Source organism: Pinus tabuliformis, chromosome X (genome assembly GCF_031772625.1).
Source record: "Pinus tabuliformis cultivar Carrire ecotype Pingquan chromosome X, CPIR1, whole genome shotgun sequence".
In the NCBI taxonomy this organism is placed as follows: domain Eukaryota; kingdom Viridiplantae; phylum Streptophyta; class Pinopsida; order Pinales; family Pinaceae; genus Pinus; species Pinus tabuliformis.
The window spans coordinates 233,076,494-233,148,582 of NC_142308.1; the positions used below are offsets into that span (position 1 = coordinate 233,076,494).

General features: G+C 37.1%; 1 protein-coding gene and 1 long non-coding RNA gene across 2 annotated transcripts; both read left to right on the top strand.

Moving 5' to 3' along the window:
* The first annotated feature begins 25,294 nt into the window (after positions 1-25,294).
* On the top strand, positions 25,295-54,044 carry LOC149139219 (uncharacterized). The gene is made up of 2 exons (XM_089447637.1): positions 25,295-25,807; positions 53,434-54,044. Exons 1-2 carry the CDS (start codon positions 25,295-25,297, stop codon positions 53,521-53,523), a joined length of 603 nt encoding a protein of 200 aa, XP_089303763.1. The 3' UTR covers positions 53,524-54,044.
* LOC149139220 (uncharacterized) lies at positions 36,722-37,861 on the top strand. Its single transcript, XR_016264269.1, has 2 exons — positions 36,722-37,318; positions 37,534-37,861. It is a non-coding gene; the product is annotated as an uncharacterized LOC149139220 (long non-coding RNA).
* Positions 54,045-72,089: the final 18,045 nt, after the last annotated feature.

Here is a 72,089-nt window from a genome sequence, read left to right on the forward strand (position 1 = left end):
ACAAAAAAAAAAACATTCTAACCTAACATCATCACCACACACATCCTCAAATTAATATAAATGTCATGTCAACTAACTACTATCACATACACATCTATCTGTAAGCACATTAAATGAACATATCTAACATGATCTAACAATATACACATCAACACCAACATATAAATTAAGTACATAAAAATGAACAAAAAAAATGCACCATATATATACAAACAAGTGAAATAAGTGCAATCAAATATCCGATAAAATAGACGTAGTGCTAGGCTAGTCTGTAATAGAAGATGATGGATGGTCAGATACCACATAATCAAAGTCTATCAAACTCAGTTGAGGTGGAGGAGGAGGTGTTTGGTCTACACGAGTATAATATGATGGATGGTAAACTATGTCTACGCCCTCAACGTTGCCTGGAAAACTCTAAGGTGGAGGAGGAGGTGGTTGTTCTGCTTTATCAGGAGAAACATGAGGCACATCCTCTAGCTCTCACATCTCCTCATCAGGCGGCAAAGGAGGTGTACTTCCAGATGGATTACTGAAACCTTGATGACCATGATCCAATGGGTTGGTACTACTAGAAGCATCATGATCACCACCCTCATCATCATTATCATGATCACCGCCCTCATCATCGTGATGATGATCATCACGATGATCATGATCATTACCCCCCTCATCTGATGTATCTTTCGTTGCATGATATTGGCTTGCATTCCTCATCGTTGTCAGTACCCTATGAGCTTTGATGATATGCCGAATAAGAGACATCATCTCCCATGGAAAATCCATGTACAAACCCATAAAACTAGGATCCGCGGTAATATCTTGAGCCCTCACAGGTCAGACTCCCTCATCAGCCAATATGTCGCAATAGTCCATTCGAACTCGCAGACAAGCCCTACAGCCCCAAATGCCTACGCCCCCTTGAGGATGTGCTTCACCCTCTTGGGCCTCACCCATCTCCTCATCTCCTCCGACATCTGTCGGGGGAGGATGCATGTCCGCATCGAATGTGCTGATGTCTACAAAATATATAGTACAAAAAAATAATTAGAAAATTTCATTAAAAATTTAATAAAACAAGTTAAAGAACGTGCTAGAATAAATTTTATTCTAACTCATTAAAACAAGAAAATGAAACTAGATTAATTCAAAGAAAGCACTAATATTACCTCTATAATCTGGAGGCTCAACTGCTGTGAAGAATATGTTGGGACACCCTCTCCAATCAATCCCTGTATATGAAAATTCCAACGTGACAAACACATGGTCATCTTCACTGCCTAGTAGTGCCAGTGCCTCGGGAGAAATCTTGGTCGGAAACTTTGAAAAGCCCCTCTTAGGCATTATCTTCCTCCACACGTGCATCCGAACCTCATTGATTATCCTAGGAGGGTGACGGTCAAATCTAGGCCTTGTCTCTAGAAACCTCTCAAAGAATAAAAATAAAAGCTCGAAAGTGAAAGGGAAGGTGTCCTTCCTATGTATCAATGCACAAAATCTATATAAAGCCATGCAAAAATGCCTCAAAAAAATGACAAACCATCTGATTCAACGTGGCATCTGAATCAAAGAATCAACATAATACAAAAGAGGGCAATTAATGTGCTTCCCATCACTACTATATTGTGAAATGGTCATGACTAATAACGATAGGCACCTAACCTTCTCTATAGCAAAAGAAGGAATCTTTAGCTATCCACCACAAACCTAAAAATTTGATGGATGGACTACATGAGGCCCGACACACCTTTGAGTGCATGTAAGATGACTCTCAACTGCAACACCATGAGGGACATCAGGGAACTGGGGAAAATCCTCCCCTCTCCTAGATAGGCCAATGATAAAGTATATGTCTTCCTTACTGGGCCTATACCATGATCATTGTAGGACAAACACAGAAAGTCTGCTCCTGAGCACTTCATCAGTGGATCAGATGTGCCAATAAAATAAAGTGCACCTTCAGGGATGTAGCCTCCCCATAGTACTTGAGGAGGTCTACATTCCTCAATAGTGCTCGGGTCACTGCAATTATAAGGTGAGGGTATAAATCCCTCTCCCTCTATTTGGCCTACAATGTTAGGACCATATTGTATGCATCTGCCTGCTACTCCTGCTCCCTTTGCGGACATCTCTGTTACATGCTTGACACATAAAATACGTTAGCCTCATATATTAAATACATTTTTTTTTATGAAATGAAACATGTATTTAGAAATATGGATACATAACTTTGAATTCAAAAAGAAAATCACTAGTGCGCATGAAACACAATCATGCACTGATGCTGGTGCACTTTCAACCATAACTGCACTGCTATCGGTGCACACATAGGAATGCCACATCGTTTTTGGTTCACAACTTTAACTTTTGATAGTGGTGTGACACACTTGTGCACTGGTGCGCACATATAGCCTTTTTGCACTGGTTCAAAATGTTCAGGTTATCGAACACACCAAGCTACAACTATATTTTTAAATATTATTTTTTCCGTGCATTTGATAAATATAAACAAACCCGTTGTGACACACCGATGTACAATCTTTCATATCTTTATCAGTGAGTTTTCATTTATATAACACACCATAATAAGTATGGTGCATTATGTTCACGCACCGACATGCGGTGCACCTTGTAAATTTACAAGGCACACTGCGTCGGTGCAAGTAGAACAATGATTTTGTTTTACAAAATAGTGGGAAAATTAACCTAATTTTCAATTTTAATATGCTAAAAACTTAAATTACAAAGAAACATAGATATTACCTGGACATTTGGCCTGCGGGGAGCCATTGTGCAGATGTAATCGAGAAAAACAAATTTTAACATCGTTTGAAAAAATTGGAAACTCAAATAGTGAGAAAGGTACGACTAGATGGTGATCAAGAGAAGCACCGATATTAGGGCACTTTCATGTGGAAAGAGTGGCTCTAATGCTTCAGAGCTCTCCCAAACTATAGATGGTAAAAATGAAAATTACGGCTAGGACGATTTTTGTTAGTTCACCCTCCTTCAGTGCATTAGCTAATCGCACCGTGGTGGGATATATCCAAAATCACTGCGTTTTTTTAATTAAAAAATATCGCAGTGCGTTTTGAGAGACACTTCAGGATATTTTTATACATGTACCACATCAGTGCGGTGGTTTTACTACAACACCGTTGTATTTTTATAAATTTGAAAATGACTAGTGATGCTCTTTAAAAGAAGCCCCAATGCGTTTTAGTACATTTACCACACTAAAGCGTCATTGGAAATAACACCACATTTTTCTGAAATTTGAAACTACAATGGTGCTCCTTAGTGATAGGCACCAGGTCATTTTTCTACATGAAGAGCACCCGTGCATTGCGTTATTTAGCACACCGTGTTTTTATTTTTATTTTATAAAAGTAAAATTTCCATGGTGCACCATGTTATATGAAGCATCAATGCTTGTATTTTTAGTATATCACTGTTGTGTTTGTATATTTTATATGCACCATCCAAAAAACATCTGTCAGGCCAGGAGTAACTCCAGTTTGGCAGAAAACTCAGAAAAACTGATTCGATTTATTACATTAGGTAGCTATTGTTATATAAAAGAATGTGACTGCTCAGTTCATCTTCTGATGACTGTTCACATTCTAGGTTCACCCAACCGCAGAGGATTAGGTGTCAACATTCCCCCCCTTAATCTGAAGGGATGTTGGTGAGTCCAAGCATCATTCTGAATCTTTCAAGCTTTTCTCTTCCAAGCGCTTTGGTGAAGATCTCTGCAATTTACTCATTTGTGGAACAATGACGGAGATGGATTGTTTTGGCCTCAACATGATGTCGGATCAGATGATATTTAGTATTGATGTGCTTTGTACGATCATGGAACTTTGGATTCTTGGCCAACTTTATTGCAGAGGTGTTATCAATCATGAGTGGAGTTGATTGTACTTGTTTTACCTACAAATATTCAAGAATTTTCTTGAGCCACACAATTTCTTTCGTTGCTTCAGCTGCTGCCACGTATTCTGCTTCTGTTGTGGAATCTGCTGGAACTGATTGTTTGCGTGATCTCCAAGAGACAGCTCCTGATCCAAGACTCATAGCACATCCTGAAGTAGATACCCCAGTTTCTTTGTCTCCATCGAAGTCTGAATCAGAGTATCCAATCAAGTTGAAGTCGTCCACCTGTGTATACTTGATTCCAAGGTCTTGAGTTCCCTTCAAGTACCTTAGGACTCTTTTTGCAGCAGACCAATGTCCCTCACAAGGCTTTTGCATAAACCTGGAGAGGATTCCAACAGCAAATGAAATGTCTGGTCTGGTAGTAGTGAGGTAGATGAGACTTCCTATAAGCTGTCTATACTTTGTTGCATCCTCAGATTCCTTTCCTTCAATAGATGTGAGCTTTAAGTTTTGTTCCATTGGAGTAGAAAGAGGATTGCAGTCTGTCATGCCAAATCTGTTTAACAAATCTCCAATGTATTTCTTTTGAGAAAGAAATATGGATTTTGGATGTTGGGTTACTTCAATGCCAAGATAGTAATGAACATAGCCCAAATCAGTCATTTCAAAACTTTTCCCCAATTCCTTTTTTATGGATGCAATGTAGCTTTCATTGTTCCTTGTCATTAAAAGATCATCTACATATACCACAAGGTATACAACTGTTTTTCCAAGTTTCTTGACAAATAAAGTTGCATCATCAAGATCAAAATGATTGAAGTTGAGTTTTAGAAGATGCTCAGTTAGTTTTTCATACCAGGCTCGCGGTGCTTGTTTGAGGCTATACAAGGACTTCACAAGTTTGCATACTTTTTGTTCATGTCCTTCCACAGCAAATCCTTCAGGCTGGGACATAAAAAAATTCTCTTTTAGATCTCCATTCAAGAACACAGTTTTTACATCCATTTGATGGACTTTCCAACCGTTCTGAGCTGCTAGTGCAAAGAGTGTCCGGATGGTGGCCCATTTTGCTGTGGGGGAAAAAGTTTCCTCATAATCGACCCCTTCCTTCTGTGCAAAACCTTTTGCCACAAGCCTAGCTTTGTGCTTGTCAAGTGAGCCATCATATTTGTATTTGTTCTTGTAGACCCACTTGCAGCAAATTGGTTTGGTTCCAAATGGAGGATCAACCAGCTTCCAAGTGCCATTCTTTATGAGGGCATCATACTCCTTTTTCATCGCTTCTTTCCATTCATCATGAGAAGCAGCTTCTTTGAAGGAAGTTGGTTCAAAATCTGTAGACAAGTTCAATTCACAATCATAAGTAACATCCATATCAACAGGTGAATTAGAGTCATCTACATCACCTCCATCTTGTCGGTTTGAATTTCTGGTTCCTGTTTTTCCAATTTCATCAAGATGAACACTTTCAAGTGTCTTTGTTAGCCACTTTGGGGGACCTTTCTGAGATGGTCCAGGCTGCTCTGTTGATTGAGTTGGGACTGAATCAAGATTGTGTCTCCCAATTCTATCAATTACATCACTTAAAGCATCATCCATTGTTGGAGTTTCATGCAGGGGAGATTGTTCTTCAGAAGAAGATTCCACATGTTGATCTAGTATAGGAATCCCCCCTTCAAGATGTGGAATCTGATTATCAAATTCTTGAAATGATTTCGTTTTTGTGAATCTATCCAAGCGATCAAGTTGCCGCTTAACAACATTGTCAGATTTGGATGATTCAAGAAAAATGACATCTCTAGATACAACAAACTTTTTATTTACTTCATCATAGAGGCAGTATGCTTTAGAGGTGTTTGAATACCCTAGGAAGATACACTTACGACTTCTAGCACCAAGTTTGTTTCTATGTACCTTTGGTATCAAAGCATAACAGGTGGAACTTAAGATCCTGAGATGTTTTACCAAAGGGACATGTCCATACCACAATTCATAAGGAGTCTTGTTTCTTATAGCATTAGATGGAAATCTATTCTTTATATATGTAGAACATAGAACAGCATCAGCCCAAAACATTATCTTTACATTTTTGAAGAAAAGCATGGATCGTACCATATTCAAGATTGTTCTATTCATTCTTTCAGCTACACCATTCTGTTGGGGATTATAAGGCACAGTTGTTTGATGTTTGATCCCATGTTGGCGAAGATAGTGTTCAAATTCATTTGATGTATATTCTTTTCCATTATCAGTGCGAATAGACCCAATATGAGATTGTGCATCATTTTCAATCCATTTATGAAAATTCTTGAATGTTTGAAAAGCATCAGATTTGTTCTTCAATAAATAAACCCAACACATTCTGGTGTAATCATCAATAAATGTCATGATATATTTATTTCCATTTGCAGAAGGAACAGGCATTGGACCACATAAATCTGAATGAATGAGTTCAAGCTTCCTATGTGCTCTTGAATGTGAATCATGAAAAGACTGTTTGCTATGCTTTCCTAGAATGCAAGCATCACATTGCTTATGTTTCCTAGGAATTGTAGGCAAACTAGCAACACCATTTTTCTTCAATAAGCAGAGACTGTCATAGTTTAAATGTCCAAATCTAGCATGCCATAATAAACTTGATGGAAGTGTACCTTCTTCATGATTAGAAATATATGAGAAATGTTGTGCATGAGCAGAGGTTCCTTGCAGTTTGAGAAGCCTTTCTTCTTCTATTCCCCTCATGACAAGTGAGTGGTCAGATGCTTTTCTTACCTCTAGCTTGCCATCAAACATATGAATGGAGTGACCTTGCTGGCGGATGTGGACCAAGGACAGCAAGTTTCTCTTGAGCTGTGGGAGATATAGAACATGATCCAGAAGAAAGTCTGGAAGACCAGGCAGTTTAAGCCTGATTGTGCCAAGCCCTGATGGCTTGATTTTTGACTGATCTGCAAAGTATACTGCTCCATCAACATTTTTAGTGAAATCTTCAAAAAAATCTTTTCTATGAGTCATATGACAGGTTGCTCCTGAATCAAGCAACCAATCATTTTTCGAAGAAGCAAGTGAAGCATTAAACAAATCTTCATTTACTCCAATGTTACATTGTGCCTCAATATAGTGAGCGGATTCAGGTGCTTTACCTTTGTCTGTATCATCAGTTTTACCTTTGTGCTGGTTTCTTTTCTGCTCAATTTTGTCCCATGGTAGCTTGCATGTAGAAGCATCATGTGATCCATTTTGTTTGCAGCGAATGCAATGTAAGTCTGCCTTTTCTCCTTGAGAATGTTTGCCCCCCCTGCCTCTGAAGTATCTTCCTCTTCCTCTTCGTCCACCTCTTCCTCTTGTAGAATCTTGAGCAGGATGCTTTTCTTTATGAGCAAGGCACACAGTCTCTTCAGAAGATTCAAGAGTTGTCTTCTTTCCAAAGGCTTTCTCTCTTTCAGCAAACTTTTTCACAAGAGAGTCAAAGGTTATATCTTTAAGATTTCCATTTGCTTGTAAAGACTCAAGATAATTGGAGTAGGTAGGATAGAGTACCTTGAGAAAAGCAATAAGAGGGATATCCAGCTCAACCTTAGTGGATTTAATATCATGCATTATAGACTTTACTTTAGATGCAAGAGCAAGAGGATCATTATTTTTCAGTTCAAGAGTGAAGAGTTTAATCATGAGCTGAACAACTTCAAGTGCAGAATGTGAGTCATAGAGTTCTTTCAGCTTTTGTAAAGCTTCAAAGGCAGTTGAATATGATGAAATATGGCAACTTACTTCTTCATTTACAAATGTTGCGATTAATGCATAGGCTTTTCTGTTCTTGTTTTCCCAAATGACGAGCTCTTTGTCTGATGTAGGCTGCGCTGGGTCATTGTCTCCTTCTCCGACACACACTCCTTTCCACAACTCATTGAAGATGAGGGTGTGTTTTATCATCCGGGACCATTCAGGATAGTTCTCCTTGCTAGTGAGAACTATTCATACCATAGAGATGATTGAATGCATTTTGTAAAAAAATACTTCTGCTGATAAAAAAAAACTTTTGCTGATAAAAAGAACTTCTGCCGATAAAAAACTTTCGCTGATAAAAAACTTCTGCTGATAAAAAAAACTTTTTGCTGATATACAATGAAGTTGTACTCATAAGGACAACTCAAAAGATTTCAAATCCACAATGTGACCCCTATAAATCCATCATTGTATAAATTCACCTTACATAAACCTCATATAAGTTTCATATAAGTCCATCATATAACCCTCATAAAACTTCACCTTATAAATCTTATATAAATCTCATAAAACTTCACCTATAAATATCATGGTCATGCGCATTCTTTGAACTGTAATTTACAGCGGTCAACTTTGGCAAAGCATTGAACCAAGTTATGGAGGCCAGCGCACAAAACTTATTTTAAATTCGAACTTATTTGAATCAGGCAGCAAGCGTATTTATTTGAAAACTTCAAAATATATGTCAGCAGCATTTATTTGAAACAGGCATTCGATACCATTCCAAATTGAAACATGCAATGGCATATGTATATAAAAAGCTGTGCGCTTTTTTTTAGTGGACAAAAATCTTGCATAAAACACCGGAGAGTGAGCGGTGAGAATTTAATGAGAGTCGGACGCGAAGGTTCGATTCACAGTGCCTTCAACCAAATAAAGCCTTCTACAGGGCATCCCGTCGGCGTCCCTCTTCATGTATCGCGGCACATTCCGCACCATTCCAACCAATCTTTAGCCGCATTCAACATGCCTTGAGGCACTTGAATGCCAGACGAGCTGACGAGAAATACATTATACGATCTCTGGCGTAGCTTTTCAAACAAGTAACCATTCCAAAGAGCACTTCTTGATGCAAGCGATTAATCAAGGATGCTATTTTTCATTTTTCAAAAAAACTGGGTTGTTTCCAACCATCTCTCGTAACATATATGGGCTTCCATGGACGTTCACCAAACGTGAAGCAAAATAAAAATATATTGATATGCTTTGATACCATTACCAATAGAGATATAGCGCAGGCAGCCCGAAATTTCTCAACATTCTGTGCTACAGCTTGACAGCGTACCCATTGAAGAAGGTACCGACAGGGGACGTGTTCGAGGCTTGATGTGGAGCGCCTCAGGACAGAGGAGTTACAAGGAGCATAATAGATAAAACAAGAACCTGGCTCTGATACCATGTCAGGCCAGGAGTAACTCCAGTTTGGCAGAAAACTCAGAAAAACTGATTCGATTTATTACATTAGGTAGCTATTGTTATATACAAGAATGTAACTACTCAGTTCATCTTCTGATGACCACCCACCTTTGCTAGTGACCTTTGCTACAAACAAATTTTTGGGCTATTTTTTTAGGGGCTTTTGTAAAAACTTTGCTAGAAGGTATGTTCCTTGTAGTTACTCTTAAGAATCTATCTTTTGAAGGGACGAAGGCAGAGACACTGAATTCTACCAGTGGTTTGCCAATTTTTGTAGCGGCTACAACACTCCCTAAAATTTTAGCCTGTATACCTAAAATTTGGGCCTCCCATTTGCTTTTTAAGGTTATAATTGGTATTCATATGGCTTCAATTGGTCAAAATCCTTAAATTACTTAGCCATCATCGAAGGATATGGTTGATGATGTTTTCACAAAGCACATTGTCTATGCCTGCCTTGCCTCATCTTGGTTATCGTTCTTCTGAATGCATTATGGTTTGTGGAGATGCTGCTTCACTTGCACTTATAAAAATTTGTACTACCATATTATGCATTACAATATACATGCATGAATTTTGTATTGTACGAGTGAAATATCTAACCATGCTTTTCCTTGGTTCTCATCTGCTAATTTGCATCTTCAATATTGAAATCTAATGAGCTTTTCATGGCATTTTCCAATCACAATAATTGCATTGTCATGTTAGAAATTGCATTGCATATCAATGCCTTTTTCAATTATTAATTTAATTTATATGCTTGAATGTTGAATTGGTTTGAGGAATAAGTTTATTTATGCATTCAAGAGTGAATCTTCAAAATTCACAGTTTCAATTGAACTTCCTTTCAAGAAAAGACATTGGAAACATTTTTATCACTTGTATTTGTAAAATCATTTGAAAGTTTATTTTGGAATTTTTACAAAATCCATTTTGTTGAAACTGGGTTGCTCAACTATCTTATGCTTTTAATCTCTTTCATCTATTGCGCATTCAAAGCTTCAACATTCAAGCTTGTAAAATCTCATCTTTTTGTCTCTTGACAAAGTATTGAAAGGCCGATAATTTTTACTAATCTACATTATGTGTGAGCATGCAATTGATTCATCTTCAGACTTCCTTTATGAAAGAGGTTACCTGTCAGGACTAAAAAAAGAGATGGGTGATAGAGATGATCTTGAATACAAATGAACCTCTTTTGGACAAGGTCGATATTGACTTTGATGAGAAAATAAATTAGCCTAAAGTTCGGAATCTACTGAAGTTGGGATTTTCCACATGGATCTTGTAAATTAAATTTTCATGTCAACTCTTACAACACATGAAATCATATTGGAGAAATATGTTGTTGATGGCATCAAACCAAATTAAGCAAATGGTTCCAATATTGTCTCTATCTCAGAAGTCTGTAAGTCCTATAAAAATTTGTAGCAAGCATACAGGAGGCATTATAGTCCGAGGGCAATGGTTACAAGTTCCTATCAGATACCATTGATCCACTAATGGAAAACGATGACAATGGTAATTTTTCTAACTCTAGATTGAAATTGACAATTGGAGACATTCCCAAGAAAAATCAAAGTGGGGAAGCAAAGGTGGTAATTCCCAAAGGATCCAAAAAAAGAAGTTCAATTCATGAGGAAAGAGAAAATGGTGAAGATTTCTATTTGGGTAGAAAAGAAACATGTATGGGGATATTTACAGAAGAAGGTTTTACCAAAATATTTCCATATTCAAAATTACAAATTAGAGTGATGAGTACTAACAAAATTGTGCAAGATGAAAATTATGAGGAAAATGTCTCTAAAATATCAAAAGAAAAAGTTTGCACCATGGAGGCACCAACAAGTGCATTATTGAATGTGTCACTTAGACCTTTTAAGCCAAAAGAAATAAATCTACTCTGATTATAGGTGTTGATCGCTATCCATGTTCTCCTAGAGAAACAAAAGAATAACATCAAGGCATTTCTACTTTTTCACAACTCCAACAACAATGCTAGATCATGCCCAGACTACTTGATGGAAGTCCTGATACAAAATATCAGTTAGTGAATGGTAGCCATTATCAAATACGAGTTGCATAGATATCAGGTGAGGGAAGGAGCCAAAATCAATTACAACCACTATATCATCCCAAGATTATTTACCAAAGACTTCAAAAATATGTGGTGATTTAAACTCTATTCCCAAACCACTTTTTGAGAAAAGAATGAGTGCAAGTGATGCATATCGAATATGATGCTTAGTTCTTCCAAAAGCATGTACTAAGGCATATTTTCCATTAATATGACACCCAAAAGGAGTACCTCTGAAAATGCAAGATGCTACTGGAAAGGACTACGTATTTTAGTGTTAATTTTTGCATAATGATAAAATTCGAATGTATACTTTGGAAGGAAATACTTGGATAAATGAAGGAGAGGCTTCCCACGACCTAGTCACGTCACAAATCCAAAAGTTAATATGCCCAATCATAGATTGGGAAGCCTAAAATGTGACTAGTCTCAAAGAAGGGGAGAAAATGATTATTAAATCACAAAATCACATAATAGAGAGGTTGTGGGTACATCACTAAATACTGAACAAGTGATTTGCGACTAATCACAAACTAAAAGGAAAAATTTCTAACTAGCTCACCAAATTATGATCCCCTTAGTTGCATCGACAAAATTTAGGGCAGCAGACCTGACCCCCTCCTACTATTAAATTTTTTGTCACTGGTAACTTCATGGTTATGCTTGTCACAAAACCTTAATTTCAAAATTGAATGGCTAATTGTGCCAATTCACCTCATTTTGGTTACAAGTGATGATCCACCTTCTAGAAAACTATAGTGGCACAATGATAGGTGGTTTATTGACCCCAGAATACAAATCTATTAACCACACTATCTTCTATGTTGGGCCTCCTATGAATTTGAGTCACATTGGAATTTATTGCATGGGTATTCTGCAAATGAATATTACATATGAAAACATAAAATTTTTCAACAGAACCCTTATTGGTGGTAGGGATATATTTCAGCTGGACCACAGTATAGGAATTGGTAGAATATTCCTTGTTTTCAATTAGAATTAATTAAATTTGACTCACTTAAGGATCAAGATAAGCCACCACCTCAATGCTTGTTCTCCATGGTTTCTATGGAGACTATTTTGTGGAACTCCACAGTTATGATACTTTCACAATATGTGGCCCCTATTCCATTAGAGGATACAACATGAATGAATTGGGGGACATGTAGGAACATTTTGGAGTTTTCATGAGAATTACAATTGCATTCAACAAGGTTCTGTCACCGAGTTGTTCATGGTGCTTCTTATTAGACATTAACATGTAGAAGACCATAATGCAGGAACTAGTGTTTCCTTATATTATCTTTCTTTTCTCCCTTTGAGAAGTGTTTTGTGAGACATAAATTCATAATCTCTTCCATCTCCATATTAATAGTGGTAAGAAATCTATTTTCTAAGATTGTGAGATATGAATAAAATTATTCCATATGAATAGTCCCAAATTTTAGTTGATCGACTTGGATGTCATCATAAGATTCAGTGTTGAGGTACTTACTCGAAGGAGAGCCTAGATTCTTAAGCAATTAGTTTTCACCTTGTTGAGTTTTTATCCCTTTGATAGCTAGCCAAATAGCATATAAAGGCCTTAACTCAAGCCTCAATGCATGGGGACAATTGTGTGATCATTAAAATTTTAAGGAAACACCACAATTGTGAAGAGAATGAGAGGGATAAATGTTCCTTTGATACATAGGAAATATAACATAACGAGCACACTTGGGAAGGAATATTCTTCATTACATAAGTCAGTGAAGCCTATAGGTTCTCCAAAGATATTTTTGATTAAATTATTAAAGAGAACATTATGGAACTCTTTTATGGCAAAGATCTGCAGAAATGGAGTTGTTCTAAAACCTGTATGCCTTTCACATCACTTGTATTCATGGAAAAACTTGTAAGAATGAATGCATCATGCGTGATAGCCTTCAGTCTTGATTAAATTCTATCAATTGTTATCCTAAGATCAACAATGTATTGGTGTTTTTTAGAAATTAATGTGTAGATTCAATACTACTCATGAAATTTGCTAAATCACAAGACTTGAAGCTACTCTACTGATCCGCGAAAGTTAATTCACCATCCAAGACAAGAATCATAGACATGAAAAAGGAAACATCACACATGCACAAATATTTATCTAGGGGAAAGAAACTACTCAAAACCCCTCACTGTATATATTGCATTAATCAGAGAATAGAGAAGAAATACAATGCTTGCTCAAGATTGAGCACACCCAGCAAGTGTATAGTCCATCCCTCTACCTAATTGATTGAAACTGGACAACACTTATCCAATTTCAAGCCTTCCCAAGCTTCTATTTCTTTGCGCTATTCCCTTTGGAATTTTCCCCTATTTTTTAGGAATTTCACACCAATGAACTGCGTAATTACCTTAGGTCATTCTCCGACTACATGCACAACTTGTACACATTAGAATATGCTACAATTGATACTACACTACCTTAGAATATCTATCTCAACTAAGTAACTTGAATTCTCTTCATGCAAAAATTATTTTAGGTTGATTGATTAGTTAACTGGTTGATCATTGAGTGTGGTTGAAGTTCTACTTCCACAACTTGACCTCCACTAATTCTTCTAACAATTAGAACTAGTTAATCTCACAATAACTCAAATTAACTGAAACAGATTGCTTAAAATTAAAATTCAATCATGTAGAAATGAACTCAAGCTTCCCTAACTTGAATTTAGTTATTTAACTGAGTGACAAGTGAAATGTCACCTCAATTAACTACCTCCAATTATTCTGTTGAAATAGAAATTCGAATTTTAATCTAGTTTAACTAAGGCAAAGTTAAAACTAGATTTTCTTGCGACATTTTCAACACTCTCTCTCAACAAGAAAGGGATTATCAAACACCCTTATCCTTCACCTGTGGAAATCCAATTTCCCTCTCGACAAGGCCTTTGCCAAAATATCTACATGTTATTCCTTTTTCAGAATGTATTGCAACAACATAATCCACCTCTGCACACAATCCCATAGATGGTGATATCTAATATCAATATGCTTGGATCGATTGTGAAAAACATGGTTCTCAGAGAGCTTGTTACAACTCTGATTATCACAGTAAATCACAATAAGATCCATCATTTGACCAAACAAGCCAAAAAGTATCTTTCTCATCCAGATTGCCTCACATGTTGCTTGACTTGCAGCCATGTATTATGTTTCTACCGAGTTGAGTGCTACTGATCTCTACTTCTTGTTGTACCAAGAAACAACTGCGGACCCAACACTAAAAATTCCACTTGATTTAATCTTCTAATCTGATGGACTTCTTGCCCAATCTGCATTGGTGATACCAGACAACTTCAATCCCTCTGTCCGTCTATACCAAAGTCCAAACTGGGTAGTGCCTCTGAGGTACTATAGAACATGCTTAGCTGTCCTCAAAAAAACATTTTGTTGGCCTAACCATAGCTTGACTAAGCTGGTTGACTGCATAACACATGTATGGTCATGTGTTCACAATATACATGAGTGAACTCACCAACTACCAGTAAACAATCACATCCACCTCTTCACTTGAAGTGGAATCCTCTTTCCTCTATTTGGTCGCTAGAGGAGTCTCCATGGGTTTGCACCTATCCATGCAAAACCTATGAAGTATCTCATTGGCATACTTTCCCTCAGAGAAAATATTCCCCGTCAAATTTCCATACTTCCAATCCAAGGAAGTAGTGCATGAGACCCATGTCCTTCATCTCGAACTCTCTTGCAAAGTCCTCCTTGCAAGATCTGATCAGATGCTCATCACCAGTAAGGATCAAGTCATCAACATACAAAAAAATAATTAACAATTTAGCTTCTACCAAAATGTGATAGAGGTTTACATCTACTTCACTTATGGAGAATCCCAAATTGGTGAGATAGCTATCAATCCTAGTGTACCAAGCACCGGGTGCTTGCTTGATACCATATAATGCTTGCTTGATTCTACACACATGAGACTTTTGATCAAAAGTCTTGAAGCCCTCTATTTGCTCGATATACACCTCCTTAATAACTAAATTGAGGAATGTTGTTTTCACATCCATCTGATGGATCTTCTACCCAATCTATGCAGCCAAAGCAAGGACTGATCTGATGGATGAGTGTCTTACTACAAGAGAAAAAGTATCCTCATAGTCAATCCCCTCCACCTGAGAGTACCCCTTGGCCACAAATCTAGCCTTGTACTTTCCTATGCTTCCATCTGCTGCTTGCCTTAGATTTAGGATCCATCTCGAACCCACAACCGATTTGTATATTGGTCTTGGGACCACTTCTCAAACACTTTTTTTCACAATGGATTCATACTCCTCCACCATTGCATCAACCCATATTCATTTCTCTCCTTCTTCCTCGCAAGAGGATGGCTCAGTCTCTACTAGCGTAGTCATAAGAGTGATGTAGCTAGTGTGCCGATTCGGTGACCTTCTTTGTTTGCGCTGATTTGAAGGAGCATCCACATTCTCCCTCGCATCCTACATAAGTTTCAGATTTCTGGTTCTCTTTCTGCCTTCTCTAGATGGTCCTGATTGAGTGGTTGTCTCCAATCTCTGCTCCTCAACTTGTGGCTACTCTACATCATCCTGAGGATCCTCTGTTGGAGCTAAAATATCCTCCTTTGGTGGGATTTGAAGCTCTCTCTCAAGAGAGCACCACAAGGATTTTTCTTCGTCAAATTTGACATCCCATCATACAATTGTAATTCTAAGGGACGGAAAATACACCCGGTATCTGTGGGGAGTTTCGTGTAACCCACAAATACCCCCAATTCTACTACTGGATCTAACTTCTTCCTTGATTCCTTGAAGACGTGGCAATAGATAAAGGCTCCAAACATATTGAAGTGCAACACATCCAGATTCCTCCACAAGAAAGCATCCTCCAGTGTCATCATGCCAAGAATGTGATGAGGACTCTTGTTCTGCAAATAGACCGACGTGTTGCATGATTTAGCCCACAAGTGCAGAGGTAGGTTTTGGTCATGCAACATTGCCTGTGCTGGTCCCACAATGCTTCAGCTCTTCCTCTCAACCACCCCATTCTACTGTGGGTTATGGGGTGTTGTCAACTCTTGTCAAATGCCTTATTTTGCATAGAATTTTTTAAACTCATTCGACACATACTCACCTCCATTATCACTCCTGGGAGCCTTCAACTTCTTGCCTATTTCTTTCTCCACCAGTGCCTTGAACTCTAAGAATTTGGAAAAAGTCTCATCCTTATTCTGCATGAAGAATATACAACACTTCCATGAATAGTCATCAATAAAGATAACAAAATACTTGTGCCTGGTAGTGGAGGCTGTCGAGAAAGGTCCACAAACATCAGAGTGGATCCTTTCAAGGACTACATGTGCTCTGCTGTCCTGATCATGGAAAGTGGCTTTTGTGTACTTCCCCAAGGTACACCCTTTTCATGTGTCCTATTGCTCTAGTGCTCCTTTAGGGAGGCTTGTGGTAATATGCTACATGATCTTCAAAGTGCCATGATGCAAATGACCAAGTATTCTATGCGATTTTTCACTGAAATCGCGGCTCTAAACCTTCTATGCCTTTTTGCTTAATGCAACACAATCCTCCACATCTAGCTTATGGAGGTTCTTCATATGAATCCTGATCTGCTTCACATGTCTCATGTCTACGTGTCTCAGGAATTTCTTTTCTTTGCTGAAGATCACATTGTAGCCAAGATCTTCTCAAACTACAATGGAGACAAGATTCTTCTTTAGACCCGATAGAACCATCACATCCTTGAACCTGAGAGGGGAGCTCAAATCCCTTTGAAATATGATTGTACTGATCCCAGTTGTGTTGTAACTTCCATCATCTCCCATCTTGATGTGCATATGGAGATCCTTCCCCTCCAAATCACTGAAAAAATATCTATTCCCTATCATATGGAACAAGGCATTATTGTTGAGATACCGCACACTTCTCATCACTGTGATGACCATGCATACAATGAGAGTAAAATCAAGCTTGAACATTGAAGCCAAGGTTTCACTCGCTACTCCTCCTACAGTCTTCTTTCTTTCCTTCTTGTGTGGACATTTCCTTGCATAGTGCCCGAATTCATGAAAATGAAAGCACTTGATTCTAGACAAGTTTTTCTTCTTGATGTCTTAACTTGATTCTCCATTGGATTGGGGTTTCTTCCCTTTCCCTTTATTTTCCTTTCTATCCAAGGCATAATTCTCATCATCCTTTCCCTTGGATGAAGTCCCGTCTCTAGAATTATGCCTTATTTCCTCCTATACCAAATCAAATGACAAGCGTTCCCAATTTGGTAGTTTCTCCTTCTCGTTCACCGAATCTTGGTAGCTTTTCCAACTCTTGGGAAGGTCTAGAGGGGGTAGGCTCACCAAATCATCCTCTCCTACAGTAACACCAAATTGAACAAGCTCATCACGACACTGTGTGAACTTGCTCAGGTATTGTGGAATGGTCTTGTTCCTTTACATCTTGATATTTAGAAGTTTGTCCTTTGGTGCCAATTTCTTGTGGTCGCTACTATTTCAGAACAAATCTGTCAGTGCTTGCCACATTGCATACAAAGTATCTTTTCTATGGATATTTGTGACAATATGGTCTTGTACTCCCTCCAATATGATCCTACTTTCCTATGCATCACACTTCTTCCCTTCTGCTAGATCCTTTTCATTAGATGCTGCTGGTTTTAGAATATCATTATTAATGAATTCCTTCAACCCATTATCTTCAGTACTACCTCCATGTAACATAATTTTAGCTTCCTTCAAGGAAATATTCGAGCCTTATTCCATTGAAATTCATCTTCTCAGTCTTGAAGAAAACCTACAACCCTAATTTGAAAATTCAAACCTCCTGCATTTACAAGTTGAAATTCTCCACTCTACATTGATTCCAACTCTAATACCATGTAGAAATTAATGTGTAGATTCAATAATTCTCATAAAATTTTCTAAATCACAAGACTTGAAGCTACTCTACTGATCTACGAAAGTTAATTCACCATCTAAAACAAGTACCATAGACATGCAAAAGGAAACATCACACATGCACAAATATTTATCTAGGGGAAAGAAACTGCTCAAAACCCCTTACTATCTATATTACACTAATCAAAGAATAGAGAAGAAATACAATACTTTCTCAAGCCTGAGCACACCTTGCAAGTGTATCACAAGTGTATAGTCTTTCCCTTTGCTTGACTAACTGAACCTGGCCAACACTCATCCAATTTCAAGCCTTCCCAAGCTCCTATTTCCTTGAGTTGTTTCCTTGGGAAATTAGCCCTATTTTCTAGGAATTTCATACCAAGGAATTACACAATTATCTTAGGTCATTCTGCAACTGCATGCACCACCTGTATGCATTGGAATATGCTACAACTGATAGTACACTGCCTTGTAATCTCCATCTCAACTGGGTCAAATTCTATGCATGCCATAATTATTTTGGGATGATTGATCAATTAACTTGTTGATCATTGAGTGTGGATGAAGTTCCACTTCCACAACTTAACCTCCACTAGTTCTTCTGACATTTAGAACTAGTTAAACTAATAATAACTCAAATTAACTGAAATATATTGCTACAAATTAGCAATAAATCATGTAGAAATGAACTCAAGATTCCCCAACTCGAATTTACTAAATTAACTAAGTGAAAAGTGCTATGTCACCTTAGTTAACTACCTCCAAGTATTCTGCTGAAATATAAAGTCAAATTTTTATATAGTCTGATCAAAGAAAAGTCCAAACTAGAATTTCTTGCTACATTATCAACATGTTTTTTGCACCACATAACATAAATGCGGAAATGTATAGGGTATTGTCTAGGTTAAATAGTTACATCAAGCATGACTGCTTGGGCTTCTTGATTAGGTATAACAAAGACTGCCTTCGATTAACATTTTAGTTAATAATCCTACAAAATATGTCCTTGGTGTTTACTTGGTTGTTTTGTTAGATGAATGCACTTATAAACTATATTTTTCAATATGATGACGGGTCTTGTTTAAGTTCTGATATTGACCTAACATCCAAAGTGTTGGTAACCTATGGCATTACCTACAACAAAAGGATCACTAGCTTGTTGGGAAATGTAGTTAAATGGGCTTAGATTAGTTTGTTTCCATATATGGGGCTACTTGGTTTATGTTACAAATCATGGCAGAGGTTTGATGGTCATATAGGAAAATCGCACATATCAACAAGAATAGTCAAGTGAAGCTGCAAATTGTTAAACATAACAGGAATGTCCCAATTTTTTCAAGACCCCCTTTCATTCCAATACATATGTTGTGAGTGTTAGCATTATTGAACCTACACAATCAATCCATACAATATTTGAGATTGAATTAGGATTGCAAGATGAGATGGAATGCATACATATGGAGTTTCTCCAATCAAATTCAAAACTTCAAAGGAAAACATTGGATTTAATAAGTCTTAAATTCCCCATTGAAATGCTGGAGGAAGAGATTTGTGCACAAGGGCCTCCAAGTCAATGGAGTTTTGCAAGTTAGGCTCTCTTAGAACACTCAAATACTTCCCATAATAAAAATGGGGCATCACCATTTAAGTTAGATAGACACAAATATGAGCTACTAGAGAAACATCAAGAAGGAAGAATCTCAAAGCATGAAATGGAGCTGAAGTCAACAAAAATTAAAGTCCATGCTGAAGAAAGAGAACTTTAACATTGAAAAGAAGAAGTATGATGCCTTGTTTAGCTTTCATATGGGGTCAACTCCAGTAACCTTATTCATCATCTCTAAAGACTTGTCATAAATTTCCATTTATTATATTTCTTTGTCATGATGTAAATATTATTTGTTTTGAAAATAGAGAAATACAAAAGAATATGAAAGGTCAATATGAATTGTAAAAGGAACTATATATGAAGTGTCATGAGGAAGTCAAAGAGTCATGGGGAAGGTGAAGAGTCACCTGACACGTTTGTGTAAATATGTCCTAATGCCTTTGGAGGTGGTGGGGCGAAAGGGGGATTTTTGATGTTGAGTTGCAGTGAGGCCATTCCTCACTCCACCGTTGGATTTTGATGGGATTGTAGTGCATGCATTTGACCTGCAATAGTATTAATGAAAATTTCTTCATCTTTGGCATAAATTCCTATGCATTCCTCCATTGGTTATAATTCATAACATATACTCCAATCATGGGTGCATGTGTTATTTCATATTAGTTATATGTTGATGAACTAATTCATGGTTATTTCTTATTGTTTTCTCTAAATCCATGTTCTCTCATTCCATGCGAATAATAGTAACCAATTTTGAACTAATTTGTAGTTAATGACTAGTACTTTCTTACTTGTATGTCTTGGATGGTTTTGGCTAACTAACGCCTCTTTGAGATGTACTTATTCTTGTTTTTTTGCCGCTATATTCTTGTACATTTTTATGCAAGTTTGTCAATTGTGGGTAGATTTCATCCCCACTCTCTAGGTATTTCCTGCTTTATCTCATTTTACATCTCTTCATTTGATAACCAAGATGAAAATAAACATGGTGGAAACCAAGCCTAAATACTAGATGGGGCTTCTATAAAAAACGATGTAAGGTATAATTAGGACTTCACACCAGGGAGACCCCTTACTGTTGGCAAAATATTTTGGTTGGTCAACAACATCTACCATGGTCGACTGTTGGAAAGGGAAAAGAGTAGTAAATTGAGTGTTAATATGTGTAAGGAAAGCATGAGAGATGAGGCATGATTTTTCATTGTTTATGTGCATCCTTGTTATAGTGCAAAAAGGATCCAATATTGATTTTAAAGTTGATAGATCACTAAACATGAGGATGTCACCCACAAAAATAATATGTGTGAGGGGTTGGCTATCAATTACAACTATGACATGAAATATCCCTTTATATGTGGATTCTACGATGTGTCTATTGAGGGTTTCAACAACTAGAAGAAACATAAGTGGAGAGAGTGGAAAACCTTGTTGGATTCTACAACAAGACTTAAAGAAAAAAGATGGTGCTCCATTTATGAGAAAGACATTTAAAGAGGATTGAAGAAAACCCATAATACAATTAACAAAGCTAAGTCTCATGGCCAATTGGAGAAGAACCAACCTTAATAAAGTATAGTTGAATTGATAAAAGACTTTTAAAAGATCTAGTTTAACCACCGCAATTGAGCTATTTCGTGAATTTATGGTGTATAACTTCCTAAGCAAGTGAAACCACATCATGGATATATTGATTGAGAAGCAAGTTGAGATTCTTTGGATAAGATTTTGCTAAGGATCGATTTAATCCTAGGGGCAATGAATTTAGATATAATTTGTAAATATCATTGGAACAAGAAATTAGTTGAAATTCATTCACAAAGACCCCATCATGTGTTTTGTGAGTAAGAGCGAGAAAAGTGGAATTTAAGGCACCTAAGATTTGTTTGGAGCAATGGGATTCTTATAACTTTTACTATGTGTTCTTTAAGAAAGTCAAAGAAATCCACATAGAATTCTATAGGGATTCCATTAGGCATATGCCTCTTTCCCTTTTGTATGGAGAAAATAACAACCTTTACCTCCTTTTCAATTACCTCTTCTTCCAGGGTAAGGTTTATGTCCTTAGTGATCATTTGGGGAAAAATGGAAATGACCTTCAAGATTTCTTGTATTAGGCATCTTTTAGGGTCTTTAAACAAAGATTTAAAATGCTCCACACCTTTAGTGGCTTTGTCTCTAAAGGAGATCATTAATGATCCATTTTAGACCTTAGATTTTCTAGATGTAGTTGTGGTTCTTCTTGTATGAGGCATAATGGTGAAATAATTTTGTGTTATTATCCCCCTCTTTTATCCAAACAAGTCTACCTTTAATCTCCATTCATATTATTTTTTCAATAAGGGGTTGTATTTTTTATTCTAGGGATATGAACTGAGTTAAATATTGGTCCATGATAATCCTATATGAGATTGAATGAAAAATGTATGAAATACCTTCTTATATCTCAACAATTTTTGCCTGTTGTTTCTCTCTGAATCTATTATAGCATTGCTTTGAAACAACCTTAATATTGGAGAAGTTTTTAGCAAATTGTGCTATGAAGGAGATAATGGAGGAGTCCCCTAGATGAGACCATGTCTCCTTAACTAACTTCTTGAAATAATCCTCTTGAAACAAAGTGTGGTTGTATTTGAGAGGTAGGGGAGCATTGTACTTTTATAATGCCATGCATAAGACTACAAGAAGATGGTATGGCATCCCTCTCGAAGAGACCCAAGGTTGGGAGGAGATAAAAGAGTTTAATAGCTTAGATGCTACTAGGACTCAATTCATTTAGACCCAACATCTTCATTTGTGTGAAAAATTATTTGAGTTGGGGATATCTTAGCTAGCACAAGGTTATTTAGGTGAAATTTGTCCAAAAGCATTGAAAAGAAGTCACTCAGAGGGTCTATGTGAGGTTGTGAACACCAAAATTCTTGTAGTAAGTGGGTAAAGTTTAAATTTCCACCTCAAGATGAGATTTGGGTTATATAGGGCCTTTGAGATAGTGAATTTATCCCAGAAGGGGATTTGGTTGGAAAAGGGATCATCAACATTAAGTATATTTAGTTCAATTCCAAGTTCTTTTACTTCCAAGCAAATCAAGATGGTTAATTCATAAATAAAGGAGGATAATTATTTAAATGTTTGGCTCCAAACTATGATTAAACCACTAGATAAACCAACCACATCTAACATAGAGAAGGACAAATTCTACATCCACGGTTCAAAAGCCTCTTGTGCTTGAGACCCATCCACCATAGTTTTATCTGGTTTGTGAGAGGAGATAAGTCGCTTGAGGGCTATTTCTTTTGGGCACCCTTAACCCCACAAGCATTGAAGGATAGAATGATCATTGAAAATTGATTTTGGCACTGTACCTACTCTAAGGGACGTCAAGATAATTGTTTTCTTGTCTCTTTTAATGTTAATGATAGTTTTTTTTCTAAGTTCTAACGAGGTGGGTTTTCCTCCTAACTAGGTTAGAAAGGATGTGATCCAATGCTAAGTGCTACTAGTATGCTGAGGCCTCTTTAATTTGAGCATGTGATCCAATGGCATGGGGTTTCCAAAGGGAGGAAGAGGAGGTTGGAATGGAGTGAAAGGGGATATAGAATCTGTGAGCTCAAATAAGTATTAGATGGATTGAGACATGAAAAAGGATCAAAGGGCTTGTCACCCACTGGGAACAAGATTGGGGTGTAGGACTGAAGCAATCGAGGATCAAAATCACCAGGAGTGCCAAGAAGACTTTCCCCATAGTTAGAGGTAATTTTACTGGAAGAAGATACGATGTGCAAAGTAGAAAAATTAAGAACATGAGAAGGATTAGAGGATGAAATCATACCTAAGGAATTTAAGGAGGAGATATTGGTGCATATGGATCCGCCAATGGAGTTGTACGCATTGATTTCTTAGGATCATTAGTTAAATCATAGGGATGATGGGTGTTTTCATCCTTATGTTCCAAAAACTCACCTTTTTATACCAAAGTCTCTTGTGATGCTTGGCAGGGGGAATAGTTTTCCCACATTGTGCTTGTAGGTACCTAATTTCATGACATACATAACAATGGAATGGGAGGTACCATTAATCAAACTTTTGATTCTAGGAGAAGGATCCAAGAATTATCTCAATGTCCCCCACTAGGCCTTCACTAATGTCCACTTCAACCTACATCCATAACCACATGCGATTCATTTTTTCAGCTAATCCTGGCTCTAGTTGTATGAAGTAGAAAATGTTCTCTCCCATCACCATGAGAATTTATTCTACCTGGAATATAAGAGGAAATTCAGGGAGAATGACCCATAATTTTTGTATAGACATTGACTCCTTGGATGGGTTGAAATCAACATACCAGGCTTGATTAAGAGTTTTTCTAGTCTGAAATTCTAGTCGGAAGCAATTATTTTTCCGCAATCCCCTTTAGACTTGATAACAAAGGAAATCTATCCATGGACCATTAGACGAAAATACATTGTATGACCTATAATCATCATTCAATTTGAAGTGCAACAAGATGATAAAGATTTCTTGCCCACCTCCTTTCCACAAAACTTGCTAACGAGGGTTTGACTAGAGATCTGCAAAATAATATCCAAGTTGATGTCCCAACCAACCACCATGAAGACCTTGGTTGAATGGGGTCAAATACCACAATTTTTTTTTTTTCTAGGATTAATTTTTTTCTCGGTTTTTCTAGTGTCGGGCCCTATGGTGCTAGAGAAAAGACTTTTGCATAGGAATGTGAGGCAAGGGGTTGAGGGAAGGAGGGATAGAAGGAATTAGAAGGAGAGGGAGACAAGGAGGGGAAGTAATTTTGCTTTGACCATAGGGAGGGCTCGAGATCCAGGATATTTTCCACTAGGACGGGGGATATAAAGGATCAGGTCCAACAAGTTATTGACGTATTGGTGGATCCAAAGACCTGTCAAATGGGACAAAGAAATCATGTGTCGAGCACAGAGGGAATGTTGAGGTGGCTAATGATGTGTATTTTGACTATTGCTAGAAGATCTCCCCATTGGGCAGACTGTCAAAATAATCTACCTCATCCTCATCCATGGTGTCGACAGTAGAGGGAGGGTCATGCAAAGCCAAAAGGTAGTTGCTAGAAAAGTTGAGATTGGAGCCCACATGGAGAGGAGCGACATCAGGGAAAATGTGTGACATAACTCATTAATGAAAAAAAATAATAAAATCAGCCAAGCTTGACAAACATGACCTATGACCAAACCCTTACAAATTCATTGTTATAAAAAATAATAATATATTTAAAATAACTCATTCTTATATATGAATAATGTTTATATATACATTTTAAAAGGATATATATATATATATATATATATATATATATATATATATATATCGAGAGAGAATGCTCTAAAACTGTCTTTGTTTGGTTAAGAGCTCTTTTTAAAAAACACGTTAACAACCCAATATCTAAAGACATTTGATAAAAGTAAAAGCCTATTCCAAATAAAGTTATTTTCTTTGAATATAATAATAAGTCAACATGCATTTACAGATAACAACTAATAATAATAACTAACCACACTATTAACTTGAAAACTCCCTCTATTTCTGTACTGTACCCATATTTCTTTAAATGGATTTCTTTCTGCCTAAACCCTCGTTCTCCCATATCGCATCGATCAGCAATCGCTCTTGGATTCAAGTGCCTCATCCCCAGCGAGCGATCCTTACGGTTCCATGGCCGATTGGAGTCAGGACGTGCCCTTGTGCAACTGGACTGCCGGTACTTGAAGCAGCTGCTATCCAATGGACAGAGTGGTTTTCCTCAAACTCATATCTATGGATCTCTATGTTTCCGTTTCTCGCATGTTTCATCTTTCAGGGTATGAAGTACAGAGGTTTTCAGAGGTCGAAACATCATCGTTCTTTGATTCGATCCACAATAGACATCTTACAGTACACCCTGGTTTTCGTCGGTGGGAGTTACTGTTTGCACTGGAGGTCTTGTGTTCGATTTCAGCTGTCCGCTCCTCGAAGCTTTTGCCTGCTTCCCCATATAACAACTCGTCCTGCTGCGGATTCACCCATGGTATGTGGTGTCGATCCACAGGAAACGGGGATTGTTCTTTGCAGCGCGGGGGTTAAGGTTTGGAATCCTTATTAAACTTATTTAGTTTTTGTTTGAAGTGGTGTAGGTAAAGCTCAGCAAAAATGCTGAGCATATAAGGAAAGAATACTCAGCATTTTCATCACAAATTATCAAAGTGCTTGTTGCTCATGGTCTAATAGATTCTAGATTATTCCACATTGATTTTGGCTTTGGAAATAACAATAACCAATATGCTGATAGCATAAACTCCCTAGAATCACAATCCTCTTATTCTAAGAAAACGATGTTACAAGTATCTCAACATTTCAGCAGTGAAGAATCTCAAAACTCCAACCATGAAGTTTCTTAAAGCTCCAGAGTTGGGGAAGGCCAGTGAAAGATATTTGTATCTGCTAGTAACAAATTGATTATTTTGACAAATCTCTGCCGGCTGCCGAGAATTATTTGATAAGCGTTGCTCATTCAGTGATCAGATCCCATACATTGTTTAGCATGTGCGTTCTATTTTATGAATATCATAGCTGTTAAGAATTAATTGAAAAGCCTTATTCATACCTGCAAGAATTATGAAGTAATCAGATCCAATACATTGTTTCACATGTGTGTTTTATTTTATGAATATCATATTAATATATTAATTATTTTATTAAGATGTTTTATCATATTTAATACTATAATAAGTAATATTAGTTATTATTGTCAGTTTTTTATTTTACTTGATTCTGGTCACTTTTGATGATCGGTTATAATCATTTTTTTAAGTATATTTGGTTAATTATATTATATTAAGTATTATTAATTTTAAATTTTTAAATATCATATTAATTATGATGGGTAATTCTTCACTCTTATTTCAAGACTGTGCACACTATCAATATTTCTCTTAATATTTTTAAGTACCAATATAAATAAAATATCTAATTATAAAAATTGAATTTTAATTATAATTTTAATATTAGTGATTTCATATTTAAAAATCTTAAAAACATTAATAACTTAATTATATATTAATGTTAATAACTTAATCATATATTAATATTAATAACTTTATAATAATATTAATAACCTAATAATAATATTAATAACTTAGCCTCAAGAGTTAGCTCAGTTGGTCAAAAATTGTGCCTTGCCATCGAGAGGTCACAGGGTCGATTCTGCTTGAAGCCCTTGGGGTTAGGTCTTGCTAGTAGGTCGAGGGGCGATTAGCCCAGATTTTTCTGTGGACATAGCGACTACTCACTGAAGGGCGATTAGCTCAGATTTTTCTGTGGATGTAGCGACCACTCACTGACTAGTACAATCACATTAAAATATGAATGATAGGGCTGGATGTTCCTTTGATACATAGGAAATATAACATAATGGGCACACTTGTGAAGGGAAATTCTTCATTAAATAAGTCAGTGAAGACTATAGATTCTCCAAAGATATTTTTGATTAAATGATTAAAGAGAACAATATGGAACAATTTTATGGCAAAGATCTGCAGAAATGGATTTGTTTTAAAACCTGTATGCCTTTCACACCGCTTGTATTGATGGAAAAATTTGTGGGCGTGAATGCGTCATGCTTGATGGTCTTTAGCCTTGATTAAATTCTATCAATTGTTATCCTAAGATCAACAATGTACTCGTGTTTTGTGCCACATAACATAAATGCAGAAATGTAAAAGGGCATATTGTCTGGGGTAAATAGTTACACCAAACATGACCATTTGGGCTTCTTGATCGGGTATAACAAACAGTTCCTTCGATTAGTCATTTTAGTTAATGATCGTACAAAATATGTCTTTGGTGTTTACCTGGTTGTTTTGTTAGAGGAATGCACTTATAAACTATAATTTTCAATCTTATGATGGGTCTTGTTTAAGTTTTGATATTGACCTAACATCGAAAGTGTTGGTAACCTATGGTATTTCCTACAAGGATCACGAACTCGTTTGGAAATGTAGTTAAATGGGCTCAAATTAGTTTGCTTCCATCTATGGGGCTGCCTAGTTTATGTTACAACTCATGGCAAAGGTTGGATGATCATATAGGAAAATCACACATATCAACAAGAATAATCAAGTGCAACTACAAATTGGAAAACATAAAAGGAATGTCCCAATTTTTTCAACACCCATTTTCAAGCCAATACATATGTTGTAAGAGTTAACATTGTTGAACCTACAAAATCAATCCATACAATAGTTGAGATTGAAGCAGGATTGAAAGATGAGATGGAATGCATACAGATGGAGTTTCTCCAATCAAATTCAAACATTGAAAGGACAACATTGGATTCAATAAGTTCCAAATTCCCCATTTTAAATGACGGAGGAAGAGATTTGTGCACAAGGGCCTCCAATCAATGGAGTTTTGCAAGTTAGGCTCCCTCAAAACACTTAGATACTTCCTATAATAAAAATGGGGTGTCACCATTTAAGATATATAGACATACATGTGAGCTACTAGAGAAACATCAAGAAGGAAGAATCTCAGAGTGTGACATGGAGCTGAAGTCAATAGAAATTAAAGTCCATGTAGAAGAAAGATAATTTTAACATTGAAAAGAAGAAGTATGAAGTCTTGTTTAGCTTTCAAATGGGGTCAACTACAACAACCTTGTTCATCATCTCTAAAGACTCGTCATACATTTCCATTTATTGTATTTCTTTGTAATGATGTAAATATTATTTGTTGTGAAAATAGAGAAATACCAAAGAATATGAAAGGTTAATATGAATTGTAAAAGCAATTATATATGAAGAGTCATGAGGAAGTCAAAGAGTCACGGGGTCACCTGACACATTTGTGTAAGTATGTCCTAATGCCTTTGGAGGTGGTGGGGGGAGGGGATTTTTTTTTGTTGAGTTGTAGTGAGGCTAAACAGTTATCTTGGAGATTATATGGGTAATCCTCACTCCACTGTTGGATTTTGATGGGATTGTAGTGCATATGTCTGACCTGCAACATTATTAATGAAAATTTCTTCATTTTTGGCATAGATTCCTGTGCATTCCTCTGTTGGTTGTAATTCCTAACTAATACTCCAATCATGTGTGCATGTGTGCTTTAATATTAGTTATACGATGATGAACTAATTCATGGTTATTGCTTATATGTTAGCTTTGAATCCATGCTCTCTCATTCCATGCTAATACTAGTAACAAACTGTGAACTATTTTGTAGTTAACTGCTAGTACTTTCTTACTTGTATGTCTTGGATGGTTTTGGCTAACCAACTTCTCTTCGAGATGTAATTCTTCTTATTGTTTTGGCGCTATATTCTTGTACATTTTTATGCAAGTTTGTCAATTGTGGGTTGATTTTGTCCCCACTCTCCATGTATTTCTTGCTTTCTCTCATGTTACATCTCTTCATTTGACAACCATGACAAAAAAAAACATGGTGGAAGCCAATTCCACATACTAGATGGGGCTTCTATCACAAACGATGTGAAGTATAATTGGGACCTCACACCAAGGAGACCCCTTACTGTTGGCAGAATAATTTGGTCTATCAATACCATTTACCATGGTCTACTATTGAAAAGGGAAAAGAGTAGTAGCCTGAGTGTTAATATGTGTAAGGAAAGCATGAGAGACGATTCATGATTTTTCATTGTTTAGGTGCATCCTTGTTGTAGTGCAAAAATGATCCAATATATATTTTAGAGTTTATAGTTCACTTAACATGAGGATATCATCCACAAAAAGAAGAAGTGTGAGGGGTTAGCTATCAATTACAACTATGACATGAAATCTCCTTTTTGATGTGGAATTTACGATGAGTCTATTGAGGGTCTCAACAACTAGAAGAAACATAAGTGGAAAGAGTGGACAACCTTGTTGGATTCCACAAGAAGGCTTAAAGAAAAGAGAGGGTGCTCCATTTATGAGAACAATAAACTAGGAGGATTGAAGAAAAACCATAATCTAATTAACATAGCTAAGTCTCATGCCCAATTGGAGAAGAACCAACCTTAAGAAAGTCTAGCTGAATTGATCAACAACTTTTGAAAGACCTAGTTTGAGCATTGCAATTGAGCTATTTCTTATGCTGTATAGCTTCCTAAGAAAGTGAAACCATGTCATGGATCTATTGATTGAGAAGCAAGTTGAGGTTCTTTATATATGATTTCGTTAAGGATCAATTTAAGCCTGGGGGCAATGACTTAGATATAATTTTATAAATAACATTGCAACAATAAATTAGTTGAAAGTCATTCAAAAAGACCCCAACATGTGTTTTGGGAGTAAGAGCGAGAAAAGTGGAATTTAAGGCACCTAAGATTTGTTTGGAGCAATGGTCTGATTTTTGTACAACTTTTAGTATGTGTTATTTAAGAAAGTCAAAGAAATCGACATAGAATTATATAGGGATTCAATTAGGCATATGCCTCTTGCCCTTTGTATGGAGAAAATAAAAACCTTTACCTCCTTTTCAATTACCCCTTCTTCTAGGGAAATGTTTATGTACTTAGTGATCATTTGGCGAAAAATGGAAATAACCTTCAGGATTTCTTGTATGAGGCATCTTTCAGGGTCTTTAAACAAAGATTTAAAATGACTCACACCTTTAGAGGCTTTGTCTCTAAAGGAGATCATTAATGATCCATTTTAGACCTTGGATTTTCGAGATTTAGTTGTGGTTCTTATTGTATGAGGCATAATGGTGAAATAATTTTATGTTATTACCCCCCTCTTTTATCCAAATAGATCTACCTTTAATCTCCATTCAAATTACTTTTTTAATAGGGGTCTGTCTTTCTGATTCTAGGGATATTATTTGAGTCAAATATTGGTCCATGATAATCCCATATGAGATTGAATGAAAAATGTATGAAATACCTTCTTCTATCTCAACAAGTTTTGCTTGTTGTTTCTCTTCGAATCTATTATATCATTGCTTTGAAACAATCTTAATATTGGATATGTTTTTAGCAAATTGTGATATGAAGGAGATAATGGAGGAGTCTTCCAGATGAGACCATGTCTCCTTAATTAACTTCTTGAAATAATCCTCTAGAAACAAAGTGTGGTTGTATTTGAGAGGTAGGGGAGCATTGTACTTTTCTAATTCCATGCAGAGGACTACAAGATGATGGTATGACATCCCTCCCAAGGACACACAAGGTTGGGAGGAGATCAAAGAGTTTAATAGCTCAGATGCCACCAAGAATAAAGTCTTTTGGACCTAACATCTTCATTTGTGTGAAAATTTCTCTGAGTTGGGGATAACTTAGCTAGCACAAGGTTAGTTAGTTGAAATTTGTCCAAAAGAATAGAAAAGCAGTCACTTAGAGGATCTAAGCAAGGTTGTGAACACAAAATTTCTTGTAGTGAGTGGGTGAAGTTTAATTTTCCACCCTAGGATGAGATTTGGGTTAGATAGGGCCTTTGAGATAGTGAATTCATCCCATAAGGGGATTTAGTTGGCAAAGGGACCATGCACATTGAGTATAGTTAGTTCATTTCGAAGTTCTTTTAATTCCAAGCAAATTGAGTTGTTTAATTCATAAAGAAAGGAGGATAATTATTTAAATGGTGGGCTACAAATTATGATTAAACCACTAGATAAGCCAACCACGTCTAACATAGAGAAGGACAAATTTTGCATCTAGGTTTCAAAAGCCTCTTGCACTTGAGACCCATCCACCACAGTTTTATCTGGTTAGTAAGAGGAGATAAGTCGCTTGAGGGCTAGTACTTTTTGGGAACCCTTAACCCCAAAAGCATTGAAGGATAGAATGATCATTGAATAACTGATTTTGGCACTATACCCACTCTAAGGGCCTTCAATATAGTTGTTTTCTTGCCTTTTTGAATGTCAATGATAACTTTTTGCTAAGTTCTAAGGTGGGGTTTCCTCCCAACTAAATTGGAGAGAATGGGATGTAATGCTAGGCCCCACTAGTAAGTCGAAGCCTCTTTAATTTGAGCATGTGACCCGATAGCATAGGGTTTCCAAAGGGGGGAGGAGGAGGCTAGAGTGGAGTGATAGGGGATAGGATTATGTGAACTCAGATAAATATTAGATGGATCGAGACAGGAAAAAGGATCAAAGGGATTGTCACCCACTGGGGAAAAAATTAGGGTGTAGGACTGAAGCAATGGAGGATCAAAATCTCCAGGAGTGCCAAGAAGATTTTCTCCACAAGTAGTGGCAATTTTCTTGAAAGAAGATACAATGTGCAAAGTAGAAACATTAGGAACATGAGAGGGATTAGAGGATGAAATCATACCTAAAGGAATTCAAGGAGGAGCTATTATGAGTTGTATGCGTTGATTTATTAGGATCATCAATCAAATCACTAGGATGAGGGGTGTTATCATCCTTATGTTCCAACAACTCACATTTTTTATCCCAAAGTCTATTGTGATGCTTAGCAGGGCGAATAACTTTCCCACATTGTGCTTGTAGATTCCCAATGTCATGACATACATAGCAATGGAAGGGGAGGTACCAATAATCAACCTTTTGATTCCAAGAGAAGGAGCCAAGAATTATCTCAATGTCGCCCACTAGGCCTTCACTAATGTCCACTTCAACCTACATCCATAACCACATACAATACATTTTTTCAGCTAATCCTGATTCTAGTTGTATGAAGTAGCAAATTTTCTCCCCCATCACCATGGGAATTTCTTCTACCTAGAATTAGGGAAAATTTTAAGAACCACCCTAAATTTATATGTATAATAAATGGGCGAATCCCCATGATACATAGGAAAAATGGCAGGCAATTTTATTAATAATATAATATGTATATATAATTTTTTTGGCAAATCTCTCACCACATTATATTATCGTATAAAGTCATGGTGAATCTTTCATTGAATTATAAAATCTTGTAAGATCTTGGCAAATCTTTCACTAAATAATAAAACATTTTGAAGACTTAGAATTTTTTTTTTGTTAAAGTATGAAACCATATATGATAATAGGAAAACATATTCATTAAACTGTAATATACTAACATACATGTTTGGAAAAAAGAAACATAATTTTCTCTTCCTACAAACAATGTTGCAAGTTTCAGTGGTCGTGTTTGTCAAGGTTCTTACTGTACACTCTTTCATATCCTTCTATTAGTTTTGATAATATTCCACAACAAAGTTCTTGTAGGTGTTGATCTTGACCACCAATTCTGTGGAGAGATTAATCTTTTCTCTACCACTTTTATCAAGCTATCAAATTTCTTTCTTATTCCATAGACTCCAACTGCGAGATAAAAAAAACATCAAGTTTGTTTACCCCAACACGCCAACAAGTAGCAAGCCCCAACTATATAATATAAGAAAGTAGTAGGTATCCCAAAGGCCTGAAGGTGATCTAATGGAAAGAAGCGACTGTTGTCAGAAGCCTTCCAATCAATATATAAATATATAAATGTAGATTTATTATTATTTTAATTGGAAATCTTCAATTAAATAATAAAATTTAATTACGTCTCTCCCAATCTAAATTGCTTATTAGCATTCACTACCTTCATACGTCTTGCATTTTTTAACAACTAGTTGTAACATGTGGATTAATCTCCTTTTTGGTGCACAATCTCCACCTTTTAGGACAATATGGTGCAGTGGCCCAACCCCTACAGATCATTACGACAAATTAAGAATAACAGAGAATATGAAAGGTTGTACAAACTAGCATATTTTTCAAATAAATAATCTAACATCAGTACCTCAACATTTTCATGAAGATATCATATTGAGAATGTTTGAGAAATGGTGGGAAATCTGGGCAGCTACTATCTCTCTTCTATGAGGGTGAGTGATAAGATTTCACTGTTTTGAATTTTTTTTTGTTAAATCAGAAAAACCAATATTAATGGAGATATTGGTATTTTTTACTAAATTTTGTGAAGTGACTAAATGTAACTTTCACCATTCACCTTAAGATGTTTTTTAAAATATAATTTTTTAAGTCTATTTAATATCTTCATTATAATAAAAACCAACCTATATCCATCTTAACTCCACATCTACCACTCTTAGAGGGATGAAATCTATTTATCCCTCTCAGCACTTGGTAACCCGAAATTAGGATGGATCTAAGATGATAGAATTTCCCCTTTAAATAGTCTATGCTCACATCAATACCATGGTATTACCATGGGTCAATACCATGGGTTATCATAAACCTAAAGCTTAAAAACTACTATTAGTAATTTATAAAAATTAATAAAATTAATAATTGATTTTTATTTTAACCAAGTTAAAATGTTTAAGTCACATTAAATTACAAGATCCATTTTTACTCTTGATCTACCAAGCCCCGAGAGAGATCAAATATTTTTTCACTCTATGCTAGTTTGCATATAACGATATTTGATCCCTCTTGACGCTTAGTAAATCCAGAGAAAAGATGGATTTATGCTAGTTTAATTACCCCTTCAAATAGACTACATTCCACGTGAATACCATGGTTCAATACCATGTGCCATCTTTTTTTTATTTATTAATACTAATATTAGGGTTAATAATATTTTTTTTCCATGGTATTAATAATAATTTGGCCCATATGCTTCACTTAAATATAACACATTTTTTGAGTGTCCGTAAATATAAGGTAACTTATGGAGTAAATATAAAAAAATGTTTTATTTATTTACCATATCCCTCCTTTATTTATATTTTTATTAATTTATCATACCTCTTTTATAAATATGGTATTTGGCCCATAGGATTCACTTAAATAAAACCTTCTTTTGAGTGAGGGTTATGGACTAAATATAAAAAGAGGTTTTATTTATTTATCATACCCTAGTTTATTTATTTATTTACCATACATTGGAGTAAGTATATAAAAAAGTTTTATTTACTATACCTCCACTTTATTTATATTTTTATTTATTTACAACAATATAAGGTGACTTATGGAGTAAATATAAAAAATGTTTTATTTATTTACCATAGCTATCGTTTATTTATATTTTTATTAATTTACCATACTTGTTTTATAAATATGGTATTTGGGCCATATTCACTTAAATAAAAACTCTTTTTTGAACCTTCTTAAATAGAGAGAGGGTTATAAACTAAATATAAAAATAGGTTTTATTTATTTACCATACTTCTAGTTTATTTATATTTTTATTTATTTACCATACTTCTAGTTTATTTATATTTTTATTTATTTACCATACTTTTGGAGTAAGTATAAAAAGAGGTTTTATTTATTTACCATACCTCCACTTTATTTTATTTTTATTTATTGGGACCAAATACAACCTCCCAAACCACCTCCCAAATCGGAAAATGGGGGATTGCAAACGAATTTAACATTGCAAAGCAGAAAATCAGGGGATTGTAATGGAATATAACCTCCAAAACCAGGTGAATCGGGTCAAATGAGTCTTTTCATAGTTTATCCGCCCTTTTTTTTGGGCTAAAATGAAAAAAATGGGTGTTTTATAAAAATTTCATCCGCCTAAAATGAAAAACCCCTTAAATTTCGCCATTGGGCTAAAATTCACCCCTAAAATTTACCATGACTATAAGAGGAAATTTAGGGAGAATGACACATAATTTTTGTATAGACATTGACTCCCGAGATGCCAGGTTGAAATCAACATACCAAGGCTTGATTAAGAGCTTTGCTAGTCCCAAATTCTAGCTAGAAGCAAGTATTTTTTCACAATCCCCTTTAGACTAGCTAGAAGCAAGTATTTTTTGACAATCCCCTTTAGACTTGAAAACAAAGGACATCTATCCATGGACCATTAAATGAAAAGACATCATATGACCTATAATCATCATCCAATTTGAAGTGTGCCAAGATGATAAAGATTTATCACCCACCTCCTTACCACAGAAAATTCTAATGAGGGTTTTACTAGAGGTCTGCAAAATAGTATCCAAGTTGATGTCCCAACCCACCACCATGGAGACCTTGGCTGGATGGGGTCAAATGCCATATTTTTTTTTGGCAGTTTTCGAGAGTCGAGCCCTATGGTGCCAGAGCAGAGACATTTGCATAGGAAGGTGAGGCAAGGGGTTGAGGTGAGGAGGGAAAGGAGGAAGTAGTAGGAGAGAGAGACAAGGAGGGAAACTAATTTTGCTTTGAATGCAAGAAGGGCTCGAGCTCTAGGATATTTTCCATTGGGATGGGGGATATAGAGGATTGGGGTCCAACAAGTTGTTGATCTATTGATGGATCCAAAGACCTGTCAAATGGGACAAAGGAATCATGCGTCGGGCACAAAGGAAATGTTGAGGTGGCCAATGATGTGTATTTAGACTATTGCTAGAAGATCTCCCCATTGGGCAGACTGTCAAAGTAATCTACCTCATCCTCATCCATGGTGTTGACAATACAGGGAGGGTCACACAAAGCCAAAAGACAATTGTTGGAAAAGTTGAGATTGGAGTCCACATGGAGAGGAGCGACAATGGGGGAAAATGTGTGACATAACTAATTAAAGAAAAATATAATAAAGTAGGTAGGATAAGGCTATCAACCGAGTTGAAAAAGATGGCAAACATGATCTGTGACCAAACCTTTACAACTTCATTGCTATAAAGATTAATAATATATTAAAAAAAATTCATTCTTATACATGAATAATGTTTATATATAAATTTTAAAAGGAAATAATATATATACTTGGTGTATGCCCTAAAACTGTGTGTGTTTGGTTAAGAGCTCTTTTTAAGAAACATATTAATAACCCAATATCGACAAGCATTCGATAAGAGCAAAAGTCTATTCCAAGTGGGGTGATTTTCCTTGAACATAGTGATGATCAACGTACATTAGCAATAAACAGTAGCTATCGACATTATTAACTTGAAAACTAAATTATGATAACTTTTTCCGATTTAAACTAAACAAAATAATATCCTATAAAACATAGTTATGTATAACGTATGATTATTTTATGATTTACCCTATTTTCTCTTAAACATATCCTATGGTGTGAACCAATCCAACGACAAAAGGAACCAAAAGAAAAAAGGCATATTAAAAAATTGAAAAAGAGAGCACGCCCACTTTTTCCTCTATATTTCTGTACTGTACGCATATTTCTTTAAATTGATCTTCATTCTGCCTAAACCCTCGTTCTCCCATATCGCATCGATCAGCAATCTCTCTTGGATTCAAGTACCTCATCCCCAGCGAGCGATCCTTACGGTTCCATGGCCGATTGGAGTCAGGCCGTGCCCTTGCGCAACTGGACTGCTGTTACTTGAAGCATTCGCTATCCAATGGACAGAGTTGTTTTCCTCAAACTCATATCTATGGATCTCTATGTTTCCGTTTCTAGCATGTCTCATCTTTCAGGGTATGAGGTACAGAGATTTTCCGAGGCCGAAACATCATCGTTCTTTGATTCGATTCACAATAGACATCTTACAGTACACCCTGGTTTTCGTCGGTGGGAGTTACTGTTTGCACTGGAGGTCTTGTGTTCGAGTCCAGCCGTCCGCTCCTTGAAACTTTTGCCTGCTTCCCATATAACAACTCGTCCTGCTGCGGATTCACCCATGGTATGTGGTATCGATCCACAGGAAACGGTGATTGTAAGAGGAGTCTTTGCAGCGTGGGGGTTAAGGTTTGGAATCCTGATTAAACTTATTTAGTTTTTATTGAGGTGGAGTAGGTTAAAGGTCGAAACCGAGTTATTTTTTGTGTTTTTTGGTGTTAAATATCATAATTTGATTTATGCGAGTTGAGTTCTGATTATTTTACTGAATTTTAGCTATTTTAAAAAATCGAAATTACTCCAGTTCAATCGCTGCGATTTCATCTCAAATTATGGCCGTGCAGGTCCATAGATGTGAGTTTGAGGTCGATCACTCGGTCCATCGGGTGGGGGCTGTTTCAAGTAACTTGAGTCCAGTCTCACAGGGGCACAGCCTGACTCCCATCAACTATGGACTCTTAATGATCACTATCTGGTGATGGGGATTTTGAATGCCAAGAGCGATTGCTGATTATTTCGATATGAGAGAACAAGGGAGGGATTATAATATACAGTGATTGTGAAGGGCTGAATTTACAATGATTATGAAGAGTTGTAAAAGAGGCGATCCTTGTGGTTTTGTAGAAATTTGGCCAAGTTTTCTGAGCGAACATTTCATGGCAGAGGGTATTGGAATGGTATACTTTGTAATTTTTTACGGATTATAAATGGTGTTATAAAGTTTTATTATTAAAACGATCATAAATTATACTATAAAGTTTTATGATAGAAATATAATGTATTAAGATAGAAATGAGCAAAAATGCAATGATTTGATTATGTGTTTTTGATATCTTAGGATTAAGATTCTTTTTCATTATGGTCAATATTTTTGTTTGAAAACAGAAATGTGCAGTCTTACGCGTTTGTTCCATTCTTAATATTTGTGGTAGTTATAGAATAACAATTTTGTTATTTAATTTAATTGGACCCACGGCTGGTATCCAACAACATGTAAAGCTGAGATTAATAGATTTTTTTTTCTAATATTTATTAGAGAGAAATATTTGAATTTGTGTCACCATGCACAAGCGTATTGACTTGTTGACATAAATGCCGGCCTCACTAGCACCATGTTGGCAACACTCTCTCTGACATTAATTTCAACCTAATCTTCTTCTTTGTAGGTAAACTGAACTGTTTCCTCCCCTTTCACATGACAAAGGACATGTTAAACTCTAGCAGCACCATGCTGACACACCACACTTTCGGCTTTGCTGATCAAGCTCCCCCTAAACATGAAGGGAACTTCATTATGATGTACACATAACGCTGCATTGGTGTTGTAGCCATACGTAGGAAGATACCAATGATATTAAGGACAATACAAGGCTACATGGCTAAAGTTTTAAACCAAAAGTGCAGCATCCCATGTATACATGAACTATTTTATCGGTAGTTAAATGTCAACAACAATAAATTACAAGGCTACAACATTGCATAGATATGTGTTTTACATGATTATTGAACTAAAGACTTATTCATACTGATTAACTGCTAGGGATTCGTCGTCTTTGCTGAGATTACACCATGTTATCATGGGTGTGCAAACAAGTTTACAATATTCCATCCCAAATTTCCTTAATATATTCTTGAGATATTTAGTTTGAGAAAGAAAGATGCCATCCTTAGTTTGATGTACCTATAATCCAAGAAAGAATGTTAGCTCACCAAGTAGGGACATTTCAAATTCCTGTTGCATGGCTGTTGCAAACCCTTGACTCATTGAGTCAACATTGCTACCAAATATGATATCATCAACATAAACAACTACCACCAAGAGTTTATCCATGTCTGCTTTGATATATAAGTTGTTATCTGTTGATCCTTTCTTGAAGCCCTATTGTTGAAGATATTTTTCAAGACAGTAGTACCAAGCTCAGGGAGCTTGCTTTAACCCATACAAAGCCTTCTTGAGTTTGCATACAAGATTCTTGTCATTACCAAGTATAAATCCTTCAGGTTGCTCAATGTAAACCTCCTCCTCTAGATATCCATTCAAAAAGGCGGATTTAACATCCATTTGATATAATTTAAATTTGTGGAAGCTGGAAAATGCTAAGAACATTTTGATGGCTTCGAGCGAGGCCATAGGTGCAAATGATTCTTTAAAATCTCTTCCCTCCTATTGTGCATACCCTTTGCAAATAAGACGTGCCTTATTCCTGACTACTTTTCCATCTTCATTTAGTTTGTTCTTAAATACCCATTTGGTACCTATTACATTTTATTTTGTGGCCTTGGAACTAGATCCCAAGTATGATTCTTCTCAATTTGGTTAAGTTCTTCATGCATGGCTTTAATCCAACATTCATCTTGGCTTGCTTGATGCACATTTTGAGGTTCAATTGTAGATAACAAAGCTAAATGACTAGATGAACCAATGAACTTCCTTCTAGTTTGCACTCCAACCTCTTTATCACCTAGTATTTGAATTTCAGGATGATTTTTCTACACATACCTAGATGGAGTCTTTTTTGGATCACTTCTTGATTTGTCTTCTTCTGATGCTTCATCTTCTTCTTTCCCTACAATTTCTTTGATTTTGTCATCTGGATGTTCATCATCAGATTGTATTTTCCTTTTGGGGCATACAAATCCTTCATCTATTGTAACATCTATACATTCAACAATTTTATGAAGCCTTTTATTGTAACATTTGTAGCCCTTGCTTCTGGAGGAGTATCCAAGAAGAATGTCTTCATATGCCCTTGGTTCAAATTTGTTAAGTTTATCATCATTTCTTTTGATATAATATTTGCTTCCAAATATCTTAAAATACTTTACAGATGCACATCTGCTATACCACAATTCATACAATGTTTTGTCACTATTAACCCTCACATGGTCTTTGTTGAGTATGTTGACTTTTGTTTGCAGTGCTTCTCCCTAAGAGGTATAAGGCGCTCCATATTCATCAAGCATTGCACGAGCCATTTGTTGAACAATTCTATTCATTCTTTCTACAACTCCGTTTTGTTGAGGAGTTTTGGATATATTGGATTTTCTTTTGATACCATTCTGATCACATAAATCAAATAATGAATTCACCCCCTCTATAAGATCTGAGACATTTGATTTTTAGATCCATTTGATTTCCAACTAAATCCCTAAATATTTAAAATTTCTCAAAAGGCTCACCTTTAATTTTTAGCAAGCTAACCCAACACATTTTAGTGTAGGCATCAATTAATAACATAAAATAATGCTCACTCAAGGAAATTTCTTCTTGATTGGTCCACATAAGTCAATATGGATTAGTTCAAGAGGTATTTTTGAAGAGTATTCCTTTGTTTTGAATTGAACCCTTGATTGCTTACCAAATTGATAGGGTTTGCAATTCTATCTTCAGGTGGTATGATATTTGGCATGTCATGGACAACTCCCTTCTTGCTTAGTTTAACTAGTTGAATGAAAATGAGATGTCCCAACCTCTTGTGCCATAGCCAACTTTCTTCAGTCTTGCTCAAATAACAATGTTCACTGTCACCTTCTAAGATGTATACATTATCTAGAGTTTTGGTTGCTTTGATTACAGTTTTCCCTGTGTCTAATTATTTGACCACACATCCTTTAGACCTAAAGATAACTTCATGTCCTTGGTTGCACATCTGATTGACACTTAACAAATTGTGTTTTAAGGCATATATAAAAAATACATTTTGACCCTTGGATTTACCTCTTAAGACCACAGATCATTTTCCTTTAATAATAGCAGGATAATTATTACCAAAAGAAACATTTCCTTTCTTAACTTCATTAAAAGAAACAAAATTATTTTTGTCACCTATCATGTGCCTTGAGAAACCAATGTCAACATGCCATAGGACCGTTCTCTTAATCCCTGGCATACAAAGCTAAAGCATACTTTTTTGAAGAAGAAGTATCCCTTTTCCAAAATTTAGGAGGTTTTGCTTTTCATTCACATTGATAAGAAAGTATCAATCTACCTCTGTATTCAGCTTCCCCATGCCAAAGTTATTGCATATAAAACATTCAATTTCATCCATAAGAGGAGAGAAAAAATTATTAAATGACTTCATTTTTTTTTCTAAGTAATATTAATTCTATTATAGTAACAGTAAAATTACAACGAGGCTTTGGCCTCTGCTGGTCTGGAACAGAGATATAACATGTTTAAACATAAAAAAACTGAGTCAAGACTACCCCTGAAGGGGAAACTAGTCCGAAAAACAGTGGAAAAACGCTGCCTGTGCAGGGGTGCCAGCTTTTAAATCCAAATAGACCATTATAGCAAGTTCCCCAAACTGACTACATATTTTGAAATAAACATTAAAATAAACCCCTTAAAAAACTGAGCTAGGTGGCGAAACCTGTCTGCATGGATGTGCTAGGTGTTGGTTGGCGATGGCGGTTCCTCCGCTATCAAACATCTGTATTCCTCCCAATCATACTCAGCAACCTTCTTGCCACCTAGAGTGTCATTAGTCTTCTTACCTTTGCCTTTGCTGGTGTCACTACTACTCGAGGCTTTCGGCTTGTTGATGGCCGGCTGCACTTGAGCCATCTTCTGAGTGCTGGCGCTCGGCTTCTCCTGTGCAGAGGCAGTGGGTGCATGAACTGGGGTCTTCCCTATGTTGTGAGCTAGGTTAGACTGCGGGTAGGTCTCCTCTCTGAATTCCACAAAGATGGTGGCTATAATCGCAGGCCTGTTCAGAGTGCAGAGGAAGCGAAATTGAGCAAATTGATGGTGTTGGTGAGGGGACATAGGGAGATTGACCGTTTGGGTAGTAGCAGTGATCCTTTGAGCTTCGCCAGGATGAGCGCGTCCATTTCCGCTTCTGGTGGCAGGGTAGTGGCCCGTGAATTGGGCTGAGGATGGAGTGGAGGATGGGGAGGACAAAGGAGTGGCCGACGTAGAGTGAGTTGGAGGGGGGGCAGATGGCTTGGCCTCGGTTTCTGCCTTGCCTACTGCGCATGTGATGATGGAGCCACAACATAGTTCTATGGGTGAGGTGGTGCAAGTTGGTGTGGGCCGAGAAGATTGAAACGCTAGCTGCGAGCGGGGAGTGGGTGGCAGACTCGACGCTAGAGATTACAAGTTGTCTCGAACCAGAGATGGAAACATGTCCCGGGGTTTCAAATTGCAGGGTGCAAAGAGCAGTATGGGAGAAATGAATTCCATTCCCCAAGTCTACACAGCTCAGGAGACTGCAACGCCTCCTTGTTGTCGTGCAAGAGCTTGGCTCTGCAGTGATAGGGTGGCAAGAGCAGTTCAATGGAGGTGGAACAAGGTGTTGCAGACGATCCAGAGCCATGGTTTTAAATTTGCAGGGGAGATCTCGACCCGCGCACTAGATTAAAGGCGTCGTCTGGGTGATAGAGGCTCGCATTAAATTGCCATGGGTGAGAACGCGGGTGGTCATGTGGCTAGGCCACCTGCCAGCCCAACGTCTCATCTACATTAATGCGGTCTTAAACACCTGCAGCCGAGGGTGCTGCATCATTTTGCACCAGTGCAGTGCAATCCTGTAATTGGATTCCATCTTTTATAATATCGAGAGAGCATGAGTTTAGTGTTCGATCACTATCCTCCCCCAAATTTGCCAAGAGGTTTGCCACTTTGTTGCCATCTCTCCTGATATGTTTGAACATGATTGCTCTGTTGGTTGTGAGCCATTGTTCAATGAGCTCTAAACGAGCTGCCAATCTCCAACTGCAGACCAATTTGTGAGCAGGGGTCCCCTGAAGAATTAGATTAGCCATGTTGACGAGTATCTGAGAGTCTCCTTCAACAAGTAAAGGAAAGAAGCCATGCTGCTGCACTAGTTGAAGGCCCTGCCACAATCCTTCTAGCTCAGCTGAATTGTTCGTGTCCCATACAATTGTGCCCAGGAAAATCATAAGAGGTTTGCCATTTTGATCCCTGAATATTCCTCCATGACCAGCCATGCCTGGATTATCTTTGGAGGCTCCATCAAAGTTTAATTGGGAAAATCTTGGTGGCGGAGGGAGCCATTTGCTAGAAGTTTTGTGATTTAAGAAGGATTTACTGGGGTTTTCCTATAGTTAGTTAATCCTCAGATTCCAATTCTTCCAGATGTTTTGCTCCTGTGGAGAGGTGGGAAAATCATCTTGGAGCCATGTTTGGAGCGCTAAGGTTTCCTGAAGATTATGGCATAGATTGCTCCAAATGACCTCTATGGGTGTGGAATGATTCTTGAAGATGCAGCAGTTTCTTTCCTTCCATATAGTCCAGATGAGAAGACTTGGGACGATTTTGCACAAAGTGTTTAACAAGTTGCTCTTGTACGGATTGTTTGCCCAATTTCGGATGGTGTTGGTAATGTCTCCTTTTACTTTGCCTTCTTTTTGGCATCTGAAGCTTGTTTTTTCCCAAAGTTTGTTTGCCAAGTTGCATGTTTCCATGAGGTGTTGTATGGTTTCTTCCTGTTGTTTGCAGATGGGGCATATTGAGGGCCCGTGGAAGCTTTTCCTCCTCAAGTTGTCCCATGTGAGGATTCTTTTATGACATAATAGCCAGAGGAAATTAGAAATCTTGGACCAAATTTTGGGAGACCAGATTTTGTCCCAGAGAGGGTCCTTGATATTCTGAGTACTAATCAAAAGGTTATATGCCTCCTGACTGGTAAAAGTTCCACGTGGAGTGTATCCCCAGCGCAAGATGTCCTTCTTATCGGAAAATCTAATTTTCCTATTTATGATTTTTGTGTCCATCTCCTTATGCATTAGCTTTGTTCCTTGCCGGATGATGTGCGTCGAGTTGATCCATTGTCTATATCCCTATTTGAGGGTGGGAGTCTAGAGCTGGTTGACCGTGTCCAACTGATGCTCATCCTAGTCCTCTGTTTGTGGTGGTGTAATTATGTCGTTGAGCCTGGGTCTTCGCTGCCAAGAGTCAGCCCAGAAGTGGGCATTGTTGCCGTTTCTTATTTCCCAAAAACTGTGCTGTTGGATCATGGCTCTGTGCTATCTGGTCGCATTCCAGATTAGGAATACTTTTCTGGTATCTATAAGCCAAATTAAATCGTCTGGTGGTCTATTGTGTGCATATTTGGCATTCCAACGGATGGCCCGTGGCGTGTGCGGAGCAGAGAGCCATTTCCACCATATTCTTGCTCCCATGACTGCATTACTGTGTTGAGGGTCTCGGAGACCAATACCCCCAAGTTTTTTTGGAAGGCAGATTATTGCCCATTTGACTAGTGCCCATTTGTGATTTTGACCAGAAGATCCCCATAAAAAGTTTCGTTGTAGATTTTTGATTTTTTTAAGCACCCATTTCAGCGCTGCCAAAACAGAGAAGAGATAAAGTGGCATTGATTGCAAGACAACCTTGACTAGCACTAGACAACTAGCCATGTTGAGGGCTCTAAAAGTCTAGGAAGTGAGTCAGGCTTCTAATTTGTCCAGAAGTGATTTCTAAGAGGTGTGGTTGAGAGCAGAATAAGTTAAGGTGGCACCAAGATATTTGGAAGGGAGAAATGCAACATAGAATCCTAAAATGTGGGCTATAGAGGTTTGAGTTATGGAGGGAGTGTGAAAGAAGAAGATTTCGGATTTAACAGTATTGATGCTAGCTCCAGATGCTTCCAAGAAATCATCGAGAAGGGATATGAAAGTTTGGGCTTCTTGGACCGAAGGATGCCCAAACAACATGTTATCGTTCACAAATTGTTGGTGAGTGATGGTAGGGGAGTTGTGGATTGAAATTCCTCTTAGCTGTTGAGATTGAAGAGCATTCTTGATGATACGACCTAACCCTTTGGCTATGAGAACAAAGAGAAAGGGGGAGAGGGGATCTCCTTGACGTATACCTATACAAGGATGAAAAGGTATTGAAGGAATTCCATTAACAAGAATTGAAAAGAAAGTGGAGGAGATTAAGCTCATGACCCATCTAACCCATGGAGGAGAGAAACCAAAGGCTGATAGCATTTTTTGAATATACATACAAATCAATTTATCAAAATATTTAGAGAGGTCGATTTTGAGTAGCATATTTGATTTTTTATGGTGCTTCAGGGAATGAATGATCTCATGGGTGAGAATGATGCCATCTATGATTTTACTTCCTTCAACATAGCCCGATTGTTCTAGCAAGATGAGCATGGGAAGTAGCGGTTTCAGTCGAGAAGCAATGACTTTGAAGATGACTTTATAGATAACATTGTAGAGGTTTATAGGCCTGAATTTGTCTGGAGCAAGAGACTGCTCTTCTTTGGGGATGAGAGATATGAAAGTCACATTTAAAGAGGGAAGCATCTAATGGAGGGTTTTAGATTCTTCCACTACCTACTAGACTTCATCTTCGATTAAATCCCAGAATTTATGAAAGAAGTTTGAGGTAAAACCATTTGGTCTAGGTGCTTTTCCTTCCTTGAGTTGATGCATGGTAGAGTCGACTTCCTGTAGAGAGACTGGATGAAGGAGTAGTTGATTATGTTTGTCCGTTATCACCTTCGGGATGTGCTGGAGAATCCTTTCTATAGCTGGCTGTCTGTTAATTTGAGGTTCTTGATGAACTCCTTTGAAGTGATTGAGGAGCTCTTTTTCAATATCCTCATGTTCTTCCAGCCTTTCTCCCTACTGATTCTGAATTTGGGTAATAATGTTATGCATTCTCCTCTATATAGTGGTGCGATGAAATAATTTCATATTCCGCTCACCCTCTCTTAGCCATCTTACTTGGGATTTTTGTTTCCAGAGGATTTCCTCTTGCTTTTCTCTTTCTGCCATCTAATTCTGAAGGTTCTTTTCCTGTTCTAAAAGTGCTTCAATCCTTCCTTCAGTAATGATGGTCTGCTCAATTTTTCCCATTTCCTGAACTAGAGCTTTTTGAGCTTGAAAAATGTTTCCAAAGGTGGCATGATTCCACTGCTTGATGTGCATTTTGAGATGTTTGATTTTTTGTTGGAATTGAAACATTTTTGTTCCTACTGGGGGAATGAAGCTTTTCTATGCCGTATGGACTAGATCACTGAATTTTGGATGAGTCAACCAGAAAGCTTCAAAGCGGAAGGGTCTTCGAGTGGTTTTTCCAAGTCTTTACCATTGAAGCTAGATGGGCTAGTGGTATGATCCAATAAGAGGTAAGATTGAGGTTGAGAAGTCCCCTCCAAGGTGGATGGCATTGTCTGAAATTAGGAATCGATCCAGTCGGGAGGCAATCTATTGGGAGCTGGATCTTTTGTTATTCAAAGTATAGATTCCATTGTTAAAAGGAAGATCAATGAGCCAGTTGTTTTGGATGAAATCCTTGAAGTGATCACTTTCAATGTCCAGTTTGATTCAACCCCCTCTTTTTTCCTCTAATTTAGTGATAATATTGAAGTTGCTCCCAATTATCTAGAGAGGGTGTATTCTGGTGGAATTGAGCAAGGTTAGCGTATTCAGAATTAATGACTTGTTCACTGCTTCCTAGGGAAAGTAGACATTAGTGAGATGGCCATGCACATTGGTCCCGATGATATGGAAAGTAGCTTGTATGAAGTGATGGGTCACATGGATGTCAGTGAGCGTGATAACCTGTGCATTCCATGCTATTGCGTTTCCTCCCAAGGCTCCCAGAGCGTCCACTACTACTATTTGACTACCTAGCCAAGCTTTTGTGAGAATGGTGCCAAGCATGGTACTATTACATTTAGTCTCTTGCATGAAGAAAATTTGAGGTTTCTCCTACCGTATCATGTTTTTAATCATTATGTATTTCCCAGGGCTATTTAGCCATCTTAAATTCCAAGATGTGAGCTTCATTATTCAGGGTTGGGGAGCGACCTGTAGCAATTTGTTAATTTGGAGTATCTTCCTGATTCCACCAACATTTCCCCAATGAGGATAGTTCTTTGTAAGTCTATCTTTTTGCCCCTTTTCATGGTATCTTTGGGTAGATTCTTCTCGTCCCACTGACTTCCTGGTTGGATTCCTAAAGTTCGCTGCTGACGTGCTTTAGATAAAATTACCTCTAGACTTTCTAGCTGTCTTGCCAGGATTTTGTCAAATTCTTTTTTCTTGCAGGCTTGCTCAAGGTCAAATATATCCAGATCTCCTATGTCTATACTTTCTGGCTCTTCTTCCATATGCTTGGGTTCATTACTTTTCACTGGGAAATCAGTTGAAATATTTGGTTCATGCAGAAAAATGTCTATGTCCATGCCATTAGGTTTCCAAGCGGTATCCATAATGGAGGAGGAGAGGGGAAGATCTTTGGTTCTCGAGGGTTGTTGTGTAGGGCTTGAATCAGCGTGAAGGGAGGCAGGAGGGTGATTTGGGAGGCTCATATAAATGCATGGGGGGTTCAGAGGCCATTGATGCTGGTTGAGCCAGGATGTCGAAGCTGTTGCTAGTTGAGGGAGCAGGGGTGCTGGCTGGGGGAGTTTTGGAGTGCGTTGCATGTTTTTTTTTATTCCTTTTCCAATTGTTCACTTTTGTAAAACCATCTATGTTAGGTTTCTCAGAGGAGGTATTGGAGGAGGGATTTGCATTCAGCGGGAAGTCACAGAAAAGATGCCCATGGGCGTGACATTTCCTACATCTGAAAGGAACATGTTCATAATCTATAGACTGGATCCATTCAAAATCATCATGATATAGACTTACTGAATTTGGAAGAGCTTTTTTCAGATGCATTTAGATGCATATGTGGGCGTAGGAAGTGTATCTTCTGAGTTTTGTTTCTTTTGCTATTTTTATGAACTCCTCGAGGCCATTTCCAATGTCTGTTAGTGATTCTTCATCCCAATATTCCAAAGGAAGGGTATATAACCTGATCTATAATAGTGCCCAGCTTAGATCTTCTTTGTCCGGATTGAATCTTTCAATCCAGTCTCTCAAGTACAGGCCTACAACATTAAAGAAATAGGGGCCGCCATCGATAACCCTATTTTTGTCTTCTACACAGTTAAAGACCATTATGAAAAACCCTTTTGGTCCTAGCTGCAGGGTGATATGTCCTTTGGGTTTCAATTTGGCTACAATTCATCCTTGCAAGGCTTTCTCTGTTGGTCAGAATCCAATAAATTTCCCAATGAGAGCATGGTCTTTCATGAACTGGATCTGGGTATTGATTCTTTGACTAGGTAATTCAATGTTTGGTCATTCTACTACCATAGGTTTGCAGGTTGCAAAGGTTGCTTTGGGTGCCTCATCATTTCCTGCTGTGTTTCGTGGCCCACTTTGGGACGTTGCCTCTGTTCCTTCTGGTCCTTTCTGTGTTTCATTATTGTTCTGTTTTGCCTGTTTTTTCATGATGATAGGTGGGTTTGATGTGGAGGCCCCATCAGATCTATTCTTAGTCTGAGGCGTATTGTTTTCAATGGGGGAAGGCTCAGAGTCCCCCCCACCCTGAAAGGGACTCCATGATTGTTGTACTATTCACTGGTGTATGCAGTTGGCAGGGGTTGCAGTAGGTTGGTAGCAGCCGCGCTGTGCTCAGAGCAGATCTCCATTGTAAGGACTTACAAAACCCTAATCCATTGCAGAGCTCCAGAGCAACCGAGCCATCCACTCACGTTCATGTCAATTAAATGACTTTATTAGCCTCTATTGAATTATTTGAATTATACTTGACTTTTGCTTCTATAGTCTTGATAGTTTCATATGCTACATGATGAACGACTTTGTGATCAATATTATGACAGGAAAAGTAGTGACCATAGAAGAAATATGAGTACTTGGGAGTAAAGAATTTCCTTGGATGACTTGGCTCTTGATTGTATAAATATTTCCTCTCTAATCTTGGTTTCCTCCCTTGTTTTAAATTTGCATGGTTTGATTCATCCTACCTTTGTTGAGCCTTGTTGCTTTGACCATTAATTCCCTTTACGCCATTGACTTAACTCTTTGGACTTGTGCCTATTGACTTTATAGGAACTGAGCACAATTTGAGTCTTTGTTGTTTTGATTCTAATTTTCATTCTATCCAAGACCTATCTTGATTAATGAAGAACATTGATCATTGATAATCTTCTCTAATATTTCAGATCCCTTTGAAAACTTGAGATTTAGGTATAGCTGAGCCTTTTCTTTCTCAATTTCTTTCCTCAGTACTACAATTTCTAATTCCAATTTCTCGCAATTCCTTTCTTTTTTCTCTTGCAAAAATTTCCTTTATACTTCCTCTACTCTTTTAACTTCTTCTATACAAACCTTTAACTGGGTTATTTCTTTCGCAAATCTATTCTCTTTATACACTTTGATTTCTTTTTCTGGGTCTTTTTTTATTTATTATTTATTTATGAGCCTATCAACATCTTTCAATGCATTCATCAAATCATTTGAATCACAATTATCTAATTCACTTGCTAATTAATCATCAAAAGCCTTAAGGATTTTGTATTTAGGATTAGGGACATAGTCGTTATCTTCATCATCATATGAACATTCACTATCTTCATGGGAATAAAAAATCTTCTTTTTAGTGAAATTCCTTTTGGATTTTTTCTTAAAAATGTTCTTTCCCTTTTCAACATTATCTTTGTATGGATATTTAGCAACATAATGACTAACCCTTTCACAAGAAAAATATTTGAATGGGAGCTTACCCTTGAAATTTCTACTTCTCGTTTGCATCTTCCTGATGAGTTTGCCTCTTCTTCATTTAAGATATAGCTGGTGTTTTTAATTTCTTGTTTTTATTTGCCTTTGCTTGTAGTTTTGGAGGCAACTTCTTTGACTTCTGATTGGTCCCCTTTTGTCCTTATTTCATAGGCTGGCAAATCCTATGGAGCTTTTCTTGGGATAGTTGGCTCAAATCCTACACTTATTCAATTACAGAAACTTTGGCATTGAAATTAGGAGTTAGTGACCTTAATATCTTCTAAAAAATCGTAGAGTATTCAAACTTATCTCCAAGATCCTTCATATTATTTACTACTTCACCGACTTTGAGAAAAAATTTGCAACACTTTCATATTCATGCATTTTAAGAGTTTCATATTAGATTCTATATGGTTGTAGCTTAGCACTTTTTACCTTTGTATCCACTTCATAGTTGTTTACCATTTTGTCCCACATTTCGTTTTGTAGTTTCGTACTACATTACCTTCACAAATTATGATTCTGCAAGATCTTTCAGAATAGCATTAATTTCTTTGACATTGTTTTCATATTTTATCTTGCCTGCATCATTTGTGGGAATGGATCTAGGGTTTTGGTATCCACTTTCTACTGCTTCCCAAACACCATATCCAAGAGATTGCAAATAAGACTTCATTCTAATATTCCAAAATGTGAAATTTGTTCCATTGAATAGATGTTGCTTGGTTGAGAAGACTTCATCCTAGTTTCCCATTTTGCAAGATCTCCCTTCTAGCGATCAAGCTATTTCTTGAAGGACCTGGCTCTGATACCAATTGTTAGAAATACTTAGTGGGGGGGTGAATAAGTATTTCATATTCTTATCCAATTTTACTTTTATTTACAATATTAATTGACAACTAAGTTAAGCATAAGCAAATAGCACATGTAAACTATTAGCAACATATAAAAGAAAATGAATAAGAGCACATCAATAGATCAGTATGTACATCATCACATAAAGACACTAGATTTTTAGGTGGAAAACCCAACTAGGAAATACCACCATTGTTATTGCCTTCTTCATCTTGTATTATTAATTTTCGTTTCTTTTATATCTTGCACTAGTGCAAACTTCTACCATTGCGCAGGCTCCTACCTACTGGAGGTCACTACCTCTAATAAATTCTCCTACTACTACTAGAAGGGAGCCACTACTCCCTTAGTGAAGGATCCAAACCTCAAACTTCTTGTGGACGTCATTTCAAAATATTTCACACTGAACACCTGCAAAAAACTAAATATTGTACGCCATGTTTCATCCAATTTTCAAAGTAGACCCATTTAGACTTGTCTTCTCAATAACAAAATACAAAAACCACTGCACTACTCAACAACTAAATATTAAACCTCTTTGCAAAACTCCTTAGATCAAAATATGATGTCTCTGCTCATGTAACTCACACTCTATGCTCAAAAACACATCAATAGCTAAGATACATTAATCAGTAAAGCAGATCACAAATGTCATTATGGCTTAAGAACCCATCAATTGTATATAGATCAAATACTACAATCATATACTTCTTCTATACTAGAATGAATATAACCAGTAGCATATATCACTATCTCTCACCCATGATAAGCAGCATCAAACTGAGATACAAATCACTCAGCCAACATAAATACTATGACCAACAACTCAATAAAACTCATAACATCAATGGCTCTTTACCACATAAGATTCAACCATACAAAAATACAGAATGTCATATATCTCTTTCACAAACCGACTTACTCATAAACCCTACAAAACAAGGTGCTAATCATGAAACAAAAACTCTGCCATTAACCTCTGTATTAGATCCTGCAATCACACCATATTAGGTATTGCTTCTTCACAACTGATAACATTGTCTAAGAGAACCTTTAACAAGATTTAGTATTTACAAATCATTCCCAAAATTATAAATCACCAGATCAACAATTGTTTCCCAAAGAATATGCTAATAAGCACCTTTGATGAGATCATGTACTCAATATAAATAGTAATGTTATCTAAATAAACCTCCAACAATCTTTGACAAATCAGGCCCAAAACTATTAATTACCAGATCATTGGCTACTAGACACAAAATGAATACCTTCAATGAGATCACTCAAGGACAAATACATTCTATACAACTCATAACCATTCTAGAAATCAAACAAAATCCTTTAATCCGTTTAAGACACAGAAAGAGTAACCTACTCCATCTTAATGCACAATATAGAATGCACACACATGGCACCTATTTTTATAGAACAATATGCCAGTCACAAAGCACAAGACTTTGCCATCAACCTTGGTCAATACTATAGGTGTGCCTTTGCACCACATTCTTCAGATTTGACTATGCACACAATGCTTAGTCTCTGTGCATATTGCCAAAGGGATGAATAAACCAACTCAATATACATACAATTACACATTAAACCATATCTCAGTGACCAAATATAATTGGTAAACAATAATTTCATGATGTTTAAACACAAAGATTCACCCCCTTGAACTGATATAAATCTGGAAAACAACAATAATATGTCCTAGACATAGTCATCTGATTTAGAGTGCTTATGCTCTGGTGAGATACACCTTTTAGATAAGATCAAATCTACCATAACTCATGCATATCGATCATTCTCCTTTTAAAAATACTGGCGCATTTGCTCAGGTTTGGATATGCCACACACACTTGAAGATTTTCACCATATCCACTTCAAACTTGTGCTAGAATAAAGAGACAAATAAAAATAAGACAACATTGATTTAATCTAGATTGATCCAGGGATAAAATGACATTAAGAAGTTAGAATCGTCTTATACACCCATTTTCTAATCGCCTTGTGAATTTATAGGTTCTCCATCCTTCAATTACCTTGGGAAAAAAAACATAAACTTGTGGATGGTATTGTTGACAAGATCAATGATGTTGAACATCCTCGCTTGCATGAATTCCTTGGGAAATTCGATGGTTTGGCCCTTGGTTTTTAATTTTCTTCACCTACAAGCATCATCGTGAGGATGGCACTATCTCCTAGGGAGGATAATCACATGGACATAGTGACCACCCAATGAAGATGCTTCTATGATCGCTCTATTCTGGTTATCTTCCCAACAAATATGGTTTAACTTGAGGAAAATCCTAGGTGCTCTTCCCAAAACTCTGCCAAATTGCTACGTCACCTTGCTAGGCACCTCCAGAGCTTGTCCAACTTCTGCATGGTCCCATGTCAACTCTTCTTCGAGCATCAAACCATCATCAAAGCTCTTGTAAAACATCCTGTACAACCACCTGATCATCATGCACACGTGTAGTGACTTGTTGACATCAATGCCAACCTTACTAGCACCATGCTGGAAACAAAAGGATCTCTCACATGCCTTCTAATAATTGAACTATGATATATTAATTTTGATCTTGAATGCCATTCTTATTTTTTTCCATAATGTTTATAGATATGATCTTTTATATGGACAAAAAACTAGTTTTATTAAGATATTATTTTTTATGGACAAAAAACTAATTTTATTAAGATATTATTTTGTTTATAAAAGTTCTTATGGATAGCCATTTTTATATGCATGCAAAAATTTAAAAATTGATATTATTAAGGAAAAAAATATTTCTTTATTGTTATTGTTGTTTGTTGGCATTATGATACAGGTGTTGTCCTTGATGGCAACTCACTCAGATGATAGTTCACAGTGCAATAGGTTAACAACAAAGGATTACAAATCAAACTCCAAAGATTGAAGAAAGAAAGGTATACGCTGGTTCACTTTGTCCAAGAAGCATATACACGCGGGTTAACAGATAAAAAGGAGCATATATGTATACACACACTTTCACAGAAGGAAAAGCACGTACATGTTGGAAAACCAAGGTATTTTGATCCAAGGTATTGGTCCAACGTATTGACCCAAGGTATTTGGTCTAAGGTATTGACCCTAGGTATTTGGCCCAAGGTATTGGTCCTAAGTGGTTTTAGTCCAAGGTATTGAGAAAGGGCTAAGAATATATAAGGAGGAGAAGATAATTAGGCCAGGTGTGCAAGTATTGAATATCTGATGAAGTGTGAGATCCAGTATGTAGGTTATGGGTTTCTGATGCTTTGCTTGATTTGAACTAAGGATGCACCTATGTGGTTGATGATGGATGATGGATCGGGATCATAAGACTTGAAATGTATTATCATTATGTGGTTTGATCATGGATAGTCTAGATCTAAATACTGACGCATGTTTTATTCTGCAAATGTTATGATATGGGTATGACTGAATTATGAAATAATTTTGAAGTTTTTAAGTTAGTATTTGTATATCTGTATGTTGGTTTGCTTTGGTAAAAGCGCGTGTACACACTGGTTCGACTTATCAAAGTAGCATATACATTATGAAATATGATATTTGAATTTGCAGTTGGTTCTAGTGGTTGTTGCAGAGTTCTGGGTTCTGCTTTGTGTTCTGGTGACTGTGTTTTCATGACAGTGTTCTGAATGTTTAGATTGGTTGATTGTGATTTTCTTCAGTGATGATGGGCCTTTAGTGATTCAAATATTGATGATTGAGTTTCAATGATTGGTTAATGCAGATGTATTTGATGGTTGTATTGCAGTGGTGATTGATTTTGAGCTTCAATGTGTTGATGGGTCCAATATGAAAATTGGATGAAACGTGGCCTTTACATTGTGGTGTTGTGATCCAGGAGTATCCAGTCTAAAAATTCATGAAACGTGGTCCCTGGAGGAAGAGAGAAGGTTGTAGCCTTTTGTAGTTCGATGCCTACGTACTGGTAAACATATCAACCAATACAAGAGCTAGGGGGTTGGAGCTCCCTTCTAGTAGTAGCTGGAAAACAAGTGAAGGTTGGAGCCTTCAGTAGGCTGGCGCTTATGTACTAGTAAACATATCAGCTAGTATAAGAGCTAGGGGGTTTTAGCTCCCTTTCAGTAGAAGCTGGAGAATGAGAGAAGGTTGTAGCCTTCTGTAGGTGGGTGCCTACATACTGGTATGATTTTGCACTAGTACTAGATTGTAAACATGTTTTTCTTATATTAAAAGAAGACAACAACAAGTGGTTTTTATCCCGCATTGGGTTTCCACCTTAAATCTGGTGTTCATGTGTGTTTATTATGTGTGATGGTTTTTTCTGTTATTACCACAAATGGTTATTGTTTATATGGTTAATGAAGTACTGATGCACTGATTAAAGATCAACATATGATGAATTAACTAAATCATAAGTTTGCTGGATATACGTTGGTTTCCTTAAATACAGTTGCGTGTACATGTGAGTTACCTTCATTGAAGTAACGTATATAAATTTGATTATGGAAATGAAAAAGTTATTGATTTGATAATACTAATTCCCCCCCCAGTATTATTTCCAACAATTGGTATCAGAGCAGGCCCTTTGGTAGAAGCTTGATTGCTTAAAGGAGATCTATAGAAACAATGGGAAAGAAGCTAAAGAAGAAAGCGCCTCAGAAGAAGAACACAACTCAAAGGAATAGTGACAGTAGTAGAGACAATTGGATGTTAGGTGGAAGCAAGTATTCAGATTCCAAATCACCTCAGATTGAATATGAACAAGTAAATGAAGCATCAGGTACAAATTTTTGGTCTTCTAGTGATAATTTTTTTTGTTCATGCAATATTGGAGATATTGGAAGTGATTGTGAAAGAAACATAGAGACAGAAGTTAAAAGACTCATAGATAAAATTAGAGATCAACAAGTTCTATTTAACAAAAGGGAGTGTGCCTTCAAAGAAGAAGTTACTATAATAAAAGCTCAGTTGGAGGAAGGAAACAAAGTAAGGAAGTAGTACAAGGAAAGGGAAGATCAATGTCAAAAGCTGCAGGATGAAGTGACATCATTAAGAGATGAAATAAATGATCAGAGTATAACAATCAAGAGACTTAAAGATAGATCCAGTTACTATGTAAGTCTTGAAGCTAAGATCCTCTATCTAAAAGAATATCTTGAAAATAAGTAGAATAAAGAACTACCTCAAGCAGATGAAGAATAAGAAAATGAGATTCTCAAATTAAGGCAACAAGTGGAAGAAGGAAGAAAGGTTGAAGAAATATTTAAGAAGCAATATCTGGAAAAGGAAGAGCAATATTAGGTTGAGGTAAATATCTTAAAAGGTAAATTAGAAGAAAAGGTTAAATTGTTACGATTTCAAGATAGTACGATAATATTCTTAGTAGTCAAAGGTCTCTTACCATCAAAACTATTCATGGTTTTCATGAATATGTTGAAGGTGAATCTAGCTCACAAGGTGAGGCAAGGAACTCTAATGCAAACTTTGAAATGCTCAACAAGGAGATGAGAGGTCAACCCCGTCAACAACCAAGGAAATAAAGTCTTCAAAGAAAATCTTTTACTCCTAACTGTGGAAGTGATAGTCGATTATTTCCTCTGATGAATAATGCTGATGTTTTATATGTCATAATTTTGGACATGTTGCAACGAGATGCAGAAGTAGAATGGTTCAAGACTGTCACACAAAAAGATCATCAGCTTCCAGGTACTTTAAGGGATATTGTTTTTCCTACAATATGTTTGGTCACAAAGCCATTGAATGTTATAGAAGGAATATGAAACATGTAAGATGTTATGCTTGTAACAAGTTTGGACATATAGCAAAGGAATGAATGAGAAAATTTCGGCCACCATACCAAAGGGAGAAAACATCATCACACTCGAAGATATGGAAGAAAAAGGAAGTACAGTCAGAAAGATGTGGCATAGCAAAGTATACAGACATAACAGACTCAGAGGGAGCTGAAAGTGTGAAACTTCAGAATTTCAATTCTCATACGCAGTTAGCATGAAGACAAGTTGCGTATATACGCGAGTTCAAAGCTGCACAGTCATGTATATGGGGTTTTGAGGAAAAAGCAGTGGGATAGACTCAGGAAAAAGGGGTCTGATATGGTTTAGTCAATTATCAAATATCTATTCTATTCTGATTGATGATGATTACAGTCTGCTGATAATATGTAGAAGTGCTCTTGGCCCTCATAAGATGTTGATAATTTGATGAATAACTGGTAGATGATGATGCCTTGATGATTCTTACTGATATTTGCAATGATCAGATCTGACAGTGAATGTCTGGCACAGGTTCAAGGGGAGCATATGCTTCTAATAATGCATTGTTGGCATTATCTTAGAAGATCTTGGTACAGATCCACATAGTTGTTTTGATTCAGGTGACTCTTTTGATGATGGAAATATACAGGCTGTTGATCCTGATGCTGCTGATGGTGCAGATCATATATGGTGTATGATAGTTGTTGATGACTATCATGGTCTTGTTTAGATCAGTTGTCCTTGTTATAAATGTCATGTATATCATTTGATGTAAAGGTCATGAAAATACCTAATTTGTAACCCCACTATGCATGAGAAGGATGATGTAATATCTCCTATGTTAGTCATGTATAAACATTTGGTATATCCCTACTTGGTTGGGTGGATGAGTCAAAATTGGTGTATCCCCACTTGGTTGAGAGATTGATATATGTATGAGTCATTGGTCATAGGAAGGTCATACTCACTTAGTTGAGTTATAGAGTCATGTTATTATTTTGGAAAATATTTTTGCAGACTCTGCATGTGCTCAGGGGGAGCATGGACGGTTTAGTGCATCTTAGCATTTACAAAGGGGGAGCTCAATCATAGAATTCAGCATGTACTCAGGGAGAGCATGGAAAAGATAATGTATATCAAAGGGGGAGAATATCTTGGTCCGCCCTTTGCCCTTGATGTCAAAGGGAGAGAATGTCTTGGTGTTGTTGTTGCTATCAAGTCCAAAGGGGGAGATTGTTGCCATTATGATACAGGTGTTGTCCTTGATGGCAACTCATTTAGATGATAGTTCACAGTGCAACAGGTTAACAACAAAGGATTACAGATCAGACTCCAAAGATTAAAGAAAGATAGGTATACGTTGGTTCACTTTGTCCAAGAAGCGTAGACACGTGGGTTAACAGAGCAAAATGAGCGTATACGTATACACGCACTTTTAGAGAAGGAAAAATGCATACATGTTGGAAAACCAAGGTATTTTGATCCAAGGTATTGGTCCAAGGTATTGATCCAAGGTATTTGGTCCAAGGAATTGACCCTAGGTATTTGGCCCAAGGTATTGGTCCTAAATGGTTTTAGTCCAAGGTATTGAGAAAGGCCTAAGAGTATATAAGGAGGAGAAGATCATTAGGCCAGTTGTGCAAGTATTAAATATGTAATGAAGTGTGAGATCCAGTATGTAGGTTATGGGTTTCTGATGCTTTGCTTGATTTGAACTAAGGATGCACCTATGTGGTTGATGATGGATGATGGATCGGGATCATAAGACCTGAAATGTATTATCATTAAGTGGTTTCATCATGGATAGTCTAGATTTGAATATTGACACATGTTTTATTCTGCAAATGTTATGATTTGGGTTTCACTGAATTCTGAAATAGCTGTGAAGTTTTTAAGTTAGTATTTGCAGATTTGTATGCTGGTTTGCTTTGGTAAAAGCTCGTATACACACTAGTTTGACTTATCAAAGTAGTGTATACATTATGAAATATGATATTTGAATTTGCAGTTGGTTCTAGTGGTTGTTGCAGAGTTCTGGGTTTTGCTCTGTGTTCTAGTGATTGTGTTTTAATGACAGTGTTCTGAATGTTCAGATTGGTTGATTGTGATTTTCTTCAGTGATGATGGGCCCTCAATGATTCAGAGATTGATGATTGAGTTTCAATGATTGGTTAATGCAGATGTATTTGATGGTTGTATTACAGTGGTGATTGATTTTGAGCTTCAATGCGTTGATGGGTCCAATATGAAAATTGGATGAAACATGGCCTTTAGATTGTGGTGTTGTGATTTAGGAGTATCCAGTTTGAAAATTCATGAAACGTGGTCCTTGGAGGAAGAGAGAAGGTCATAGCCTTTTGTAGTTCGATGCCTACGTACTGGTAAACATATAGGCCAATACAAGAGCCAGGGGGTTGGATCTCCCTTCTAGTAGGAGCTGGAAAACAAGTGAAGGTTGGAGCCTTCAGTAGGCTGGCGCCTATGTACTAGTAAACATATCGGCTAGTATAAGAGCTAGGAGGTTGTAGCTCCCTTCTACTAGAAGCTAGAGAATGAGAGAAGGTTGTAGCCTTCTATAGGTGGGTGCCTGTGTATTGGTATGAGTCTGCACCAGTACAAGATTGTAAACAAGTTTTCTTATATTAAAAGAAGACAACAGTAGGTGGTTTTTATCCCGCATTGGTTTTCCACCTTAAATCTTGGTGTTCATGTGTGTTTCTTATGTGTGATGGTTTGTTCTGTTATTACTACACATGGTTACTGTTTATATGGTTAATGAAGAACTGATGCACTGATTAAAGATCAATATATGATGAATTAACTGAATCATAAGTTTGCTGGATATACATTGGTTGCATTAAATACAGTTGTGTACACTCGAGTTATCTTCATTGAAGTAGCGTATATGAATTTGATTATGGAAATGAAAAATTTATTGATTTGATAATAATGATTCACCTCCCCTCTTAGTATTATTTCCAACATTATTAATTTTATGGATAAGATTTTTTACATATAAAAAAATAAAGATGAATATTTCGAAGATTTTTTGGATGTGTGATTTTGTCCCTTCTCAACTTTGAGTTGACACATCTCTCTTAAAAAAAAGAAATATATAGCTTATAATAAAAAACAAAATATTTTCCAAATATATAAAAGAAGAATATAGTTAATCTTAATTAAAATCATTCTAAAACATTAATGTCTCCACTCTCACTTTGTTGGATTAGTTGATTTTTGAAAATGTGAATCAGTAGGAAAAACATGTAGTATAATATTTCACTCTCCCTCTTACCTATAAATAAAATAATATTTTGATGTGTGAGTAAGAAACATAATTTTATATTTAACTTTTAAGAAAGATAAAGTAATTAAGATTATAAAAAAAATCTATTTTGAAATGTGAGAAATATATATCATTTTTATATACTTCTACAAATATTTCAATATAAGACTTAAATAAACTATCTGAATAAAGAATTAAAAAAATGAAATTGTTATAAAAAAATATTTTAATGTTTTTCCCAATAAAATATTTTTAAATCTAAAAAAGTAATTAAAAATAAAAAAGCTTCAATGAAAGAGAACTGTTTAATTTTTAAATAAAATATTTGAATATGTTCAAATAGACTTTTATTTCAAAATATATTAATAAAAAAATAGAATAATATGGTCCATAAATAGAATATTTTAATATTCATGTTAAATAAAATATTTTAATGTCAAGGGGATTAAAAAACAAATTCTATGTATATATTGTATTGGGTAATTAAAAAATATAATTTTTTATGGATAAAACCTTTCAACTAATCTTATTATTCTTTATTTTGGCTTCTTTTTAGATATATTTTTCAATCTATTTTCTCTAAATTATTAAATATTTGATGTAATTATAAGGTGTAATTTACAAAATCCAAGTGCAATAGAGATTTTCAAGGCATTGAATTAATTTTCAATAACTTAAAAAATCAAATCTCTTGAAATAAGATATAAACCATTTTCTAAATATTACACTTTAAAATATATTTGTACTTCAAAATATTACATCTCTCCTCAAATTTAGTAGATCCTTCATTAGTTAATAATAATATTAATATTATAATAATATTAATATTATAGTGATAAAAGAAATTCATATACATAATTAAATGAAAAATTTGAATATAAATTTAAATTTATGAATATTTTATTTATTTCATTAATAATAATAACATATTACATTTTTTACGATTTTCTCAAAGAAAAATATATGTTTTTAATGGTTAAGTTTAATAAGCATTAATGGAATATTAAGCTAGTCCTAATTTTAACTTAAAAATATATATATATATTTTTTTAAGATTTTCTAAAAGAAAAATATATGTTTTTAATGGTTAAGTTTAATAAGCATTAATGGAATTTTAAGGCTAGTCTTAATTTTAACTTAAAAATATATATTTATCCAACCTTTACTTGACATGTCCAAGTTATAAAAATTATTACACTTCAATTTGTAAGATTCAAACTAAGTATACACTTACTTCATGCATAAATATTTTATATAAATTTCACTCTTCACTTTTTTTATAAAGTAAAAAATTTACTAACAACTAAATATATAGATTGGATTATAATTTTAATTGCAAAAATGTGAAGGAAGAATTTTATGAATTTTTGAATGGCCATAGTGCCATTAATTGCTAAATATAAAGGAAGAGTTTTATGAATTGTTGAATGGTCGTAGAGCTATGAAATGCATGGTAATTAGATGTTTTTTAATAAAATCTAAACAACTATTTATGGTTGAGGTTTGTTTTTTTAATCTTTCTAAGTGAATTTATTGTTTTTCTGTGATGGAATTTTGTTGTGATTATGTTAATTACCATGTTTGAGTTAATTTTTTTTTATTTTTAAAATGATGTTGGATTGATGTTTTTGATCCAGAAAGTTTATCATAATATATTATAGTTATTTTTCATGAACATTTTATGATAAATAACAATTATGTTATTATATTTATTTATTGGTTGAATTTTGACATATATGTTCATTAGAAACTAGTTATTATAATTAAATAGTTTATTTTCTAATTCTAAATATGAAGGTTGAGAAAATTTAGTTTTATTAATAATAGTCATATTCTCCATTGCCATACATAACTTGAGGAGGCTCTTTTCTCATTGTTGGCTTATATGAGCCTGATCCAAGTTCAGAGGTGATTTAGTCAAGCAAATCCTGGTACTATTGGCCCTTTCGACAATAGTCTGCGGAGTGCAGACTGAGGTCTCACCTGAAGTAGTATGGAAGAGTTCTAGAACCAAGTTTCCGCACCCTGGGAATGTTTGATGAGATTTTGGAGATCCATGGTTTAACCCTACGCGCATGTCGCTACACGCACTTGATATTCCTTCACAGCCTGCGATGCTGCTTTCGCGCAGCCCTACCCGGGGCGCAACCCATATAATGCCCAAGTTCCTCATTGTTTAATCTATTCTTACCCAATTACATAACTTGTGTGTGTAAGATTAATGATTATTACAGCATATTCAACAATCATATCAGTGTGCACAATAAATAAACCAATATAAATGTCAAGAAGGCAATGCGCAATAGATACACAGAAATACAAATTAACTTCTCTTTATTAATCTTCAATCCAGATTACAGACTCAACACCGCCTTGCCCACTCAGCTGTAGGGGTCCGTGCACTCAACTGCGGACTCTACTAGGCCTCTGTGCACTCAGCTGCAGAGCCTCTTCCTACTACTATGACCCAGTACACTTAGATTCTTCCTCAAAGTTTGAACCATTCCTATTCTTCTCTCTAATTCTCTATCCTTACACTTAGAGCCCCACTTTTATTTATACAATCCCATGGTCCACGAACCATGGGTAGGCTAACATGACTTCACATTAAATTATGATATTTTAGGGTGGACAACCCTATGACTCATCCTATACTTCGCGCTTCGTGCCCGAAATTCATGGAGTCTTACAACAACCTTTGACCAAAACTTAGGTTTTGAGCCCCAAAACATGTTGTGGGGGGATTCCATGCCCAACAGGCCCCCAATAAAATCATCGTGACTCATCCCAAGTCACTTTGTTGGGGCAGTGATCTTGGCACAGAGCCCCTCCAACTGGTCCTGTACTGCTCGAAGGTCCGCGATGAAGTGTTCTGTGGTTTGTTGGATTTGCTGTATTCTTTGTTCGAAATCATCTATGGTTGAATTGTGTCCTTACCTTGGTACCGACATCGGCTGTGTGTGTTTATAGTCCCACGCCCTGGTCTGGCTCGTTGGGTCATGAAGACTATGCTTCGGCCAGTTAGTGAGAGAGCCGGTCCACACGTGTAGGGCTTCAAGCGACTGCCGTTTACCTTGCCTGGGAAGGGTTCTCCATTTAGTTTAACTAACTGGACGACGCCTCCGTCTGTGACCTCCTTAACCACGTATGGTCCCATCTAGTGCTTTCTAAATTTTCATTGGAATTTTTTAAACTTACTATCATACAACAGTACTAAGTCGTTTACCTTGAAAGTGTGCAACTTGTTATGGTGATCATGCCAGGTCTTCTCACGCTACTTTTGTACCTATTGATGAAATCCAGCTAGAAACAGTTCTTCATCGAGTTCTTCTAATTGCGCAAGCCTTTCTTCCAGGGCTTTGCAATCTATCATGCCTATGAGTGTTGCTATTCGTAGACTAGGTACGATGTATTCCATCGACATGACAACTTCCGTGCCATAGACTAACCGGAAAGGTGTTTGTCCCGTCAATTTTTTGCATGTTGTTCTGTATGCCCACAATACTGTAGGTACATGCAGGTCCCAGTCGTTTCGTTGTGCGTTACATACTTTGGTCAGCACAGTCTCCAGCATTTTGTTGAATGCCTCTACTGTCCCATTAGCTTGTGGGTGGTACAATGTACTTTGCTGATAATACACCTGGAACTCTTTTGTGAGCACACTGATGGTTTCATTCAAGAAATATGTTCCGCGATCACTCATTAAGATTTTCGGACAAGCAAATCGTGTCAACACATTTTTGAACAAAACTTCGCAACTATAGCGGCTGTGCAGTCCTTGACCGACTGTGCTTTTGCTCAACGTGTCAGGTACTCCGTCGCGGTGATTATATAGCCGGCACCCATCTTTCCCTGAGGTTGGATCGTCCCACAAAGTCAATTTCCCATTTTTTGAATGGCTACAGTGTCATTTGTGGATTTAGTGGCATCTCTTCCCTTCGTGATGGTTTCCCAGTCTGTTGACATATGTTGGAGGCCCCACAGTGCGCTTTCGAATCCTAGTGTAGGGTTGGCCACCATAACCCTGTGTGGAGAATCTTCTGTGTAGTCGCGCGTCTTGCATAGTGTCCTCCTGCAACACTCCCATGTGCTTCTGTGAGGATCTGACCTCATTCAAATTCAAGTATGTATCTTCGTAATATCTCATCATTTCCTATTTTGTAGAGGTGCCCTGCGATGACAGAAAAGTCTGCCGTGCGCACCACCACTTCCTTCTTCTGTTGGATTGAGTATTCCTTTGGCTCATTTCCTATTGTTAGAAAATGGATTATATCCTTAAGGTGTCCATCCGCGATGTGCATTGCAAAGAGTTGTGCATCAAGTAGTCCCTCCTCCAAATTTGTTGGTTCCTCACCCGTCTCAATTTGTGAAAAGTGGTCTGGTCTCGCGTTTAGGCATCCCAACTTGACTATGACCTCAAAATCATATTCTTGAAATAGCAAAAGTCATCTGCATATGTGGCCCCCCAACACAGGCTTGTTCACCAGGTATTTCAATGCGGAATGGTCAGTGTACATCTTGAAATGTCCACCAAATAAACAGTGTCAGTATTTTTGGAGCACGTACAACATTGCCAATCCCTCGCACTTGGTGGTAGAGTAATTATTTTTTGCTTTGGATAGTCTCTGACTTGTGAACGCGATCGGGTGATCCACGTCCTCCTCGCCTACCTGCGTGAGTACGGCTCCTAGTGTAATACACGACACATCATCATGTACATGAAATTCTAGATCCCATTTTGGGAAGACCAAGATTGGAGTTGAGGTTAGTTTCTCTTTCAGGACATCCAAACTTTTCATGCAATCATCATTCCAACAATATGTAGCATCCTTTTTCAATAGCTTTTCCATTGGCATTGTTATTTGGGCATAACTTTTGATGAACTTCCTATAGTATCCAGTGTGCCCCAAAGTAGCGTGTAGTTGTTTAACACTTCGGGTGCTTCCAAATTTAGAATAATGATAATCTTCATAGGGTCCACCAGCAGGCCTTGTTTGCAGACCACATGTCCCAGTAGGTTTCCAAAGGGAACGAGGAATGTGCACTTCTTAAGGTTCAGCGCAATCTGGTATCGGCGACAAGTATCCAACATCAAGCGTAAGCTCGCTGCGTGGTTCTTAACTAATCCAAAGACAATCCAATCATCTAGATGGACCTCTAAAAACTTGTGGATGTATTTTTTGAATGTGGCCACAACGATGCATGAAAATATAGCTGGCGCATTCTTTAGTCCGAACGGCAAGATGGTGTATTTAAAGTAGCCCCATTCCGTTGTGAAGGTTGTTTTGCTCCTATAATCCGGCGTGATCTTGATCTAATGGTACCTTGAGAATCCATCTGTGAATGAGTATGCTTCCTGACCGCCCACATTTTCTAGTACTTCATCTGTGAATGGTGTCGAGAATGGATCGTGTATACAAGTGTTGTTCAACTTCTTGAGGTCCACACATATTCTTATTTCACCTTTCTGTTTTTTCTCCTGTACTACCATAGGACTCACCCAGTCGGATTCTTCTACTGGTTCAATAATTCCGGCTGCGAGCATTTTTTCTAATTGGTTGCGGACCTTCTCTTTATACTTCGGATTCAAGTGGTAAGGCTACTGCTTAACTGGCTTCACTTCCAGTTTTAGAGTGATCTTCATCATCCCTAAGTCACCAATTATCCTTTTTAAGTCCGTAATTTTGGTCGAGAACAAGTCTTGGTATTCACAGAGTAACTCAACAACCTTATCCACCATAGCATCATCCCAATAGTCCCTAAGCGTTGCGTACTTTAGCTTTGCTTCTGTGCCAATGTTTACTTGATTTGCTTTTAGCAGCACAGTGATGTGGGGATCCTCAATTGATGGTCCTCGAACCTCGCGTCAACCTTCTGTTTTTGGAATATTAAGATTTCATGGGTCCTCATCATCCTCCTCAACATGCACATTATAACACTCTAGGGCACTACTTAATTGCGTCGCCCATGCTAGCTGAAGTACTTCCATTGACTCCTATGGTATTTTGAAGATATCGGCTTTTACTGCTTCCAACGCATTGTCAATAATATCCGACCAACAATCTTCAAATGTGAATGTTAACAAAAATCCTTCACGCAAGACATCCCATTTGCCCATACCATGTCGGAGCTCTGTCTCAGTATACTAATTCATGGGTATGACATCCAGGGTATGGTAGAATAAATGTACCCATTCAGGCTATGGCTCTTCCTTGTAGACCTTGGTCCATTTCGTGAGGTGCATGCATGGATCATCTCGTTCGTCATATTTGTATACTAGCCGTATATGCAGTTTCCAAAATTGTAGGTGCACATCCTTCTGCATCCATGCCAGTCCTCAAAATATCCTTGATGTGTACCCCACCATCGTGCAGGGTTTGCATGTAGTGCCCACTGCAGTGCATCGAACTGTTGCTATTTTGGTACCACGCTTTCAAATTTTCTCAGAAATTCATCCACCGCTGAAAATCCATCATATGTCGGTAACTCACTTGCTTATGTTGTCATGCAACGCAGTGATCTAACCATCATGTTGCAATTAAGCGTTGTTACTTCGTGCAGCCGATTCTGGCATCGATTTACTTCTTCTTCTGAATCCGAGGTGCAGGAACTTTCGCGCTCCCACGAAATTCTCCCATCTGCAGTCGGATTCACCCAATCCTGGTTGCATGCAGTTATCTTGTAAATACAATTGAGATCGTCATCACTATCATCGTCGCGCACTGGTTCAATATATCTTGCTCCTTCGGCAGGATCTAGCGTTACTACTACGCGTAGTGACTTTTTCTCAAAGATCATTTTTCGCTTCTTCATATTTATGACTCTGTTAATATCAGTGGCCCAGTCTATTCCTAGTAGTGCGAGATAGGGGTTACTGTCATCAACAATCTCTATCACTTCAAAATCTTCCGGCGTGCTCGCACCTTCAATATCTACTGTTACCCCTTGCAATATTCCCATGGGAAAAATCCTCTGTTGGTTCACCATTCATAAATGAATAGGGGACCATTGTAACGTGGGTTTTCCCATGCGTTCCCATGTTTGCTTTGGTAGTACATTCGCGTCCAAACCCAAATTTAGGACTACTTGATCCATTTCATACTTGCTGATTTGCATAGTCAATCTCATTTCCTTTCCGGTGAGAAATGCATGCTTCCCTAGTTTCCAGACCACATGCTGTTCTCTTGACCCCGTGCATCTCGTGATAAGTTCTTGTTGTCCTTTGACTGCCTTGCTGTTGTGCAATAGTTTCATGCATGTATCCAGAACGATAGTGAGCATTGAAGAATCCATTCCTAGTTCTAGTTAATCCTTACTACCTGAAGTGGAGGCCTTCATGAAGCTCTTCTTAGCTTCCATGAATGTCTCCTTCGCGTGTTCTAAATCAAACTCGGGTTTCTCTGTAGGATCCTTGTAAACCCATGCACTTTCTTCTAGATGCTTCCCCTTATCATCTCCTGTGGTCATACCACTTCTAAGCATCATGTTTACATTTGGGTCTTCTTCGCGTGGCTCAGACCTCATCATTTGTATATTCTGAGTCAGAGGGAGCTGGAATACCCATTTTTCGTGCATCCTTGCGATCAACGAAGGACAGTCTTTTGCCTCATGATCAAACTGAGCACAATACAAACATGATATCCTTGTTGGGTTGGTATATTGGTAGGCATAGTGCCCTGGCCCTCTGCATATGTAACAAATTAGTTGTCCGTGCCCCCTTCCTGGTTCCATTCTGCCTCATCCTCGACCACGCCCCTGAAATCTAGCGCACACCATCCCTGTATTTGGGTCGAGGGCTCGTATTTCAATTTTCACCCTGTAGGCAGGGGTCCGATCCATCATTAGTTCATAACTTCAGCAGGTGTGTTCATCGTGGCCTAGCGACTTGCAGAAATTACAAAACAATTTCTGGGACGTCTTTGTATACTTCTGCAACAAATGTCAATTATCCATAGTGTGTTTCCCTTCTATCTGATAGATCACGCACCATAATACAGGTCCCACGCTCAGCCTTGCCTATGCCTCCAATCTCAACGGCATCCTCCTGCTAAGTAGTTCATGAACACTAGACAGTGATCTTTGTCATGCCCCTGGCCTTTGCATTTTATGCACCATACTTCCTCGCACGCCTCCGGCCGAGGTGCCTTGTCCTATTTCAAACTCTGCATTTCGAGACACAAATTTTGTAGTTGCACGTGGATTTGTTGGACTCCCAACCCAAGATCTTATATAGGGGTCTCATGTAATCTCATTTCCATTTCCAACGCTTCGGCCTAGGTGGAAAGTTTTTGCTGTGACAACACCATCCTTAAGTGTGGTGTCAGAGATGCTACAAACCATGTGTGATGCTGTCCATTCGTCAACGTCATGTTGGCTTCGTGAATCGTACTCTTCAGCCTTTGATCCAGATCGCAGGGGGTCTCGCTCGGGAGCATCACGATCTCTTTAAACCTGATGATTGATTGTGTTTTTGACTTTGGCCTGCTAAATTCCCTATTTAGCGCGGCCTCGATCTCTATGATCCCTGCATTTGGGTGGTCATTAGAATGCTTCATATACCATGTTAATGCACGATCTTGTAGCGCGCTCACCAGCATAGCCTTCTTAATATTGTCATCTGTGACACCTTGTGCTTCCCATATTGCTCTTACCACGTACTAGAATTGGTCCGGATCTTCATTCCCCACTCCTCTGAACACCAGTAGTTTGATCACACTCTCCATACTAAACTGTGGTGGTGGTGGAGGTGGAGTGGGTGGGGATGGAGGTGAGGAAGGTGAAACAGGTGGTGGTGTGGGTGGAGGTGGTAAATGCGAAATTCGCTGTCTTATCAAACTGACCACGCTTCTTAGAGAAACCTTCGTGAGCTCCTCGTCGCTCTCTCGCGAGGGTGAAATTAAGGGACTGGTTTCTAATTCTTTACTACTCCCGCTTTTGTAGATCTTCCCACTCCACGTAGTCCCAAACATTAATTTATTCGCATAACCCTCTTTTTACATAATAGCATATTAATCCAAGTGTTCAAAGATTTAATATACTTACCTCACGGTCCCTTGAGAAATCGTCGCTCTGCCTCACTGTAGCTGATGGTCGTGTCTACCGTAAACTCAATGATAAATCCTCCTATTATCTGATTGTGCCAATTTTCCACAGCTCGCGCGATCTTATATTCTAATGCTTCTAGTTTGTGCACTAATTCTGGAGTCCACACTATTGGTTTGTCGAGCCTAAACCTCCACTGGCTGTCTGCTAACTTTGTGATCCACTCATACAGCTCAGAAGGAAAGGATGCAAAGAAAACCTCGTGGATTCCCATATACAAGTAGTGTTTCCAACTATTGTTCCTTAGATATTTGCAGAGTTCTATTTTCCTGCGTCGCGAAATCGTGAATCTTCTTGTCCAACCACTCTTCAATTTCTTTCTTTGTTGGGTTCTAGTGGCACGACATCAGACATCCCTTATGCAGATCCCGTGTCCTGGCAACGAAGCCATTTTTTGGCTTGTATGGGCCTAACCTAGGTTCAAAGGTGATTTAGCCAAGCAAATCCAGGTACTACTGGCCTTTTCGACAACAGTCTGCGGAGTGCGGACTAAGGTCTTAGCCGAAGTAGTATGGGAGGATGCTAGAACCAGGTTTTTCACCCTGGGAATGTTCGATGAGCTTTGGAGATCCGTGGTTTAACCCTCTGTGCACATTGCTACATGCACTTGCTATTCGTTCGCAGCCTGCGGTGTTGCTTTCGTGTGCCTTACCCGGGGCACAACCCATATAATGCCCAAGTTCCTCGTTGTTTAATATGTTCTTACCCAATTACTTAACTTGTGTGTGTAAGATTAATGATTATTACAGCATATTCAACAATCATATTAGTGCGCGCGATAAATAAACCAATATAAATGTAAAGAAGACAATGCACATCAGATACACAGAAATACAAATCAACTTCTCTTTATTAATCTTCAATCCAAATTACAGACTCAACACTGCCCTGCTCATTCAGCTGTAGGGGTCCACGCACTCAGCTGCAGACTCTATTAGGCCTCTGTGCACTCAGCTGCAGAGCCTCTTCCTACTACTATGACCCAATACACGTAAACTCTTCCTCTAAGCTTGAACCATTCCTATTCTTCTCTCTAATTCGCTATCCTTACACTTAGAGCCTCGCTCTTATTTATACAATCCCATGGTCCGCAAACCATGGGTAAGTTGACATGACTTCACATTACATTACAATATTTTAGGGCAGACAACTGTTATAGAAATATTTGGGCACATCAACCCCAAACTTATATGTTGATGTATTAGGACTCATCAACCCCTAAAAGAGTTGTTTCATACCCTAAAGGAACATAGTCATCTGAACACATCATTCCCCAAAAGTTCCATCTGAGAAACCATCCAAAAATTGCCTAAATTGAACCATACTGACTGCTCCATTGGCAAAGTGTGATGCTACTGAATGGTATATTGCCAAGGTGTGATGCATACTATTTAGGCATTCTATGGGGTGCGATGGGTGAGGATGGACAAATTTCCTAGATAGTTTGTTAGTTGGTTGCTCATGGAATCTTCTAGAAACTTCTCCTATGCCACTTGCCTATCTAAATTCGTTAAAAAATGAAACAAAGGTTCCGAGGATAGTTCCTTGTCTTGTGTCAATCTTGTTAAAAAAAATGAAACAAGGGTTTCTGAGGATAGTTTGTTGTCTTGTTTCAACCTCGTTAAAAAAATGAAAGAAAGGTTCCGAGGATAGTTCCTTGTCTTGTGTCAACCTCGTTAAAAAAATGAAACAAGGGTTTCTGAGGATAGTTCATTGTATTGTGTCAACCTCGTTAAAAAATGAAACAAGGAGTATGAGGACATTTCTTTTACTATGTCAACCTCATTAAAAAATGAAACCGGCCAATGAGCATAGTTCCTTGTCTTGTGTCAAGCTTGTTCCCTTTGGCTGATCATATGCTTTCACTTGGTTGTTTTACCCTTTTTGAGGAACAATTGCAATGAGTGGTCTTATTAGCCAGCCTCTTCACATAAATCAACATGTTTTGAGAAGTTCCAACATCATCGGAACCAGTTGCTACCCTAGACACCACTCGTTCCTCAAAATAGAGTCCTCTTTAAACCCTTTTCAGACTCGTTAAACATGAAAATATTGTCGAGCGCTTGTTGTTTCCAGCTCGTTAAAGTATTGGAAATGTCATCCCTCTTATATTATTTTATCCTTTTTCGGACTTGAGGGATTATTTTACAAAAAAGAACTTATGGAGTTTTCTTTTTATCCCCTTTCAAACTCTCTAAACATGAAAAAGACCAAGTTATCCTTGTCGTTAAACTCGTTAAAACAATAGTGACAAACTTGTCCATCTAGACGAGACCGAGTTTCATTGTCGCTAGACTCGTTAAAATATTAAATAGCAACAGGTTTTCCCGAAGGGCGAATTATAGAACAAGCATATGTTATCCTCCCCAAGCTTGACAAAAATAAAGAGGTACTGGTCAGCTCAACACCTAAGGAAGTTTGGATAAAACTGGAGGGTTTGTTTGGCAAGCAAGATGAGTTAAGAGAACATTGGCTTGAGAATGAGTAGATTTCTCTAGATTCCATCTAATTTGATACTCTGCAGGACTTATTCTCAATATTAAAGACTCTGATGAAACACGCAAAAGGCTTGTGGGATAGATAGGAAGGATGAACAAATTATCCTTTCTAAACTTTCTAAACTAGGTCTCCAATAGTCTTTCTTTGTCTCTCCTTTCCATAGTGTTAAATTCTTCATGGGTATGAATCAGAAGATGCCATATGTGGATGATTTCATTTAGTCCTTGATACATGAGAAAATAAGATCATACACATTGGAGATTTTAAGCCTTCCATAACCTATGGGCTTACAATGAAGGATGATAACAAGAAAGGAAAGTAGAAAACAATGGATCTTGATCATATAGATGGGAAAATATCTCAATATAGTAAGGAGGCTTAGATTCTTGAGGGGGAAAAATTTAAGGAAAGAAAAAAAATGTAGCTAATACAATAGGTGGTTCCATCTAGATAGTTATTTTATGGTGAATATAATTGATCAAATAGCCAAAGCACTTCAACAACATAATCTGGATGACTATATTCTAGATAATGTCAAGAAAAGGATTCAAGACAATGCCCAAGAGGATCAAGGTATGAATCATGATTTGATTACTATTGCTTCATCATTTAGTAGATTAATTTAGGACTTTGGTTCCTCTAATCATATGGGAACATCAAAACATTGTTATTTTATACCTTGCACTAGTCTTATTATAACAACTTCTCCAATGCCTCTTTTTGAGAGAGATCTTCAAGATGATTTTGCATACTCTTCACATCATATTCTTGATCATATTTTAGGATATGATTTAGAATTCCATCAAAATCACATTGAAAATCTCATATGCT

Coding starts and splice junctions, on each gene's coding strand:
- LOC149139219 (XM_089447637.1), top strand. CDS start 25,295: ATGGATTTCTTTCTGCCTAAACCCTCGTTCTCCCATATCGCATCGATC. Junction 25,808..53,433: donor TTTGCAGCGCGGGGGTTAAG/GTTTGGAATCCT, acceptor ATTATGATACAG/GTGTTGTCCTTGATGGCAAC.